The sequence below is a fragment of the Rhyacophila brunnea genome, unplaced genomic scaffold (genome assembly GCF_057557595.1).
Source record: "Rhyacophila brunnea isolate RB1 unplaced genomic scaffold, BYU_Rbru_1.0 scaffold_5, whole genome shotgun sequence".
Lineage (NCBI taxonomy): Eukaryota > Metazoa > Arthropoda > Insecta > Trichoptera > Rhyacophilidae > Rhyacophila > Rhyacophila brunnea.
In genome coordinates, this window is record NW_028233170.1 from 8,736,645 (window position 1) to 8,808,733 (window position 72,089).

General features: G+C 34.7%; 3 protein-coding genes across 3 annotated transcripts; 2 read left to right on the forward strand and 1 right to left on the reverse strand.

The window, feature by feature from the left end:
• The first annotated feature begins 15,615 nt into the window (after positions 1-15,615).
• On the forward strand, positions 15,616-15,915 carry pirk (poor Imd response upon knock-in). The gene has a single exon (XM_085955687.1). The coding sequence runs from the start codon at positions 15,616-15,618 to the stop codon at positions 15,913-15,915; it is 300 nt and encodes a 99-aa protein (XP_085811813.1).
• Positions 15,916-19,510: 3,595 nt separating this feature from the next.
• On the reverse strand, positions 19,511-27,006 carry Hel25E (ATP-dependent RNA helicase 25E). The gene is made up of 9 exons (XM_085955188.1): positions 26,930-27,006; positions 26,563-26,793; positions 26,048-26,452; positions 23,566-23,684; positions 22,585-22,716; positions 22,234-22,380; positions 21,869-22,006; positions 20,062-20,227; positions 19,511-19,629 (listed from the first exon to the last, which is right to left on the reverse strand). The coding sequence occupies exons 2-8, from the start codon at positions 26,765-26,767 to the stop codon at positions 20,096-20,098; spliced, it is 1,278 nt and encodes a 425-aa protein (XP_085811314.1). The 5' UTR covers positions 26,768-26,793; positions 26,930-27,006; the 3' UTR covers positions 19,511-19,629; positions 20,062-20,095.
• A 7,801-nt stretch (positions 27,007-34,807) lies between these two features.
• On the forward strand, positions 34,808-42,160 carry LOC147065993 (DNA replication complex GINS protein PSF3-like). Its single transcript, XM_085956156.1, has 3 exons — positions 34,808-35,150; positions 37,252-37,520; positions 38,951-42,160. Exons 1-3 carry the CDS (start codon positions 35,042-35,044, stop codon positions 39,176-39,178), a joined length of 606 nt encoding a protein of 201 aa, XP_085812282.1. The 5' UTR covers positions 34,808-35,041; the 3' UTR covers positions 39,179-42,160.
• Positions 42,161-72,089: the final 29,929 nt, after the last annotated feature.

The window sequence follows — 72,089 nt, forward strand, 5'->3', positions numbered from 1 at the left end:
GAAAACCGCGACTGTTTTCAAAAGTTGTAATATTTGTCTCCGTTCTTTCATTCGCCACCCTTATTATATACCGCCCTTATTCAACGCGTGTCCTGCATACTTCCACGGGACGTCACTAATATAAATTGTGACGAAAGTATGTATCTAACATTCTAACCACAGAATAAGCCTTGCCTATTACTTTCTTGAAAGTTTGAAATCGAATAAATATTCATCAAATTATTATTACATCTACTGTAATAATTGAAGGCGTCCCCCGAAAAGGGGTCTATATGCAAAAACAAATTGTTCAGGACAGGAAAAAAACGTTTTATTCGATCATGCGGAGTTTTGGAGTAAGTACCTATATCTGTGATAATAATATTATGTTTATGAAAGCACTCTTTATCATTGACAAATTTATTTTTATTTTGGATAATTAAATAAATCATATAGACCCCTCTTCTACGGTAAGCATTTTGGTATTGCTAATATCTCAAAAACTGTGGCAGATAAAATAATAACACTTTCCAATAACGTGAGCAATGGATAAGACCCGTTTTAGTCAATAAAATCACTTTTTGACATGATGTATTATTATTATATAACATACTTACCCCTTTTCAGAGGACGCCTTCAATTCCTGCAAATTAATACAGCAAAGATAGGACAATTTCTGTGGGAGATACCTATTATTAATATTATGTCTAAAACATATTTCTCATAGAATAGGTATGTCCACAATCCACATTATATGTTTGGTAATCAATCACTTTAGTTACTTTTATTATGACGAAATGCACATAGATGATATTGATGAGTAAATTTGTTTTAATGGATTTCGCATTGCTATTTTAAGATTATTATTTTGTATTTTCTGCAACCCCTAGTAAGTTGTGACTGAAATGTCGATGGCGGGTCATGATTGCATGTATCACAATGACGTCATGTGCACGTAAATCAATACAATTACTTACGTATGAATAGCTACTATATTTATTTATTTATTCAGAAAAAAGCAGTATTATGACATCACAATAGACATTGGCCAGTGCACCACAATGTACTACAAAGTATGCAAAATAGTGAAGTAGATAGAGAACTCAATAATGAGTAGGTACCTATGAGTATAAATAATATGAAACATACTATATTTTCAAATTTTATTTATTTTTTACATATACATATGGCATATAGTGAACATTTGCAAATTATCAATTTAAGACGTTCACAACATGACATTTAGAAACAAAGAAATAAGTAAGTATATTAAAACAGTATTGCAAGACTTATAAAAAATAAATAGATCAAGTTATTAAACAGTAGAAAAGTGTAAATAAGTACAAAAAAATATTAATTAGATACAAGGAAGTACACTGAATGAGCTAAGCAGACCCTATTTTAAAAATTTATAAAACAACGTCCACCTAAACTCCTGCTCACGTAGGTGGAATATATACCTACATATAATATTATACCAAAAAAGTGAACGTAAAAGCAGGTCCGCACCAAGCAGGGGTTCGCAGCACTCGGGCGGCAGGATTCGTGAGCGACAAATCTTATGTTGGAAATATTAAGTAGGTAGAGATCGCGCAACCAGAGTTGGTGCGACACAGATACGAAAGATTGTATGTATTGGTGAATTTCTGAAGAATACAATATTCTTTTATAGGTTTTTCCTTTTTTGAATGCGTCTGTGAGAGTATCCGGTAGCCTCAACTCTGGTTGCGCGATCTATACCCACCCCTAATAATATTTTTCGTACTACAGAGGTAGTAAATAAAAGAATGACCACTAAATATTTAATAAACAATACAGGGTCAATTTAACAGTGAGACACGAATTGTTTTTTGCACGGCAAACTAAAGGTCGGACTTAGTTTTAAAATTAAGATATTAGAATAGAATTTTTTTTCATGTAGGTAAGTACCTACATAGTACATATAGTGAAAAACGCATACAGCCTTAGACATACAGCGCATTTTTTCTTGTTTGAGGTAGTTTTTGCTATGTTTACGTGTAAATTGCATCTATATATTACACTTCGCCGAATCACAGTTCACCGTGAGCTATCGTAATAGAAGGAGATCACCGTATGGCGTATAGCAGTAAGATTTTTTTTAAATGGCGCGTTTTCCGTGAAGTATTAAAATTTAAAAGGTACGACTTGATACTTACGAACACCTACATAACGTCGTTTCCGGCACAATATATCCTATGTGACGTTTTTAGGCAAAATGAGTTATTTACACCATTCGATTCGGATTTTTTTTCTCCGTATGACACAATATAATTATTAACCTACTTTTGAATCAGTCACAATTTTATATAAGTAAATGTAATATACGATACCTACGATTGTATTTCTAATTTACTTACCTACCTATTTTCTTCTGTCTTTCCCTTAAATTCCGGAGGTTTTCATTACCTACCTATATATTTTTAATAAGTGTTTTATTTAGACACAAATTTCATCTCAGCACAGGGCCATTTCCGCACAAATACAATTGTCTTACACAATATTTACTTGGTTTTGTATTTGAACTTAGAGGTATCCATCCACATCTAATAAGATCACAATATAAATCAGTGGCGTCCCAAGGAAAAGTTCCCCTATTAAAGTAGATTTACTTTTGAAATTTAAAATTCATATTATCTTGGTTGTGCATTTAACTGCCAATAGACTATTATCTCTGGCTAACCTTTCGATGCAAAAGCAGCCTTCGATCGGATGGTTGGGACTTGGGACAGATTTTCAATGAATTAAAATTCCTGCAACATGTCAAGGGACATAAAATTCCAAATGTACCTATACTCTTTATTAATATTATAAAATAGCTTTCAAGCTAACGTCGATATTATATAATTTACGCCCCTCGCATTATTTTCATTTTCTTTTATCGGGAATGTTGAGCAAAATTGATTACTCATCCTCATTGTCTCGTGGTGGTGTTATTATCTATGGTCTCATGCTTTGAAACTGTAAATGTGAATAATAATATTATATTTTTACCGTTGCGCGTTATCTTATCCTCAAATATCAATATTTTCTGTTATCCTTATTATTTTATCACGCCCTTATCAGTCGTACTGTACCTATTCTTATCCTAATCAAAAAGTTACATTATTAAATGGATCATTATTCGTAATGCAATGTTTTAAAAATAAAAACCAAGTCATACTTAAGTCTACCTATTGAGTTTCTAATAAGAGTAATAAGGGTAATAAGACAAGTGTACCTAATAATAACTACCTAGATTATATTATATTTGTCTTGATTTATCTGTCTGACTGTCTGTAACGCAGTGCACACAGGACAACACACATATTATATATAATATACACACACTTTCTCTATAATATCTCTCTGACGCACGTAAATTAGCATACGGCAAAGTTTGCGTCTTTGTTGCGCAATTACATAAATAGAACATCCGTGTTGCATCCCCTCATGCGCGCTCGCTTAGTCACGTATATGCATTACGCTCACTCTTTTTTTACAAATTCACTCTATTGTTTTAAATTTTCGCTATTTTTATACTTAAGTAAGTAAATAAAAAAAAAACTATTTTAGAAAAACGCAACAATTAGATTTTTTTACCTTTATTGCCGCACCGATGCTATGTGCGGGAGTAGGTAGATACATTAATTTACATTATTATCCATATGTTCATGGCTTGGATTAGGCTTTGAAATGAGTTATCCCATGAATTGCCCCTTAGTGCAGTGCTCCGCAACCGGTGTGCCGTAAGACGATGCTAGGTGTGCCGCGGTGCATTATAGTATATTATACAATACTTACCTACTTAATGGCCAAATTTGCGTACATGGCTGATAATATATTTGAGCAACTGCATGAACTTAATAAAACAATGCAAGGTCAGAATGAAAATATATTGACGTGATCTGATAAATTAGAAGGAGTTAAAACAAGGATCTCTAAAAATGTACCAAAGGACCTACCAGACCACCACTGAAAACAAAAAAATAAGTTGGATCCGTTTTAAAAACATTTAAGTTTCCTGCAAAAGAAATTTCATTGGGTATTACTTTCATACAATCAATACGACTGGATTCGAAACCCTTGCAAGCAATGCCGAAAATTCGATAGAAGCGCTTTCCCTATAAATTCGAGAGGAATTGGTTGAATTGAGAAACGACGAAACGCTAAAACTGAACTTCGCCGATGCTCCATTGGCTATTTTCTGGATTTCGGTTAATAAAGAATATCCTCGGAATTCCGACAAGGCTATCGCAATTCAGTTCCCATTTTCTACGACATATCTAGGTGAGCGAAGTTTTTCAACTCAAGTTATAATTTAAAATAATAAGCAGTCTTGCTTGAAGGGTCTTGACCGAGAACTTCGAGTTGCTCTTTCAAATATCAACCCAAAATATATAAAATGTTTATGTTCATTGAAACAAGCTCAGTTATCACATTAATTAGTTATCATATTGATAATACAAATACATGGAAATATGTATATTTAGTTCGTCATGACGTGTTATGTTGTTTGTATATTTAATTACTTATCAAATAAAAACACATAAACTAATGTAATTTTGGCGCATGGCCCCTACAAGGGGGGAGCTGACAGGGCTCTAACCTGGGATTCAGGCTCAGCATAGGCCGGCGTGGCAGGTCAACCACATAAGTGAGATAAACACAAATTACAATTTTGCTCTAATAGTAAAAAAAGTCGCCTGCGGCGCTATTTTACTACGCTGGTATTAATAATATTTTAAAACATAACATTGTAGGATACAATTTATAATTATGTCAATACTCGACAAATAATAAAATTTTTCTTACGCAGACAATTAACCATAATTCTGGTGAATGTATTAACAAATACAAAAATCGCTAAACATACAATCAATATCATTATTTTTCCTCGAACATCATTTGAAAAACGCTATTTTAGAGTATCACACTGTATTTAACCTTAGCGATAGGTAGGAGGGCCGCCAACGATCCTGGCCTGGGGTCCCACTTTAGGATGTGGGGTCCATGTTTTGGTGTATAAATTGTTTTATCTGTGGTGTGCCGTGGAATTCTGGGAAGACCTTTGGTGTGCCGTGGGTGAGAAAAGGTTGCGGAGCACTGCCTTATTGGACTCACCTTTCTCCTGCATCGTGGGTGCTCTCAAGATGATTACCGGAAACTTGCGCAAGGCCGTAAGGGGATGTCATGAGACCTAGGTTGGCATGATTCATAGCATGAGTAATTAACCTACATAATGTTTAGAGGCAAACTTTGATGAATGATGAATGAGAGAAATCCCCCTCACTCATTGAAAGACACCTTTTTTTAACTCAGCATTGTCAATTACGTCATCCAAATGCAAAAAAAAAAAACAATAATAAATTAATAATTACGTACGGCGTACGTAGTAATTAATTATTAAAGACGATTGATAAATGCTAAATTATTATAATTGAGATGTTACCTATTAATCCTATTGTATTATTAATAATTCTAATACGTGGATATTACGTATGTATGTCCTAAACACAGTGACGGCTTTATCTCCTATATATTATTATCCTAAGAGATTTTGGAAAATGCACCAACAGCTCATTTAAGCGACATTTTATTGTTATTTTTACATCTTCACTTCGAAATGTGCGCTACCGATTCATCTACCGATTGAATTGAACACATTTCAGAAATTTTTCACTATTTTACATGTACGTGACGTTTCTATCCGATATTTTCTTACACACCGTATACGATCGCCATATTTACTGTTCAAGCCTAACAGATTGACGTCTTCGTCGCTTATGACCTTCTAATCCTTTATTTGACAAACGAATTCGATTATTTTTATTCAAATATCGTAATGTAGACATTGGCGCACTTTTTTCCGGTGAAAAAAATCATAAACTTGGTACAATTCACTACGTAAATAAAATTTTGACAGGCGCGTGCGCCACTGTCGGCCATTTCATAGATAACGTGATACTCCAAATTTGATTTTTGAAAATACTTCTTTGTGGCTGTTCTTTGCTTGTGGCTCTGAATTTATATATTTATTAAAAATGCTAATGTTATTTATCCACATATTCATATCGTCATCATCATCATCAATCCACTGCTGGATGAAGGGTTCCGCAACGTGATCCTACTACTATCGGTTGAACGAATTTGTGATATTATACCTATTTCTATCATCTCATTTCAATCCGCTGCTGGACAAAGACTTCCCTAGCCTGATTCTATTCCTTTCTGCCATTTGAATTGCTGTATTCATCAAAATCTGTGATATTATATTTATCTACATATGTATATTATAGTCATCATCATCAACCAGGACCAATCCGCTGCTGGATGAAGGGTTTCACAACCTGATTCTACTACTAGCGGTTAAACAAATTTGTGATATTATACCTATTTCTATTATCCCCATCATCATCGACCTGAACAATTCCACTGCTCGATAAAGGCCTCCCTAGCTTGATTCTATTCCTTTATGTCATTTGATTTGCTGTATTTATCAAAGTCCGTGATATTATATTTATCTACATATTTATATTATAGTCATCATCATCAACCAGGATCAATCCACTGCTGGATGAAGGGTTCCACAACCTGATTCTACTACTAGCGGTTAAAAAAAATTGTGATATTATACCTATTTCTATTATCCTCATCATCATCGACCTGAACAATTCCACTGCTGGATAAAGGCCTCCCTAGCTTGATTATATTTCTTTCTGTCATTTGAATTGCTGTATTTATCAAAATCTGTGATATTATATTTATTTACATATTCATATAGTCATCATCATCAACCAGGATCAATGTACTGCTGGATGAAGGGTTCCACAACCTGATTCTACTACTAGCTGTTAAACAAATTTGTGATATTATACCTACTTCTATCATCCTCATCATCGACCTGAACAATTCCACTGCTGGATAAAGGCCTCCCTAGCTTGATTCTATTCCTTTCTGTCATTTGAATTGCTGTATTTATCAAAATCTGTGATATTATATTTATCTACATATTTATATAGTCATCATCATCAACCAGGATCAATCCACTGCTGGATGAAGGGTTCCACAACCTGATTCTACTACTAGCGGTTAAACAAATTTGTGATATTATACATATTTCTATCATTCTCATCATCATCGACCTGAACCAATCCACTGCTGGATAAAGGCCTCCCTAGCCTGATTCTACTCCTTTCTGTCATTTGAATTGCTGTATTTATCAAAATCGGTGATATTATATTTATCTACATATTCATATCGTCATCATCATCATCGTCATCAACCAGGATCAATCCATTGCTGGATGAAGGGTTCCGCAATCTGATTCTTGACAGTATTGAATTTCTATATTTATTAAAAATGCTAATGTTATTTATCTACATATTCATATCGTCATCATAATCATCATCATCATCAACCAGGATCAATCCACTGCTGGATGAAGGTTATCCCAACCTAATTCTACTCTACTTGGTCATATAAATTGCTATATTTTTTTTTATTTGTGATTTTATATACCTACCTATTTATAATACCCAAAATAAATTTTGTTTCGATATGAATGTATCGCACCGGAAGACTATGTTATTTAAGGTTAAATTTTAATTCAAAATTTGATTTTTTAAATATTATTCAACGGCTGCAAGCATTTATTATTTATATACTGCTAACCTTTTATTATCTAAATGGGTCCCGTGGCAGATTAATATTCATGTTATATTGGATCACCATTTATAATAATCACATACATTTCTTTATATTCGAATTTATGAGATGTATAATTATTTATCATTATTAAATGCACGTGTTTTAACGAAACATTTATATAACTACACATATTTTATTGTATTAAAATGTCAGTGGTCGCAATCGGCGATTGCAAGCTGTTCTACTTGGCCTATCAGCCTGAGGTGGTGTCGGAAGATATTGTGAAGGCCAGACTTCAGAATAGACTACGCATATGACCCCAAATTTATATTGACAGTGACGACTTGAAAATCGTAAAACTGACAAATCAGCAAAATGTCAAACTGTCTTGAGGTGAATGAAAATCAATTCCGAAGGGAAAACTCTATGCATACTTCACAATTATATTAACCTCTTGCGTCCTGAGGTACACATATGTGGACGTTATTTAAATATTTTTTAGTAATGATTTGAATGGATACTTGAACCGCATTTGACTACAGTGGTATAGATAGTATATTTTTCTACCACTAGAGCAAAACACTAGCCTATGTAGTTTTAAAATAAATTGTTATTTTGACTTTGAAGTTATGGATATTTGCACAAGACAAAAATGGCGGCTAAAAAGTCAACTCTGACAAGTAAGTGCTTTTAATTAAATATTAATATTTATTTATATTAAAAACCAATGATGTATTTAGTTTCACAATGAATCATAGTAATATTCCGTATACTTTAAATTATCTTTACACTTTTGTAAAATATTATAATCATAGTTTCAAAATTCGGTACACACATGAGTAACTCAGGTCTAGAGTGATATATTTTGACATTAGTATATCTGATTTATTGAGGTTATGTTTTTTGTTTACATTTAGACGAATCCTTGAATAGCCAGCATATTGGTGATATTTTGAATGATAATGATGTCGAAGTTGGTGGAGGATATAACCCTGACGACAGTAATGATGTTCACATTCATCTCCTGGGCCCAGATGATGACTTTATTCTGGAGAACCAGTGAACTTTACTCACTGCTAGATGCTGAGATACATCCTTCAAAATCACAATCCAGGATCCTATCCTGGCTTATGAAACCATAAGGTATCAATGCTCATATTATATTACTTTATCATTTAGTCATAAATATCAAACTTATCATTTTATTAGGCAAGTGCATGCACTGCTAAAAAATCAATTAAGTACCAATTAAATTGATACAGTTTGTGATGAAAGGGCTTTGTGATCTCCATATTGAGGATTCGATGGACAGAATAATTAATATACTTAATATACCTAGTGATTAATACTATTGGCCATTAGTATTTATATTCCTGGTGTTGAATACTTAATAAATAGGAATAAATGTATCGATTAATTCATAGTATTGTATTTTCTATTGTTTCAGTACGCTGAGCCTAATAAGACGAATGATGCTGAGCTGAAGAGTTCAGTTCATGGCCATATATGGTTTATTGGGTGCTGGACTCCAATTGCTCTATAAATTATTCTCCATGTGGGGAAGTGAATCCTACCTATCTGATGAAGATACGATACAATCTCAATGCAACGCTGTGATGTTACTTTGGCTTCACAACAACTGCCCTTGTACGTCTACACATATGACTTTTTTACCAGCTTCAACCTCACCGATTCGTTATTTCAGGCCAATACGTGTTATGATTCAAAGAAGACGAAGAACGATATGCATCACTCAGTCAGCTGTTGTAAAATACTGATTACAAGTCGATGAGCCGCATTAATCTTCACAGTGGTGTGTTTGCTTTCACAGGACATCAAGCATGTAAACTGTGAGGATCTTTGACCACTGTGGACATGGACTTGTTGGACATGGACATGAAATAGTTTGCTCATTGTACATGCAAACTTATAGGCAAGAAAATATTCACTGTGATTGGAATACTTCATAGTCATGGAAAATCAGACTTGCAAACCCTACGATTTGGTATGAAAGTCATTTAGCCATCATTATCATCATCGATACAAGGTCATCCAAGAAACTCTTCACCATTAGCTTCCATAACACACCGAGTAAACACAGATCTACTTCTAAAGCAAAGAATGGTTGTCCCTAAACCTATTCCCTGAAGTGCGCGTTAATTAATGTGTAGTATTTTAGGGTTTTGACCGTTATTGTACTATATTTTTAATCTAAATAAATATAATTATCCAATCACCATTATATTATTATGATTATTGTATTATTTTTCTAATAAAATTGTATCATTATATGGATATCACATTGTTTTTCTTTCATTTCATTGTTTGTACTGTATCCAATATTGTACTCTATTGTGACCTAAGATGCACTCACGTGCACGTAGTGGATTTTAGTTAATATATAGTAAAAAAAATATTTTAATTTTTTTTTGTGATCTTAATAATATTTATTGAACAGAAAAATGCACAAATATTTTTTCTCATGACTGGTTCTATCTCGGGTCTCAAGAGGTTAAAATCCAACACCGCCAAGCCGTCTGCAAGACCTAGCGAGACAGACTGGCGAGAGCCAGCTAGTTATTAATAAATTCTGTATTAAACATAGTATCAAAATATGCAATTAGTACCTACATGAGTATGAGTAGGTAGTTCAGACCAGATCAAAATATTTTTATGGAAATGCTTGTAAACAGTTTTTATACAATATTCATTTTTTCACATACAATTATGTAAGTATCTTGGTCTGACCTGAGAATTTTGTGTACCATGTCTACTAGCTCGCGCAATTTCAGTCGACGTTTATCCAATACCTACCATTTTGTGGATTTTCGTCACCATTTCTGGCGTGGTCACCTCATTTGGTCAACCACTGCGATGTTCGTCTTGGCAGCTCGTCCAAGCTCGTTTAAACTCAGCCAGCCAATGTGTTAATTTTGTAAACAAAAGAGCAGACACTCCCAGAGTAGAATCTAGCGCCGCTTTGATATTGGTTGGACTGAAGCCTTTCAAATGAAAGTATTGTCTCGTCATACATAGGTTGCCGTTTATAGTTCGGGAATTTGCAACACTGGTGTTGCTAGGTGCAATTTGACTTCTGTATTTTAAAGTTTGACATTTTTAACGGCAAAAGTACTCAGAACGTTTTAATAACAAACGGATGCTTTTTGTTTTTTTTAAATTCATTTAAAAAAATTATCTCGGCCAAAAAATGGAATTAACTCTTGAAAATTTTCTTGCGATTATTTTTAACAACTTTCGACGTGGATTATCACGGGAACAGTACATCGCTGAACTTAATGCTTTATATGGAGATGAAGCACCATCAAAAATTACTGTGTATCGCTGATTTAGCGAATTTTATCGTGGCCATCGTGGCTGTCGTTCGCTCACAGGCGAGCCGCGTGAAGGTCGTCCAAAATCAGTTGTTTCTCTAGAAAACATCGATGCTGTGCGTGAACTGATAATGCAAGATCGTCATGTGACATACCGTGAGAATGAGACATCTCTGGGCATTAGTAACACTAGCGTGTATAATATGATCTTGCATGAATAATGCTCAAAAAATACGATCGAGGTGCTTCAAAAATCCCAAACACCAAATAATGATTTCTTTTTATTCCCGACAGTCAAAGATAAATTGCGTGGTCAACGATTTTCTAAACCAGAAGGTTGATGCATTTACAAACCATGTTTTGGAGTTACCTTCTACAAAGTGGCAAAAATGCTTTTCAGATTGGTTCAAACGCATGGAATAGTGTGTATAAATTGTCGTGGAGAATATTTTGAAAAACAATAAAACTGTTTTCATTGATAAAAAATTCGTTTTTGTTTGTTATCCCGAAATATAAACGGCTACCCGCGTAACTATGACCAATTTTTCCATGTTTATAAATTCACTGAGAGCGTTCACTGTTGATGGCTGACAAATAATTACTGAACAACTTAGCGTCGTCAAACTTCAAACTTAGGCTTTATAAGGTTGGTACTTTCTATCATAGTCATTATTTTTAAACAACAACTGCTATATATACATCAGGGGCCTTATGCTCTAACTTGTAACATTAAGTCACCCGACGACATGACGTAATTGTGACGTAAGCCAATACACGGTCGAGGCAAGCCGCCCAACGCACATGGCTCAAGCATGCTGAAACACCTATTTGTGTATGGAGACAATGGATAACGCCAGTGTTTGAGCAGCGTTATTTTCTCGAATGCTATTATCACTCCGGTAGTACGTCACAATGATGTCATATGACGTCATGTCGACCGGGCGACTGGGACTCGCAAGTTCTAACATAAGGCCCCAGGTCGGGTACTTCTGGGACTACCGGTATATGGGCTAATATTAATATAATATCTTCTTCTTAGTCGTTCCTTCATTACTGAGGTTCGTGATCATCAGCCGTTCCGTCATCTTTTGAGCGACCAAGACTTTCCACCCCTCTCGATCTTTTGCTTCTCCCAGGGCAGAGTGAATGCTGCCTCCAGTAACCTCTTTCGCTCCATTGTACCGGCGTTCTTCCTCTGCTTCGTCTTCCCTCGAAGTTACCTAAAACCACCAGCGGTCTGCGCCGAACAATATGTCCAAAAAAAATGCAGAACTTAATATTGTCGAGACCGGTCAAATCAATCCGAAGCATTCGTTGCAACACCACATTTCGAAGGCACCAATAGTATTGCCTTCCGCTCCCTTGCCCTCAGGGTCTATGACTCGTACCTACAAACATATGGAAAACACCAATGTTTGCAGATGCATCATTTTCGTGGCAATTAAAATTCCCCGATCTTTCCATATAGTGGTAAGACGTGTCATCGCATTTTTCGCAGGAATATATAAGTAGATACACACTTATAATAATGATAAAAGAGTAAAACAAAATAGCAATGAGAAAAGATGGTCAACCTGCTGGAAAACCGGTATTATGTAGGTTTTATATAATAATGCGTCTTATGTTTGTAAACAAGAATCTGAATAATTATTCTAATAAATCTACTGTAGTGATTCAGTAGGTACTATTTAATTCTACATTATATCAGATATTGTTATAAATATTATTATTAAGTTTCCTTGTATCATGTTCATACATCGAGTGTCAATGCCACAAAGAATTTCATCACCTAGTTTTTTTAGCGAAATTTATCTCTACTAGGAAGTGATGACCGATTTGAATGCCGCAGGTCATTGTCCAAATTAGGTACCGAATAGAGTTGGGTTTCGGAAATTTCCCGACGGGAATTCTCGAGAAATTTTCGAGATTTTCCATCCCGAATCTCGAGAATTGAAATTTTCAACATTTTGGGAAACCCCGGATCTCGAGAATCTTTTCTCGAGATTCGGGATTTCATTATTATCAAATTTAATATTAATTAAAAAAAACATTTTTTTTTAATTTAAATAAATTACTTAACAAAATTTGAGTTCGAGTGGGTGATTTTAGTTCTATACATAGATATACGATTACGAACTAAATATGAAAAAAGTGGACAGAAAACACAAAACGTTCAAAGACTGATCGGGGCATTTAACACAATTAAGCCAACGTCGACTCAAAATGAGCGCAATTTTCCAACATCAGGGAATTTTGTGTCTCAAAGGCGTACGCGATTGTCAGACGCAGCCATATACAGTCTGTGTTTTGAAACTCTATTTTAATAAGTAACGTTTTGAACTATTTTTGTTTTTCCTACTTCTATTTATTTGTCTTCTAAATAAATTTTTTTAAAAAATGGAATTTGTCTGTTTTTACACTGATTTTAGGATTTTTACTGTTTTTTTTTTATAAATTTTCTCGATATCTCGAGAATTCTTTTCTAGAAATCCAGAATCTCGAGATTGAGATTTTCTCGGGAAATACCCATCTCTACCTATGAATGTACATCCAATCCTAAATAAAATTATGATCGAACCCACTGTTCGTCAATCTTGTACGCCCAAGTTAGTCTGTAGTAGGGAATACAATCCCGGAATCCCGAATTGCCTATGAATCCCGGGTTTGGTAAACATAATCCCAAAACCTTCGGGATTGATTTTTTATCAATCAATCAATTCATGGGTACAAAATTATGTTAGTGAAGTGTATGTAACTGCACATGTCACAGGGGGAATCGCCGGATGCCCACGGATAATAAATAACCATTTTTCTTGTCATACGCAATCGTAAGAACATCGAAAAAATAATAAATCCGTTCTTTTAACCAGCTAAACGCCACTGAAGTTTTGGCATGCGAACGGCGTCTAACCGCCAGTGCCACGGACGTGCAGGCAGGCTCGTCTTGTTTCTACTCTGAATTTTATGAATGTTATCTTTTCTTAAATAAATAAAAAACTGTTTTACTTTCACATTAATATCTATATGTATTACAATATTATTTACTCCATTAAACCCATGTATTTCCAAGATTGAACGTACACAATATTAACATTAAAATGTCTTAAATAGTATAAATTATACTTTACATTTTTGACCAATTTTATCAATGCTATTTGTATAAATAATAAAATAAATACTATTAACCAGGTATCGAAAAAAACGCCAATCCCGTGATCGTCAATTTGTAATCCCGAAATCCCGGGATCAAAATTTTGGCTCCGGATTGGATTCCCTAGTCTGTAGCCATGACGTTTGCCAGTAATTTCCATCTTATAAAGTTGACATTTTTGATTTCTCACATAAAATATTATGTAGGTAGGTATGGAAGAAGGTTTTTTTATCATTGTTACAAATAGGTAAATATTTTCCAGGAAATAGATAGGTACCTACATAAGTACACGGGTATCGGGTGTTAGATCGTATCAATTCAACGCATACCTATATAATAGTATCCATAAATTATCTTATTAATATTATAATTTATAATACCTATTATAATATGTACTACGTCACAGTGAGAGATCGCTAACCTTTTTAAAGCTGACGTCATATTTTGTCACATCTGCCAGGCTGATTGGACTGGACTGGAAAATCAGCCTAAATTTGAATTTTGGTATACTTAGGTAGGTATGTACCTCAAAAGCTAAAATGATTCTTATTTAATAGTATGTATAATATTATGTTTGTCGATTATTGAAATTGACTTAAATTCTCTGGCAAACTAATTCTTATCTACCACGATACCATTTTGGTAGGTAGGTTTTTGAGATATTTGAAAGGTAGGTAGGTATTCTTCAATATTTCTCGGTGTAGTTTTTTTTCACATCCAATTATTAGCTATCTGTTATAGCTACCCACGATGGCCGCGCGGCTAAGGTGTCGGCTTATAGCGACGTGGGCCCCAGGTTCGAATCCTGCGTCTGACAAGTACACCATATTGTTTTTCAAATTGTGTATGAGTCAGAGTATGGACCTAATAGGTTGAGCAAACGGCTGACATCCATTTCTCGTAAAAACAAAACATACAAACCTCCACTCTGTGGAGGCCCATATATGATCTTATTAGGATTGTGCACGGTCGAAGGAAACCAAATCGTCACCCCCACTTTATGACCTTTCTTTTTAATTACCATCAGTGATCAGATAATTCGTATTTCTCTTTACCAAGTCATATTAATTCAATGAATAATACACGAGATTTTAAGAATGTAGCATTATTTTTTTAATGAATCGTATTGTATTTATTAGTTGTTACGAAACGTGTGTGCAACTCATTTATCATGGTAACTAATTAGGTAGGAACGGTGTCTATTAGTAGGTAACATGTAGTCCGTTAGTGCAGGCGACAGTTACTATCAAAACTAATTTATTGCATCGAACCCACTGGTTATGAGCAACTGGACGCTGGTCGAGTATGTAGTTATTAACTAGTAAAGTCAAGGCTAAATAAGTACAATATCAACAGCTATGGAATCCCCGAAATGTTGTACACTTATAGGAAGGGAAATAACCTTTGATAGTTGTCCATTTATAAGAGACCGCAGTTTTTTATAAATTATCATTATAGTTCTGCTCTACCTCGCGATAACTCGAATTATTTATCAGCCCCGCTAAAATGAGTACTGTTTACGAAAAATCTATTATCGGCAATGGAAAGAAATTAGTAATAAAATCAAATAGTCACCACATCAGTGTGGTGGGCAATGATTGCCGAATTCGTGTGAAGAATAACGTCGGACACCTACAGCTGGTGGGCAACAGTGGGTCAATAAAAGTTGACAAAAATTTCGGAGTCGTGAAGTACGTGGGGAATAATGGAAAAGTGGAATTGAACGAGCGCTTCAAAGGAGACGAGGTGTCCTACGTTGGAACGGGTGGATCGATCACCCATTCTAGTTCACGAAAAACGAATTGAAAAACATCTTGGGACGAGAAAATACACCATTTTACAAAACCAAATAGGTACTATGAATACCTGCGTAAGTAGGTATCTGAAAAAGCGACCAAGAAGTGGTGTTGGCTTTAGATACCTACGCTGAGGACAGAATGTCTGGCGAAGAACCTTCATTGGGTGTTAGCCGGCTCTCATATCAAAACGTCCGCCTGCAACGTGTTGAATATGCCGATGTGACATCATCGTTATTCACAAAACACACGTTGTCAAATGGAGCTCGCAGATTGGTCGAATGTGACTGTTTGAGGGCTCGCACATCAGAACTCGCCGCATGCGTCTTACGACGAATTCGTCGATGTGACGTCATCGTAAACCAAGAAACAAACGTTATCAAATGGACCTTCGCAGATTGGCCGATGCAACTGCAACTCTGCGACCCTGCGACATTCGTCTAGTTGCAATGGCCATTTAGTTTGAAAACAACATCTACTGCTGCAATCGACAAGTTGCATGCTTTTCAGGCTGCGAGTCGAAGACACTAGGATGCATACTAACACCTGCAAATTGGTCATTCCTATACTGGCTCGCCGATCGCCGCATCCAAATATCTATACGTTTTGAAGGTTACATGCGACGTCGCTAGGTAGATGTGAGCGGTCTTCATATGTAACACCGGATCGATCTTCTTGGAGGGTTTGATTTATGGCTTATACTTACAGCGATAGTCGAGTTAACCTTTTGTATACTGATTGTGAAAAATATGTAGGATACCTAGGTACGTAGGTACATAACACTTTTTAATGAAGCAATTGTCTCATGTCCTCCATTAAAAACCACCACTGCCAAGAATTGGTAGACAAACACCGTTTTGTTTGAATTTCTTGAAAAGATGATTTGTGGAAATTGAAGAGAAGAGAAATGTTGAAAAAATTGTATTGAATCAATGATAGTTCAGTGATGGTGTTAGTCAGCCTTGTGAAAATTGTATTTTTTTTAAAGAACATTGATAGTGGCCTGAATTGAATACTTCAATCAATTACACTTAAGTGAGTCTCTTGTCAATCTGCAATCACATCTTTTGTTTCATGCATAAATTGTGAATTTGAAGACATCAATGAACTAAATCATCAACAGGGTTTGGAACTCATTTAGTGCCAACACCGCGACTGGCGCGTTTGGAGTAGTAGAAGTGAAGTATTTACATGGTTGCTGGTATTGATGCATTATTCAGGAATGGATAACAAGAAGTCTGCTAACTTTTTTCATCAACTGCAAACTGGAATTGTTCAATGTTGTAAATGACGGCACGTGCAAAAAAATAATGACGCCTCAGGTAGCCGTACGGAGTAGAAAAAGACCCCCAAAACTTTCGGCATATTGTCTAACTGGACTTCCAGGGCAAGAGGTGGTGGATAGCAGTATTGGAAGCACCCAGGGTTCACATCAGTTATTAATTTGTTGAGTCTGTCCGCGTGTGCAGAGTTTATGACTAGATACATTGGTTCAGCAAACATTGTACCTATAAAAACTACTCAAGATTGTTTTTGAACATTTAAATGTTCCAATACAATACTTATTACCTTGGATTTTTGTTTCACGATGTGGATAGAAAACACTTGCCAACGAAAACGGTGTGATTGACATCGACAAAATTGAAAATGTGTGTACATGTCGGAATTAAACCATATAAAAATTGATACTTACCTAAATAAATCTGTATTGTAATTAAATTTGCTTGTCTTTGATTTACTTGTGTCAAAATTGTTTTCTTTTTTACAGTGGCAACGAAAGACCAAGGTTCCAAGAGGCCTTCATTCCGTACTGGCCGAGATAATGAATTCAGTGTTGCAATCTTTTTGTCACCAAATGATAGGCGGTCCAAGAAAAGTACTTGTCTTGGATTGAACACGTGCAGTTTATCGTATAATTAATTTATAAAATAGTAAATTTATGTGTGGTTAGACCAGTGGTTATCACGTGAAATTTAACTGTGGCCGCACAGTTGACATTGACAATTCTATGGAAACGTCTGGTGGGCGCACCAAATTTCACTTTTGTGATTGAAAGAATTAAAGCTAAATTTTATTTACTAAAAAAATGGATTAATTTATCCATTTTTTAAGTCCATTTAAAAAAACATTTGAACATTTTAGTACCTACATATCTATTTATTTGAAAATAATGCAAATGGAAATTCCTCAATACTTCTTTTTTCCAATGCGAGCCGCATGGCTGCTTCTAAGTTTACATCAAATCTGCCAACTGGCTTCGATATTTGTTTTTTTATGAAGTGCATTACTTTCACAGTATACAGTAGTAGGACAAATCGACAATATTAATAAAGCAATTGTTGCCAATTCTTTGAATTGACTTCTTCTTCGATTCTTGGTAAACGTATAACTTCAACCAAAATTTTGCAGCCCTTGTATTATTAAAATGGTTTTTAAGTACTTGGTCATAACTCATTTCCAATAACGCATATTTAACGTTAGCCCAGTTAAATTAAATACTGAAAATGATGTTGGTGGCCGCAGCAATATCCTCTGGAGGCCGCATGCGGCCACCAGGGCTGCACATGAAAACCAGAGTTAGACAGAAGAGTTTTAACAATAATCATTAATTGAATTACACCATTAGAAGTCTATTACACATAATATTGTTTGAACAATATCCATGTCGCAAACTGTTTCCACAAGACCGAAAATCGAAATGTATGGGGGAAAATTAGTTTTTTTTTTTCATTAATTTCGTTTACGATCATAGATGTACCTACGAAATTTCCGATTCTGTGTTAATGGGTCTTAAATTGTCAGGATTATTATTTATATTACCTTCTTAAAATAAAGAATTTATGTTTAAGAAAAATCTGTCACAATTTTCAATGACTAGCTAATGAAATAGTGTACTTTATTATGATTTATTGAATATTTTTTTATGCCAAGACTCTGAAATAATTTCGAATTAAAGGTATGGCTGTATATGAAAATAATGTTCAAGGGACTTTTTTTTCTCGAAAATTTCGAATTATCTATGTTCTCATTAACGAGGTTTTACTGTAATATTAAGGTGATTCATCAGTGAAACGCCAAATAATTTTCTACCATAGGCGCGACAAAATTTTGCACTCGCTCCCATTCTGAGAGAGCATGTAGAGCTGGAAGGACGTCATTTTGCTTTGTGATGGCGACGGCCGTAATAATTCCTAAATCGTTTAAAGATGACTTAAAACGTTACCCATTTACTTTAAAAATAAAACATGTCAATGAATATATTATTATTGTCACTGATAAAACAATAAACAGAACATTAAATGGACACATGTTGGATTTATAAGACAAATAATATTTGGTTTGACATGCCTCATTTGCACCCGCGACCCGCGCATCGCCTAGCGACGATCTTTTTAGACCGTGTCTCAACTAATGCATGGCCTTAAAACTATCAAACTTCACACTTATAAAGTATATTGTATTCTATATGAAATCAAATCAAAACACAGGATACTGAATGTGTATATATATAAACAAAAGTTCCAACACTTCAGTCGGATTGAAATTTTATGACATCTACATATATAGGAAGGAGAAAGGCATTGGATTAAAAATAATAAAAAGTATTAGAATTGGTATCCAGTCATTTTTTTTATTCATTTTATACTTAAATTGGTAAATCACAAACATTATTTCTTCAATCTTTCAAGGGATGATCCCGACAGAGACAAACTTATAATTAATCCTGGAAAAAAAAATTCTACTTTAATTATGCTGTAAAAATATATTCAACAGTGTGGAAGGTTACAAAAACAATGTTATAGACAATGATGCTTATTGAATTAGGCAGATTAAAAAAAAAATACTATATAATAAGGAAGATGGAAAATTACTCGCCATGTAATTTTAAAAACTGGTTAGTCTATTTATATTTAAATATCTTTCCTATTTTAATTTTAAAAAATTGCAGATAGCATACTTCAAAACATAATACCAATCTGAAAAACTGCCATTTTATTTCCTATTACGAAAATAGTGAGTAAATGACAATTTTCAACTGCGTTGTGGCTCGTGTTGGCATTTCTCCTAATTCATACAAAAATATATAGTATTTCTTAAACATTCCCAAAACCCAAACATATCCAAGTTTAAAAAAAAAAATACGACATTAACTCACCTTAAAATTATTTGGTAAATGTAAAAGCGTTTTTTTATCTTCCTTCGATGTATGATGAGAGGTCAATTTCTTCAGGGAGTTCAGTTATGTTGACATCAAAGCGGTCCTGGACTTCATTGAGGATCTTAGCGTCTTCTTCATCAGACACCATCGTGATGGCTAAGCCCTAAAAACAAATATGTACCATTGATTACTTACTCGTTGTATTTATATAAAGAGAACATTAATTATATACACATATTAACTAACAATGAAACATGCGTGAATACTTTAGTTTAAACAATTATTACACATATTGTCGCCAGAGAACTGTTGTAGGATATCTAAAAGAAACGTCTTTTTTTTATCTGCTTATAAAATTATTATTTTTTAGTGACAAGTGCCGTACTGAGATATTTGGTCTTACTAGTAAAATTTCTTTGTATGAGAAATATACCACTATACATTCAATAAAAAATCCCACTATGTTAAACTGGGATAACATATATGTCTTACTATAGCACTCATTAATAAAAATATGTTACTGATGAAATATATCGCACCGTGAGTGTAAAACCAAGGCATGTGCAAATTGTTTACAATTTCGAGATTAAATGCGAAATAACTCCAAAAGTCGTGAACTTGATAATGTAAAAGTGAAGTAACTGAAAGAACATGCAATATAATGTAGATATATAACAAATATTATGGTTTTTTTTAGAAACTATTTTTTCTAACAAAACGAAGACTTCAAACCCTAATATCTCCAAAATATGTCTTGGTTTTACACTCACGGTGCGATATGGTCGTATGCGTTTGGATTTTCTTAAAATATTTCCTTTATAAATATATGAGATGATTAACAAGTTTTAATTTTCCTAAGAATATAAAATAATAAATTTCTTTAAACCTCAATATCGCGATATGTACTATGTTTTTTAGATGTCCCACTACAGTTCTCAGGCGACGATATACTGATTTACGTTTGGCTTGGCAGTGTGCATCTTCACCAGTAAAAAAATGGGACCAACCCAAACCTAGTTTTGAATTTAGAAATTAAAATATAATTTTTGTTTTGTAGATTAGTGACAGTGATCTGTGAACAGGTCAGTGAGTGAAACTTCTACTATAGGCCAGCCACAATAGTGCAAGTTGACATTCAACTAAAATGGACACTGCTGTCTTTAGGCTAGTTGACACGTGTCACCAAAAGTGAAATACTCTTCGAAATAAATTTCAAAATGGTGTCAACTGAAATAACAGTGCAGGCTGAATTTCAAACAATTAGTGAATATTTGTTGTATGAATGCAGATATTTCATAGAGGAATAGAAAAAGATGCGTTGGTGGATAAAACCATGGGCGATGCGACATAATATCATGAGAGTATTTATGTAACCGGTTTGTTTGCAATTCAGAAGACAGTTACGTACTTATGTAAATAATATGATAACAGTAGTCAGTGGCGCATTGCGCATGCGTGGCATGGTGCGTGCCACTTTTTCAATCAGCCGCGATGATCGAAAAGTAGAACATGTTTATCTTTTTTTCGATTTCGGATGATCACTTTCGATGACTCAAGGATGAATGTGCGTTTACACGGGTCACTGCGGATGATTCCTCCGCGATGATCGTCAAAAGTGAACCGTGTAAACACACACACACACACATAAAAGATTACTTCTGAGATTAAAACTCTATATAAAAAAAAGTAGGTAATCATTGATAGTAACTATGTAATTTAAAAACCATCAACCCATATTACGTATTAATACCGGAAAGATAAAATGAAAAATGAAGTTCTCGAAAAATTTTAAATGTGATATTACCTTGGTACCAAATCTTCCAGCACGAGCAACTCGATGTAGGTAAGTGTCGGAGCCTTCTGGCATGTCGTAGTTGAATACTATGTTGACTCGTTCAATATCCATACCACGTCCGAAGAGATTCGTCGCAACAAGGATACGCTGGGGATAAAATCATATTCTTTGAGCATATTCACTTTAATTATCATCCAATATCTCTTTAATTATATTGGATCAGTTTGGATAGTAAAATCAGCATCATAAATCTGATGTCCCTATCAGGTGTCATCATAGAAATAGGAAAAAAAATAATAAAAAAAAAACACTGCAAGATCGAAATGCCGGATAAAATCAACTGACAAATTGGGTATCATTTTTAATCATTATACCTTTTGGAAGTCTTTGAACTGCTGATAACGTGAGAGCCGTTCCTCTTGAGTCATACTGCGATGGATGCCGATGGCTGGGAAGTTCTGATCCGTCAACAGTTGAGCCAGAGCCATACACCTCTGAACTGACTTCACGAAGATCACCACCTAAAATATAAATATGTCAATATGCATGGAAACTGACATAACTTAAAAATCACAAATAGATGTTTAAAAAGATCAGTTAGGATAGTAAAAATCATCATCATAATTCTGATGTCCCTATCAGATGTCATCATTAAATTATATAATTGTATAGTGAGTGCCAGAGGATTTGACTTCCACACTTCCTTAGTATAAAATTCACTGTACCTGGTTGAACTCCAATACGTCTAGTAATTCAAAAAGTTTTTTATTCTTCTCATTTTCCTTCAATTTGACGTAATGCTGCTGTAGTCCGTGAAGGGTGAGTTTGGCTTCATTGTCCACGTAAACTTCCATCGGCTGTAGTCAACAAAAATAACAAAAACAAGCAATAAAACATCAATCCTGCATCCGGTGGTAGTTATAAGTATTAAAAAAAATATCATCCTGAAGATCAATCAAACATTAAAAAGCAAATAGAGTTATCGTGCATCTATCGAATAGTAATTTTATGCTGATATTAATGTGTACAATTGACAAATGCAAATAATGCACGATGTGAAATAAATGGCTTTGAAAGTGAAAACGTTCATCAAAGATCTTACTTAGAGTCAGACTTAAAATGTCATAATGAAATGCTATTAGAAATCGTTTCAAATCTGGTGATAATTGACAAAGATTTCATAATAGAAACATGACAAAAAAAGGATTTATAAAAAATAAGGCTGAATGGAACAAAAAAAAAAGTTTTGCAGGAAACAATATTGCGATAGAGAAGCTATGAAACATATAAAACTGAAGCAATAAAACCTATTTGATGATATCTTACTGACACAATACATTGTGAGAAAAGCACTGGCAAAAGATGTTCTTTGATAGCAGTCTGGGTTGGCGATTGGCGGTTGGCAGTCGCATCGTGACACGGCCGATGTCGGCGCTCCTATCAATTTCGAGTGGTGTCACTGCAGCCAACTAATCGAGCTAAACTTTATTCTTGTCTTCTTTCTTGAATCTTGATGTCTTGACGCCCCCCTAGCCTACTCGGCGGGCTGCAGTGCCATAGCTAATCCCACCCCCTTCAGTCCCATCCCCGTCCCTTAGCCCCGGGCCAGATAAACCATCAGAACAAATGCGCCGCGATAAATTACGAGTTGTTTGAATTTGGAAACGCAGGATTTTGGAATAATTAGGACATTGAGGAAAATTTACATCTTGCATGAACTTTTTGCAAACGGGACGAATTTCCTTGCTGAGGGTGGCGGAGAACATCATGACTTGCTTTCCGTGCGGCGTGTTGCGGAATATCTCTTGGACGTCCTGGCGCATGTCTGCGGAATAAAATAAAAAATTCACAATCAGTACACGAATGCCAATTCCAACAAAAACATTACAACAAATAAAAAATCAGGATGATAGAATTCATTCAAAATATATTCAGATGTCCCTATCAAATTTCATCATAAAAGTCCTGACAAAGATTACACTGCATCATAAGCGAACGTAAGACTTTACGCTTTCGATGCTCATCACAGATGATTCATACATAGTGAAAGAGCGTAGAGCAAATTTCTGCCTTTGATGACCTCATGTTCATACACATTGAGTAACCCTGTATTTAATCAAGTGTACGCATAGTGTTTTAGCATATTTGTTCGCAATGGAAAGTGAAAAATACCTTCTGTGGATATATTTACAGCTAAGCTCCATTGAATGCACTTTCAAAAAACCAAAGCACCATTAACAGTGCCATTTCGTCGTTAATTTTCTACAAACACGTATCCCAATTTATGTCAGTTTTGAGTTGTTTGATATAATGAATTCAGAATTTGAATACGGACATAATCCACTAACACGTATCTCAAAACATACTTTATAACATCATAGATGTAAGCAATTACAAACAACTCGTATCACAATAAAAGACTTTTATAAATATTATAAACTCGTATCTTGAGTTACGCGTTTGTAAGTACACAGAATACAGATAATTATTATACCGAAGTTCTTTCTCGTAAGTCAAGATACGTGTTTACTGCAGTAATATTGTTGAATGACTCACAGTAAATTTGCAACGCATTCTCGTATCTTCGACAATATGACCGAACGGTCGAAAGTATAGTGCGGTAGATTGAATAAACATAACATTTTTTCATGAAAATATGTGTAAACTATATATACTAAATGAAAATTTATTTCTGAACTAAAAACTGAGCATAAAGTTGTTATTTGTCTCTCCTGAAAAGTTGTGTTCTTTGAGATAGGTACGTTGGTAGAAAATTACTGATGATTTGCACACATTCTAATATATAGAAAATTATAATTTGAATTGACAATTATAATGGCAAACAGTATCAATTCTAAAATACTTATTAGTATTCAGATCCACTTTTAGACAGGCTATAAATGAGTATTCGTTTAGTCTGATGAGTCTTTTATGACATTCTTTTCATACAATTGAACTCAATTCTGACAACTCATTACTTTCGTCAGTTGATGCCATTTTGAAAAAGGCTGCGATGAATTTATCCGTTGTACTTACTGGTGTAACTAACGATCACTGTAGAATGTGTAAATGAATTATCCAAAATGTAAAATCTAAATTCACGTGAATCTACTACTCAGTGAGCTACCACAATTGTCATTTTAAAAGGTTGACGTCTTATCAAGTAGCATGTGAGATGTATGTATAAAAGTAGAGATCTAAGAAATGCTTCAAAGTTGTGAAAAATATCACACACAAACTTATTAACACTGTACAAAAAGATTTTGTCACAGCTGTATAGCACCCGTCAACATGCATGGATTTACCTGCACAATAGTGTATTTTAAACTATCACAATAATAACTGTTTACACGTAAAAGTGCTGACTGTCTCGCCAATCTCTTTCTTCAGGAGTAAGTGAGACGCAATGTTGTCATTTTATAATACTACTTGACAGGTTCAGTTAACAAGTTCAGAAAATCAGTTAACCTCAAATAGAGTCTGCGTGGTGTGGTTTTTATACTGGCACGTTCGCCACTATCGTTCTACTGCACAGGTGCAGATATCAAACAATTTCAACTGTCACGTGAAAATTCAGAAGCTTACAAACTTTCCTGATTCATGCATGCAATCTTGCAACTTGCATGATAATACATGTTTACATGTGCATTTCCTAGTTATGGCCGCGATAATACGTATCGTCAGTGGTAAATCCATGTACATGTAAATGTGGTAGTACTGCGAGTCGCCAGTCATAATGGTCAACCCAGATGTCTTGACGGTAACATAGACAACTCTACAAAGTAAAGACGTCAACAGAGCTTAGCAGATAACCTGGACATTGACTATTTTGACTAGGAAACAATGCCACAGGAGTGCCAGTGTGTGTTTAACACAAAATTTTCGAATATCCTACCAGTGAAATGTATAAAATTATTGGTAACGCTATAATAGTACTCATTATTGTCATGGTGGTTAAGGTGTTCCGAGACCAAAAACCAACTTACTTATTTTTGGGTTACAGTAGGTTGTTGGTATCAAAAGAACAGGTCCACTGCCAATCACAAACCAAGTGCCCAACACGTGACATTTTTACGACACCTGTCAGACTGAAAATTTGGTGGGGATTGCACGGTAACGTGAAATGTTAGCAAAAAAAAACAACCATATTTATAATATAAATGTAGATTATTCGAATGTAATGATTACCTAGTAATGTTAACATCTTGTCACATTCATCCAAAACAAAGTGCTTGAGAGATTTCAGGTTCAGCTTCTTAGTCCTGAGCAGTGCCAGAATGCGCCCCGGCGTCCCAACTACGATGTGAGGGCTACCCGCCTTCAACACTTCTTCGTCCTTCTGGATCGGCAAGCCACCAAAGAACACAGACACTTTAATTCCAGGCATGTATTTGGAGAATCGCTCATATTCCTTGCTTATTTGGAAAGCAAGTTCGCGTGTGTGACACATTACAAGCACATAGGTATGACTGCCGGAGGGTTCCAACTGCTGCAAGGTTGCCAACACAAACACCGCGGTCTTTCCCATACCAGATTTCGCTTGGCATAAAATATCCATACCCAAGACAGCTTGAGGTATACACTCATGCTGAACTGCAAAAACAAAACAAAAACTTGAATAAAACATAGATATTGCAAATGGCAAACACTTTTTTACACTCAATGGCCTAAATATAATAATATCGAATAACACGTCAACATACCTTCGGAAGGGTGTTCGAATCCACAGTCAACAATAGCACGAAGAATTTCAGGTTTCAAAAGAAAATCTCTGAATCCAGAACTGTGGATGGATACATATGACCCCTTAACCTCTTTTTTGGCAACGGTGTCATTAGATCCATCGACCACCGCCTGTTCTGTTTGTTCTTCATCCTCGTAATCCAAAAGATCGTCATTATCCGCCATGTTTGTGATCGAAATATGCCGACAAGCTGTAGAGAATACAAAAACAATTGAATAAGTTTATAACAAATATATGGTGCGACGGGTAACTAGGACAATTATGAAAGGTAAGGGATGAAATAAACTGAAAAATATTACTTGACGGCGGTGGATTGACGAGCTTACCTAAATTTTACACAATACAAGGCCAACAAGCGCCAACAGATGACACCGGAAAACGGAGCGCGAAGTTGGCGAACGGCAACGGAAATGGATAAAGATTAAGGAAGGGAGATAAGTAGCGGTGAAAAAGATATCAATATTCGATACGAAGTATCGGTATTTGGTACTATAAGTCCGCTGCTTCTATATCAATACTTTACCATTACCTCGTATAATATTTCACATTTTAACTGGAAAAATGGTAGGTATACTGGCGTCATTATAAGGTGGTTCAATGGAATTCTACTTTTGCGACAGAATTTGTAGTAAACAATATCAAAACATTTGAGAATTGCTTTTACCGTACCACCGTAGAATCATTCTAGTAGGTAGGTATAAGTAGATACTTACCTGCTCAATAAACTAAGCATGTTGGTGTTTTATTGAATAGTGATATAATTCCTCCTTGTTGAATCCTGTGTACCAATTCTTAAGGAGTCTTAATTTTTGGATTTGAGTAGATGGAGGCTTTGAGTATATTTAGTTCATATACTGAATTATTTAGTAAGAAAGAAATACAAAGCTTGAGGGCATGTTTTATTTTTTATTATGAACATAACAACATTGGGTAGGTACCTATATTCATAAAGAGCTTCCGATTAAATAGACTAGATACACACGTGGTACCTATACTTATACATAATATTGGATTGGGTGACTAAGCCAACCAGGCATTGAAATTTTGATTTGTTTACACTTTGGTCACTATAATAATTGTTACTTTACAACATTACACGCATTGTTAATATACGAATATAAAATTATCATTAATTATACGTCATAATAAGATAAATTTTAGAGGGTTACGGTTTAGAGGGTTACAGTTACGGTTTTGCCACCTCACAGGCTTATGGGGTATTTTTCGCACTTTACAGGCTTTTAAATCGGGTAGTTGTAATCTTTAGAATGAAAAGTGAACTTGACAATGATTCAAACCGTGCGCTAGTATTTTAAGTTACTATTCCTAGACACGATGTTTTTTTAATTTTCAGCTGCACGACATAATAAATCATTACGTCATTATTAATAATTGTACACTCATTATATTTTAGAGTTCATGATGAAAATTGTCTGTTTTGTTTTATTCTTAAATCACTTCATACACATTAGACCATTTCGAATGTTTAAAGCAATGTCCTTCTAAATTATTATTTGTGCACTGCGAACCTTTCATTCAAATCTCTTTTTATTAATTCCCTCTAAAAAAAGATTATCCCAAATTTTGAGTTCAACGAAAGTCATGTACATAATAAACGTGTTTTTAGGAAAAACAGATTTGTAAAAAAAACGGTAGGTACAGTCCGACAAACTTATATAAAGAACGGTCAAGAATGGAACTACAACCATATGGACGGCATATTAGAAACGTCATTCGTATGTCAGATTCTGTCCAGTTGCGAGTCTTGATTGGGTAGTTTTCGACTGTGGCTCCCCAATCCATTCTTTAGATAAGTTTGTAGGTCTGTACTTCGATACGATAACAATTTCAAATAGGTACTTTTCATTGTATTTTATGCACACCCCTAAAATGAATAGGTACGCAAAATGGTCTTGCCAGACTGTAAATAAGTTTGCGTACATTAAAATTCGGTAATAGACATGCGTCGTTCTCGAACGAACGTATCTTTTAAAACTAATCTTTAGCCAGCGAACAAATCGGTCCCGTGTCACCTGGCGCTTATGTCGTTCGAGGCGAACGAGATTCGCGAGAGTGCTCGCCAGCTCGCGCAGTATAGGAATAAACGTGGATACGAAGGACACGCTGCCAGGCGAACTGAATATGTCGTTCCGTTGAACTAGAGCGCGCGCGCAGTATAGGAAGAAACGTGGGTGCGAAGGACACGCTGCCAGACGAACTGAATTTGTCGTTCCGTTGAACTAGAGTGCGAGCGCAGTATAGGAAGAAACGTGGGTGCGAAGGACACGCTGCCAGACGAACTGAATTTGTCGTTCCGTTGAACTAGAGTGCGAGCGCAGTATAGGAAGAAACGTGGGTGCGAAGGACACGCTGCCAGACGAACTGAATTTGTCGTTCCGTTGAACTAGAGTGCGAGCGCAGTATAGAAAGAAACGTGGGTGCGAAGGACACGCTGCCAGACGAACTGAATATTTCGTTCCGTTGAACTAAAGTGCGCGCGCAGTATAGGAAGAAACGTGGGTGCAAAGGATACGCTGCCCGGCGAACGGAATATCTCGTTCGAGGCGAACGAGGTACGCGAGAGTGCGCGCGCAGTATAGGAAGAAATAGTAACTATACATTTTATTACGGCAACAAAAGACACAATTGACCTAATTAGTCCGAACAAATCACTATCCGTAATTGAGCTATTCGGTCGGATCCTCATTAAGTAGAATGAAATGAACGACCGTTTGCATTGCTCAGGCGCATATTCGGCTATTTTCGTACGCTTTCGGCAATCTTCGCTTGATAATGAAAGGATCGCACGACGGATAATAGAAAATTTTCCACTTTCGACCCGATCGCTCACGATCCTTGAAAACCATAGAGAATAGAGTTTGACAGTCGTGGCAGACGATCGGGCCAGACGCAATCTGCCAATGGAATATGGGCTTAAGCGATGGTGCCCACAGAACGCGTCGGGCGCGCGAAGTCCGCGTATGCAGTGTTTATTCATAACCATAATCACACGTCTCTTCCCGCGCATTACCCTTCACCTATGTTATAAGCGGCCCAAACAGCACAAAATAAATATTATTACAGCGCCTCTCATAACAAAGCAATAAAAATATTATATTATTTCGGGGCTTGTAATTAAAATTTACGATGACATTATTCAACCAGCGATAAACTGAACACGCAATAAAATAAAACAATGACTTCTCTGTAATTAAATAATTGCTTTCCGCCCGTCGATCGACGATGCCTCGCGCAGCGTGTTTTTACTCGCTGTGTTCATGAATGGACTCCATTGTATTTTCTTTCATTCGTATCGCCGAGAAGCGGTGATTCGCGAAAAAACGATGATTCATGCGGCGCGCGCGTAAAATGCGTCGTCAAATCCAGTGGGCGCTGGCGTATTTGATTACGTTGTATTTTCGTTGATTTACGCGCCACTTGTAGAAATTTTGCGCGAGCGCCGCACTCGCTGCGTCAATGGGCTTTATGCCTAACACTTGCCGTTAAAATGTCAGATTTTGTCATTTACAATTATTACAAATTAATATGCCATGATATGAATAATTATATAGAGTGATTAAAACTAATATTACTATGTTGGTGTGTAGGTAACTAAGTACTTATATATTTTAACTACCTATCCATTGGTTTAATATTACATAAATATCTAAATCCGAATAAGAAAAGTTAATTCATAATTCATTGACACTGACATTTCAATTCGATAATCGGTTTTACTAAAATTAAGACATATTGTACAGAATCAACGAAAGTAAAGGAAATATGTCGTATTAAATGTCACGGATATTTAATAATTATTGTTCAATACCCATATTGAGATCAATTGTTAAATGAATTTGAGTGTATTGGCCGTTTTAAAGACACGTCAATTTATTTTGACAGCAGCTGTCAGTGGTAAATGGCAATATGGTAGGGGGGCAAGGGGGCGAGTTCATAACAAAAGTAGTCTATGGTTAAGGATTCCTTATCTCTATAATCTATAGTTAACAGATGGATTTCGGCTACTTACAATTTTTACTGTTATTTTATGGTAAGTACGAATTGAGCATCGCGCTCTAATTCATATTATTGTCTGTATATTTATTATGGAGGTTTTAATTATCTTGTTAAATTAAATACTTGAGAAAACGGGCCAATTATTGGAGTGCCGCTAGTTTAAAATTATCTTGCTGCTTCATTCCGTATTCGTTAATATCGTTTATTATTTTTGTTTTTATTATTTTGTTAAATTACAAACTCAGAAAAGGGCCGCTTTTTGGAGCGTCGCTGGTTTAAAATTATATTATTGCGTTATTCTGTAATTATTAGTATTATTCAATATTACTATTTTAATTATCTTGTTAAATTAAACACTCGAGAAAACGGGCCACTTATTGGAGTGCAGCTGGTTTAAAATTATCTTGCTGCTTCATTCCGTATTCATTAAATATCATTTACCATTACTGTTTTTATTATCTTGTTAAATTACACACTCAGAAAAAGGGCCGCTTATTGGAGCGTCGCTGGTTTAAAATTATTTTATTGCGTTATTCTGTAATTATTAATATTATTCAATATTACTATGTATTTTATTTATCTTGTTAAATTAAACACTCGAGAAAACGGGCCACTTATTGGAGTGCCGCTGGTTTAAAATTATCTTGCTGCTTCATTCCGTATTCATTAATATCATTTACTATTCCTGTTTTTATTATCTTGTTAAATTACACATTCAGAAAAAGGGCCGCTTATTAGAGCGTCGCTGGTTTAAAATTATATTATTGCGTTATTCTGTAATTATTAGTATTATTCAATATTACTATTTTAATTATCTTGTTAAATTAAACACTCGAGAAAACGGGCCACTTATTGGAGTGCAGCTGGTTTAAAATTATCTTGCTGCTTCATTCCGTATTCATTAATATCATTTACTATTACTGTTTTTATTATCTTGTTAAATTACACACTCAGAAAAAGGGCCGCTTATTGGAGCGTCGCTGGTTTAAAATTATTTTATTGCGTTATTCTGTAATTATTAATATTATTCAATATTACTATGTATTTTATTTATCTTGTTAAATTACACACTCAAGAAAAGGGGCCGCTTATTGGAGTGCCGCTGGTTTAAAATTATCTTGTCGCTTCATTCCGTATAGTGATTGTACCCCGATCACGTGATCATGTCGCACTTTCGTAACGGTGTGCGTGCGCAGCTGTCAATTATTGTACCCTCTACTAAACGCGCCAAAAGAAGTATAACTTCAAAAACATAATTTTGTATCAAAACCATTTTAATAGGATGTACCTATGCCTAAATTTCACAACAGTGAAATAATTTGAATGACCAATTTTATTAACTTAATTTCAAGCATTTTAAAATTAGTGACCCAGAATAATTATTTTGGATGGGTACGAATATTCACGACTTTTCCTGCAACATTTAACATGCCAGTTTTTCAGTGGTTTTTACAAACGCAATTTTATTTATTCCAAATGTGTTGGTTTCAAATATAACTTATTCCAAGTGTCAGAAACAAAAGTAACTTATTCCAATTATAATATTAGAAAAAACCAAAGAGATTGGACTCCTCCCCCAGAGGTAGCACACAAATGTCAGTGTGTACTCGTTTTGTGAGAGAAAGTTCTACTTCTCTGAAATTAGGTACACTTTGCTGCAAATGGGCCATACTTGGACATAAAAACGCCCCACTGAGTATTTTTTTTTATCAACACAAGCTTACAACCAATTTATGATAAACGTATTTTCATTATAAAAAGTTCCCGCAATAAAAACTTTATTAGGATTCAGGGTAAGAAAAAATAATGCAAATGGATGTAAGTATTTTATTTTTAATAACACAAAAAACACAATAATATCACGAAAAATTATACACAAATCAGTTAATAGCAAATGGTTAAATATTGGAAAAAGAAATATGGTCTTGTTTTTACATATTGTTCTATATACAATAACATAGCATTATTGTTTAGATAAAACGGTTAAATAAAAAACACAAATAATTAGAGTTAATTACAAACAAAAAAAAAATTATTACACTACCTACCTATTTACACATGTGTATTTTGAAAATATTTTATGAAATAAAAATATAACATGGGTTTGTTTTTGACATATTGTGTATAAAATTACTTGGTTATACAAACCTATTAGAGACAAAATACATGTAGGTATGTTGAAAATTTGATTATATAGTTAATTACAATATTTTATCTATTTAACTCACTTTTTTAACTCTCATTTAACTTTAACACTCATTTAACGTCACTTTCCGAGAAATGCTTACCACACAGTAATGAATATTTAGATGGCACCCAGCTCTCCCGCCCGACTGCATCAATCCACAATTTCCAAAGAACTTCATTTTTCGGAAATCTGAAATAATTTAATTCATACCTATAACATTATAAAATTGCTACATATACTCCATTACATACTTCATATAAATACAATTTTTTGTTTGGTATTCTTAAAAATATATTTAACTCTGAAATTAAATATAAAATCTATGTAAATAATGAATGTCATTAACTAGCACTAACAGTTTTTACTTTGAAAAAGACATCATATATTTTGGGTTCAAAATAATATTATGCATACGGCCCTGGATTTTTTGCAATAAACCATTTGACGTTTGATGTAAAAGTTTTGAATTGTTATTGTAAAAGATCTTTTAGGAAAAACTATCAATGTATAAATAATTAATATTATGCATATTGTTCCGAAATGCTGTTACTCATTTGTATTCTTCCATTAATAAACATTTTTTTACCGAATAATAACGTATAAATCGAGAGAATAACAATATCATATCCGCCATGTTGTTTTACCACACGAACTTGAAGAAGCTCCAGAATACCAACATTACCAACTGTCTTTCTCCGATTCGTATTTTTTAGTACATAAATGATAGCGTGTTCCCTCTCCAGTCTTTCAATCTCTTTGGAAAAAACATTCTTTTAAGAACATTGGCATAGTTTTTAGCATTGAGATATCCATTTCAAAGTGTAAACAACAATTTTCAACAGAAATAACAAAAAAATATGTAAAATCAACACAGTAAACAGTTTTTTGTTATTTGCCAACAATTTGTAAAAGTGGAATAGGTTGTTTTTGAAACTACACACCTCATTTGTACTATAATTTTCGTCTGCATACTATGTACGAAATAAAACTGGTATAGTACGCCCAAAATACCATAATTTTGAGAAATCGGAAAAAAAGTTGCCAATAGAAAAATCCTGACCCGGGGTCCCGGTCTGCTTCGGGATGTGGGGCCCATGATATAATCCATTTGACAATAAACGAAGGTGAATTTGGATTGACTACTATTGAAATTGATTTTGCTTATAAACAAACACATTCGTCAAAAATTAATGTAATGTAAGTAGTAAAGCCTTGTTTATTTTTTTTTTCATTTTTGTATTCGTAAGTAGGTACTTTGTTGACTATTTAAAAAGGTGTATATATTATTTAATGAAATAAGGGGGGGGGGGCGCCTAGATTAGATTTTTTTAACAGGGAGGCGTAGTAACATAAAGTTTGGAAACCACTGACTTAACATTTGAATTTTGTCTAAAAAAACAAGACGTTAATTACCCCATGTTTAATTTTTTGAAAATGCAGAAAATTATTGGTCACTCAACGCGTACTTTATTTTTTGCCGAAATACTATAATTTTGAAGGGACTGTACTATAATTCCACTTTCAAATTATGGCAACACTGAACTGGACAGTGATACTCACGCATTACCCACGTGCGTAGACCCCACGTCAGTGTTGCCAACCGTACTATAATTATAGTATTTGTACTATGTACGATATAAAATAGGTATAGTACGCCCAAAATACTATATTTTGAATATCGTACTATAATTTAATATAAAAGTACTATAATTTCTCATTTGCCATTTCGCAATCGAGTGGTCTTCGAAAATTTGGAAATCTGCGGCCCGCGGCGAAATATTTTTCCTAAAAAAAGAACCTGCGGCCCGCGGCGAAATATATCTCGCAAAAAAAACAAGCCGACTATGAAAAATTGGGAAAATTTTCATTTTCAACAGATGACAGCGCGTACTATATTTTATCCCCAAATACTATAATTTTGGAGGCTCTGTACTATAATTCCACTTTCAAAATATTGCAACACTGCCCCACGTGGTACCGGCTAGAGTTTGCCAGGTTTGCCTTTGCCTGTTCATGTTGCCAACGGTTTCCCGGTGGAGGCGACATTCATGTTTGTGTTTAATTTTGGTTCTCTGTTAGTTTGGAAACTGTTTTCAATGCCCAAAACATAGACTAGCCCAAAACATTCACTATAATGAATAGGTACTGTCAACGCTCTTAATTCAGTATTATGTACTACGAATCTGTTTATGTCGCCTCTGACTCCTCTACTTGTTAATGGTGGCCGACCGTTATGATGGCGTTACAAACAAGTTACCTACCAAACTATCTTTCAATCGAAGATATCCTCGCTACAAATGAACGCGTGCCGTGTAAATTTCTAAATGAACTTCCTAGAATGGGTAAGTGCTCGAAACAGGAACTTATGCATTACATATTTCTAGGTTAGATTGAAGTTTTTGCGGATTCTTAGCGTCCGCATTTAATATGGCTAGTGAGTTTAGTAACATTTTAGTCAGTCATGAACACTTTATTCGTCTTGTGGCGTTTCAATCATCGTAAACGGGTTATCCAAGTTATGGTACATCAGAATATACTTTTTCAATCGATAATTTAGTTTTTCCAATTACACATGGAACACAATATCATTCAAATGACCTCCTCGGGCCATTTGGATTTTACGGTCTGCTGCTTAAAGCCGCGTTGACACGGTCCAAGTACGATCCAAGTAGACTTGGATGGAATAATTAGTATGAAGATGTCTCATCCAAGTGACAGCTTCATACTATTTATTCCTATCCAAATGACAGCTCCATACTATTTATTCCTATCCAAGTTAACTTGGATGAGTAGGACGCGGTCCAAGTAGCTTGGATAGGAATAATTAGTATGAAGATGTCACATACGAGTGCACTTGGATAGGAATAAATAGTATGAAGCTGTCACTTGGATGAGACATCTTCATACTAATTATTCCTATCCAAGTCTACTTGGATCGTACTTGGACCGTGTCAACTTTGACCGAGCGGATGAGTAGGACGCGGTCCGAGTAGCTTGGATATGAGTAATTAGTATGAAGCTGTCTCATATGAGTGCTCTCGGTCCAAGTACGATCCGAGTACACTCGGACGGCGCTCGGTCCAAGTGTACTTGGATCGTATCAACACGCCTTTATGCCGATTTTTGATGACCTTCTCTTCTCACATTTTGGGCTCTATTTCAGCCAGAATGATACGGATGTTGGCCTGAAGCACGTCAAGAGTTTGCGAATTGTTGACACTAACGCTTCCGTTCGCTCTTAAGTAAAATTAAACGGCCATCAAAATTTTCACCCAATAAACCGAGTGTTTCACGAGTTTTATGGGATGTTGCCCAATCATGTTGGTACGGCGTGTTTTCCAAATCGAATTCTTTCAATTAATGCCGCAAAGCCAGTTATCATTTGTCTATAGTTTCGAAGTAATCGCCTCTCTTTGGAAATGCGCGGTTGCCCATTCTTCCAAGACCAAATTGGCGAATCTGCGATTCTGTCGGTCGTCTGTTGGCTTTGGTTTTTACGTGAGCTGGATTTTATCGTGGTGTAGGTCTCTATGCGAAATTCGCCTTGAAGAGCCATATGAGAGGCCAAGTTGCTATGATCTTCTTGGAATTTACATTTCGGGCTCTCCAGTTACATTGTCTCGCATACACCAGCAATATTTTTGCGTGAACGGGCTGGACGAACATGTACAGGTGTCAGGCGATCCAAAACACCACCTACCAGTTTTCAATTTTTTTTAATCAGCTTGCCAATAGTCTTCAGTTGTGCGATGATTTCTACCTAAGTCTGACCTTAAGCCTGTTAATTTGAAACTGACTGAAAGTCCCGCCAAACACCCATAAGAACAATGTTAAATAATCCCGCATTAACCGCTCCCCGATTTATCGTTTTCCTTGATCTATCGTATAAATATTATGGTCCTATCACAAATATTATCCCGATTGACCGTTTTTGTTGAATATTTTTCATTTCGCTTTGTAGAATTATTTATGACACATAATTACAGACCTTTCAGTCGCGTTGCTTTGTTTGCACAGGTCGGTCGACGCTCAGGCTTGCCTCGCATCTCGTATCACGAATTTTTATAAGTTGCAACTGAAATGCTCCCCATGTAGAAAACTAAAACTCTAGCTGAGAAACTGAAAATAGTTCAAGACATCGAAAAAATCCAGGGAAATAACGAGTTTTTAAAAAAAAAAAATTGTATATCCCGCATTTATCATTTTTTTCTAGGGTCCCTTGAAAATCATAGAATCGCGGTTTCACTGTACTAACCGGATATATCTGCATCCACAGGCTTTCCTGCCAATCATATACTCACATAAGAGTAGGGTGGTCAGATTTAGGATTGTAAATTCGGGACATTTTCAGTGGAAATTCGTTTTATGAAAAAAATGATAAATAGATTTTGAAATCCATGTAGTTACACAAAGCAAATGTTTATGCAATCTTTTTTTCCGTAGGCTTTTTAGATCCATCATCAGACTGCGAGAATCTGAAGGCGGGAACTTCCATTGAACTGCCACTGTGGCTGGCAGAGGCTCTACTGCTGAAGAGGCCGCCTATGGTGGCCGTGGACTTGCCAAAAGTTTACAAGGAAGCGTATCGGGAGATTCTCAAAGCTGATGCGTCGGCTGTCGATCTACACAAACTAGGAATGTTCTACTATGAGTTTGGCAGTCACTGTTCATCGTTCGATCCCCGTGGAGGTGTGGCCAGCTCGCTAGAATCGGTTTGTTCATTTATTATTGTTACCAGAGACGGGCTCTTTAGGGATCATCAGTACTTCAACAAAGTGAAAACAATGAAATAATTAAATTACAAATCTAATGCATGTTGGTTTTGAAAGTTTTATTTAATTCTATGATTTTTTAGTAGTTAATGCTGACAGCTGTTTCGGGCTATAAACCCATCGCTAGAACGATTCAATGGTAATTAAAGCTAAATAATTTAAGCAACTAGCGTTTTTGAGATGCATATTTCGGGGATATTTCTTTTAAAACATATCTGCAACTGCATCTTTTTAAAGTGACCGAAAAGTTGTTGATTTGTGAATATCATCCATTTCCGACGTGACAAACATGTTTTTAAATGTTGTCAGCGCTTTGTGAAAACAATCTATTGAATTGTACGAATATATATTCCCCAATTTTAAATATGGTACTATTTTCAACACAAAAAGCTAACGAAACTAGTTAACATAACATACCTATTCACAGACCCTTTTTTTATGAAGAAATTTTATTACCCAATCGCCCATTGCGTCCTTAGATTGAATCAAATACAGTCGAACTTGTTTATTACGAGGAAGATGGGATCGGCTGACGCATTATATCAGAGAATAGGTATTTTTAAATGAGCGGTCACATAATACGAAAAATCGCAATTCAAACAAAAATATACAATTAGAATTTTTCCCTGAAACAAGTATGGCATTCATAATCTACAAAAGAAGTTGTTTATTGTAATGAACGCTGGTAGGTACCTACTGACTTCACAAACCTTGGATTTTTTACATGCAATTTCAACCATATGCGTGGATACTTTTTCAATATATTCGGTGAAAACACCCATTAGGTAGGTACTTAGACACTTAACTAGTGTCATAAACGTCATCCGATCCCGGCGGCATCCTGTCCGGTCTGATTTTATTGCTTAGGGTCGAAATGTTTTTAAACGATCGACACTCTAAACGAAATTCTAAACTTGACGTTCTAAAGAAAATTTTTCTAAAGACGATATTTTAGCTCGGTATACCCGATAAGTAGCTCATTATAAAAGTGAATAAATGTATAGAGAAAATCATTAACTAAAATGTGAACGAATGTTTCCTCGTTACATCCGAAATCTCGCTATATCCGTGATCGTAATAACCGAGTTCGACTGTACGTATTGAAAAAAATGCATTTTTTTGACCAGCCGAGGATTGTGATTCACGTCATATATTTAAACAATGATGGTTGCTTTGTAGTCCATGTAGTCAGACAGTGTGAGTGCAAATTAATACTTAATAGTGAGTGGCTGACTTCTTTCATTAGGATTCATCATTCTCCTTCAATTATGGCAACACTGATAACATTTTATAGTTGACTATAGCGACTTCCGGAAAAAGATATCAAATAATACAGTGAAATAACAACCTTGTGCTTGTTTGATTTCCAGACATTCCGCAGCCGCTTCCGTTACATAATGGACCTGTGTCAGAACTCAGAACCGGATCCTATGGCCAGTGCCAAGCTGGACCGTCTGGAGTTGGGTCTCCTGGCGGCGGGGCAGCGCGCTGGGACTGCTCTCACCGCATGGTGCAGCGAGGCCACGGCACCTCTCAAGACTGCGCCCATGGTCCGCACACATCTCAAGAGGAAACGCGCCCAGCTAGAAGAGACCTGACCGCGGCTCACATCAAGTTTTCAATTTTTTGTATTAATTATTATACTTTTAAGTCTTTCTAAACAGCCAATTATTGGGCCTCAGGTAAAATAGTGTCTGTTCTTTCACAAATTTATGGTGGCAGGTGAAATGCCAATCATTGACAACACGTGCAAACAAATTTTGATATCTAATGGCAATTCAGGATTCCAATGATACATCTTACATTAATCTACCTTGAATTTTGATTTATTTAGAGCTTTACACTAGTTTACCAGGCCCCTTCAATTCTATTATGTAAAGTTGGGTATCCAACCTTCAGTAATCTGGTGGCCACATTAAAATAGAAAGATACAATCGAATTGCAAAATGTAAATGTAAACTGAAAAGAAAAAAAATTTGTTACAATTTGGTGACTCCGGTTCCCTTCAGATTAATATCAGTGGTGACTTTTATGGTTCATTCATTGAATTAGTGGAAATCTCACTCTAAATAGATTTTATGAATTTCAGCGAATATTTCGATTTACGGTGAATTTAAAATTAACCATGTGCATATTAAGGTGACGCATCAGTGAAACGCCAAATAATGTTCAACTGTACGCGCAACGAAAATTTGTACTTGCTTCGCATTCATTGAGAGAACGTGGAGTCGGACGCACGTCACTTTGCTGCGTGATGGCGACGGGCCAATTAATTCTAAAATCGTGTAAAGATGACTAAAAACTTTACCCATTTACTTTAAAAAGCAAACATGTCAATGAATATATTATTATTGATACTAATAGAATAATAAACAGAACATAAAATGGACGTATGTTGGATTTATATGAGAAATAATATTTCGTTTGACAGGCGTCATTTTCACCCGCGACCCGCAATCCGCACATCGCCTAGCAACGATCTTTTTAGACCGTGCCTCAACTAATGCATGGCCTTAACGGGGTTTTAATATACATATATTAAAATATTAGATACCTCTTCCAGCTTGGCTTCGCAGATTCTTATAAAATTTCGTAAAAAAGAAAAGTCATACTGATTAGTAAAGTTTTTATTGAAACGCTAGATACAATCGTGGAGGTCGATGAATATCTTGTATTTGAAAATTCAAATCATTGGTGTTTTGGACAGACCTCATGTTAAGTAATGTAATACAAATTTTTCAGACTCTGCTCACTAACCGATGATGAAAATATTGCGTGTTTGATATCACACTACAATGTACTCATGATCGGATGAAGCAGAAGTAGAAGCACTTGGATTCTTGGAAGCTATTTTGCTATCAATGGGCATGTATGACACAATTTATATGTATTTTTGAAATATCGGAACACAAATTGTTGTATGTATGTAATCATTTTCATGCAGTTGAAGAAACTGTCCATATGTTGTTTAAAATGCAACGATGATAACCTCTTGAGACCCGAGGAAGAACCAGCTATCAGTGTTTCAGTTTATGCTATCAGTTTATGTGAAAGGAATATCATCACAAGAACAAAATTTTTTATTTTGGTTTTTTTATTTTATACTAAGTAAAATACACTACGTGCACATATGTGTAACCCAGGTCACAATACAGATAAATCTTAGATATACTACATACATGAAAATAATACAGAAAAGTAACACATTGATAAGAATTAAGGCATTTTTATTAGAAAATAATCCAATTAAATTAATTACAAATTAACAATAAACATAATCGAAAACTGCTTTGAGCTGTACCCTACACAGTGTGATACAACTCAAAGCAGAATTTAGTACACAGGTAGATATTGCATTTAATGCATATGTACCTGGTTCGCGACTCGCATCCAGGATATCTGCACTTTGATGCCGATTTGGCATCCTAAAAGCGAGGAAGGTGCCCAACGGTGTCCAAGCGGACTTCAGGGATCGGTGGCGGGATAACCTTCCTCTGTTCGCGAGTTGGTCCTACAGAATCATCCACCACTGGTGAGGCTGGCTGGTTTAGCACGCTTCTTGGGCGACCACGTGTTAGCGGTAGTTGTTGGTTACGTGACCTTCATACCGAATCATAGCTTTCGCTAACCGAATTCGGTATGATAACAGACTGAGATATCCCGGGTCCTGTGGCTAGCTCGGGATGTTGGTAGGACCCGGGATTCACAAAAATTAAATAATAAATGAAAAGTCTTTCTTTGTCGAACATGTGGCTTTATATTTCCAACGGTTATTTGTTGTTTTGTTCAAAAACGGGCTTACCTTCCACAATTTGTCTGTGGAGCCTGTGCAGTCGGCAGTATTGTTGGCAAAATGCAGATGGTTCCGCAGTTCAAGGTACCGGTCTCTGGGAATCGCCCGATTTATGATCGGAAGGCTCATATCATACGACCAGTACATTCGAGTCTGCGGATACTTCAGCGTGCCCATCATTATTTGGCGCCGGTGAATACTATTAACTCTATCGTTGTAGTATTCACCGACCGTAAATCCCTTTTTTGCTATCGCTGAAGTAGTCGAAAAAGGTCTCCAGCACATTATCGACGGCATGCCCCACAGTGACCAGGTCTTCGTCCAGCTGTGGTCCAACACTCGGCATACTGAAACAATAGAAAAATATAATTATGAAACAATTTAGGTATTCAGTTTGATATTCCATCCGTCAACTCTTCAGACCACAAACAAAACTATGTTTTTACAAGTAATTAATTCATGTATTGATTCTTTTGAAAAAGCATGTAATGAAAGAGAAACTATTATATGACTTGTCACCAGATGGTAGATGAAACAAATTTATATATTATGAAGATTGTGAACTTACGATTTCGTGAGCCAGGGAAGAACCCGGGACCGTGATGTCGAAGGTTGCGAATAAATCTCGGGCTCAGATGCATCATCTTGCTCCAGTTCTAGTTCTTGGTCTGCCTCCACGTGTAAAATATAGAAGTCGTTCCCATCGTCAGAATCATAACCATCACCAACTTCAAAATCGCTGTCTTCTAAAACCTCATCGATTTGGGCAGCATTCAGGAATTCATCTAAATGTAAACAAAAAACATAACCTCAATACAATCGGATACTCGTGTGAAACGTATTAACTCAGACCTGACTGACGCGTGCGTGTACCGAATTTTCAATTCACAATTACGCGTTACTAAAAACACATACACATAAGTTAAAGCATATGGAAAATAACTATGATTCATTTGAACCTTGACAATTTATTAATTTATTTGATAAATAAGTATTAATATTTAATAAAGAACACTTACATGTGCGAGGTGTGCGTTCGGCGGCCATTCTCACGAAGTGTCGATTTGCGTATGTTCAAAGTCAAACTGAATCTTTATTTTAAAATGTCATGCGCTAGTGTCTTGCTCTAGCGGCAGAAAAATGTATTAACTAGACCAGTGCTCCGCAACCGGTGTGCCGTGAGACGATGCTAGGTGTGCCGCGGTGCAATAGCCAAATTTGCGTACATGGCTGGTAATATATTTTAGCACCTGTGTGAACTTAATAAAACAATGCAAGGTCAAAATGAAAATATATTGACGTGCTCTGATAAATTAGAAGAATTCAAAAATAAACTCGAACTTTCGAGTCAAAAAAAGTCGCCTGCGGCACTATTTTACTACGTTAATATTAATATTTTAAAACATCTCATTGTAGGATACAATTTATTACTATTGTGTCAATACTCGACTAATAATTATTCCTAACCCGACAACTAACCATAATTATATTAATATAATATAACCGTACGAAAAATCGCTAGACATAAAATCAATACCATTAATTTTACCTCGAACAATATTTGAAAAACACTATTTTAGAGTATCACGCTGTCTTTAACCTTAGCGACAGGTAGGGGGGCCCCCCTTCAGGATGTGGGGTCCATGTTTTAGTGTATAAATTGTTTAACGTGTGGTGTGCCGCGGAATTCTGGAAAGACCTTTGGTGTGCCGTGGGTGTAAAAAGGTTGCGGAGCACTGAACTAGACCACTGAAGTGAAATGTGGTTCAAGTATCACTTCAAATCAGTAGTAAAAACATTCCTATGTGGGTGTCCAGTTTTTAAATGAATTATAATCTAAGACATTTACATGGAATGGCCCCGGGCTATTTCTGGCATTATTTGTCCGAATGGTAGGCCATTCTGATGGTGACCAAATAATCTTTTTTACGATAATTAGATTCAATGCATGCGTGCATAGAATCTACGGGCATATATGTATGACCTGGCAACAAAAAATTTAGGCTCAATTCTTTTATATTTCTACTTATATTTACAAAAAAGTATAGCATAGAATATAACTTGTCAATTTTTGTTTTGACCTGGGCAACTGTCACAATTGATTTATCGCCATTATTGTCTACTTCCTGTAAATAATCATAAATTATACAACATACTTCATTCGATCCTCGGTTCCCATCAATTTCTCCCCATAAATTACAATGTCCCTTACGTGTAACACTTTCGTAGAGGGTTAGGTTGTACATGGCATATTTTCTCGAATAATAGAGAAGCATGCTCTCACCATGTGGGGTGTTGAGGACCTTCTGAAGGTCAAAAGACGTACATACAAATGTTGTATCATCTTTTCCTCGAGCTTGATCTCTATCAAAAATACTTTTTGTCAGCTCTTTTTCTTTTGGGTGTTTTGGAAATTGTTCGTCATATCCTTCTGGTGCCAGCCCCTTATATTTTTCACAAGTCATACATTTGTCTTTTTGGCGCATGAATCCCGATATTAAATTTGCTCAAAAAAATATTTTTAAACATCCTTTCTTTTACGATACTATGATTCTCAGACTGTTAGTGGGCTTGGTATATATGGTATACGTTAGATAAATTTTTGCAATCAGACGTTAAATACTTTTTTATGTATTCGCACAGTTGTAATGGGACGGAACTGCCAGCAACATTTCGATAAATCGCATCACTCGTGATGTCTGACTAGCAGAAGTTTTGTTGACAGGAACCCTCTTGCCTCGTTTGTCTTTACGAGGTGTATTAATGTCAGTTTTATTTAAAAATGTATAGAGCAACAATTTTTGCGATATGTCAAACGTCTTAATAATAAATTGTTGACATACTTGATGTATTGTACCATAATTTTTTGGCAAAGTATAAGCAAATGTTGAATTTCTGTGCTGAACGTTAGGGCCAGTTTTTACATACCTGCGTTTGACTTCTTTTTCTGTAATGCAATTAATTAAATAAAAACGCTTCTGCGACTCGTCAAGCTTCCAGTATAGGTCAAACATTTCATGAAGCTCTGCTTCGCTGAAATTGCTGCAACATTCGTTGAGGCATCTCATGTTTTGACATGCCACAGGTTTGACTCCTTTATTTGGCATGATATTATTTTCATTGTTGTAATGTGTGTAACCCAACCCAGGGCTTCTTTTCTCTCCTGAGATTTTTAATATTTTCTTCGAAGGTTTCCTCAAACCTTCCCTCCCAACGATATTCCGCGATATTGCTGAATTTGAATCTATAACAAATGAGAGAATTCATTATTATAAATACTAAAATGTCATGAGTTTACTGAATTATGTCAGCTATCTTTAGATCATTCTGACCATGAGTTCATGGCCCAAACAGCTGTAATAACTCAAAAAAGAACTTCATTTCAAAGTTAATCTAAATCATAAACATTGTAAAGTATACCGTCATTTGGTGGTGTTCCTGGTGCTGGTAATATAATAATGGACTGGCTTGTTGAAGGACCATCCAGATAAAAAGGCATAATAGCGTTGGTTTTGATTGGACAGCCATCCGCATCAGTAAATTCCATGGTATTTATGTCTCCATCATGGATACTGTTTAGGGGAATGGTGTCACACTGTATGTACGAGTAGTCATTTCGATCTGTGAAAAATACACACATTAAGACTAGTGTCAATAATTATAATAATAACTAGCATATTATATAGATTCAAGCTCATCTTAGTTCTTTACAATACATATAACAAATTACCAATATTTGTGGATGTATTTGGTTCTTGACAATGACTTGTCATTTCCATCAGTGGCTTCCTGACACACGTAGCTTCGGCATCTATAAAAATTAAAACAAAATGCATTTTACTCAAGATTTATGTTATTACTATAAATAATATGGTGCATAATTTGTAACATTTGTCCATTACAATTTTAATCATAAATATAAGTGTACTTAGGACCAAGTTCAGTTTAGAAATGTGTTTGACACGTCACATAATCTATAAACCGTAACTGTGGTGATACACTAAAGGTTAGGCACCACTGCTCTAGATGTTCCTGTGCACGTATCTGAAATATTACAATGTTTTGATATCACTGTTTTCAACAATATGTTATTATTATACTATTCTATGTGTTTTATGAATTTTTAAGTGAACGAGAGAACGAATAACTGATGCTCAATATGTCTGATACAGATCAGGGACACAGAATATTGAAATGTTTCATACCATCAAAGCATGTAGCTGGACACGGCGTATCTCTTCACGCTGCTAGCGTGCTTCTTCGTGTTGCTGGCATTCATATGCAAATTGCATTCCACGTACCTGAAATATAATGTTTTGTGATCGCTGTTTTATATTTTAATATTGATATTTAATATTGAAATGTTTTATACCGACAAGGCGTGTAGCTCCTCACGACGCTCCTCATCGCGTTTTTGTGTACGTGCCTGAAATATTATAATATTTTGTGATCACTGTTTTCAACAAATTATAAATTCAATTGAATTTATACAGACTACAATATTTTGTTGCTTGATGTGAATGATTGAAGGTCCAAAACATATAAAGAGCCAGTCCTATGGCTCTTTCGGCTGTATCCGCCTTCCTTGTGTTGTACCGCATCTGGTTCCAGAATTTTTTCAGCGCATCTGAGTTCGCTGAAATTAATGTGTTCGTTGCTTGGTTAATCTTGAAATGCTCAGTAAAGAAAATGGTAAAGATATCCAATAGTTTTTGTGGTTAGACAATGACAATCGGACTGCAATAAGGAGAGTTACTTGGCTCTATAACATTGTCTGCCAACATCTGCTCAATCTCCTCTTGAATGAGCCTCCTATTTTCTTCCGACTGTCAGTATGGTCTCACCCTGAACGGCGTGTCATCCTTCAAATGGATACGAAATTCAGTGGTACGGCAAGGTTTCGGCAAACATAATAAAAAAAAGCCATAATCGTTTAGCACTTTCGCCAGCGCCTCCGCCGGTATATCGTCTCCGAGTTCGGCCAAAGTAATTGGTGCGCGCGTCGAGGCACAATAAATCGTTCTTTGCTGGTGCTCTTCATATCGATAACACCCTAGGCGTCTAGCCAGTCTAGACCTAGTAATAAATCTACGTGGATGTTTAATTTCTCTTCAAAAGCAAATACTTTATTCGCTATCTGCGAAATGATTTTATTTTCGCCCTGTAAGCCACGATTGAGTTCATTTCATCACGAACAGTTCATTACGAACGTCACTTCTAATTCGGGCTTCGGCCCGCATCGTCGGGGTGACAGTGCTCTGGGTGGAGCAGTTATCGCGGGTACAGGTTCTGGTGCTCCAACTCCGTCTGAACTAGGTGGGGTGAATACCTGCCCACACTGGAATTCATTTACAAACATGTCGCTTGCTTCCGCTATCAGCGAGTCGACGGGCATGTTGATACAGTTCAAATCAATCAAACGCCACTGCGGTGTTTCGAAACCCCCCGATTTTGAACGGGTTATCATCAGTCTATCAGTTTTACACGCGCTGTGTTGGATAACAGGCATATAATTTGAATTCCAATCTTTCATTGGAAAATTAAAATTAAAAAAAATCGAAATTTTAAATTAAAATTTTAAAATATTATTATTAACGTCTTTAGACATTAGTATGCACTGACAATAGTCCGCACTGCTCAATTTTTAAAATAATAAATAAAATTTATTAGAAAACTTTGGAAAATATCAACTGTCGAAGTGACAGATGACAGCCGTCAAAATTACTGATGTAAACATTCACAGCTGTTTCCAAGATGGCGGACTGTCACAACACAAGAAATGTCGAAGTGACAAGACGTCAAACACAACTGTTCTTCCACTGATACTGTCAGAAATGTCGGTGTCCATGTCAACTGTCAAAATTTTACACTGAACTTAATCACTGACTCTTCAGCTCAGGTTGTAGGTTCGGTGAAGCTCCTTCAATTTTTCACTGCCCTATTTCTGACGGATGCTTGTTAAAATGACGGGTACTGTCAAAGGCCCACGTTGGGCACGCCAAATGACACCCCGGGAATGGCGGGTAAAGTGGTAGACACGTCAGTCAGGACGTAGCAGTCACCCCACCCCGCTCACTCTTTACCACGGCATTTATATGGGTATGTATATCATATGCATGTTGTCTGAGCGCCTGATTTACGTACTGAGCACTTGTTCAGGATCTCGGTGCTTGGATGATTGATGCAGTTCCCTCGAGTAGCAATTTTTATTTTTTTGCTTTGCCCTTGGGTTTTTGTGATTTGGTATTTATTATTTTTTAATACCTAGGGTGGGTAGGTTCTGAGACTTGTACTTAGGTCAAGTGACAGACTGATCACCATCTTTTGTTGTTTATATTATACTCGAGGGAAGTTCGATCTCTGTGTGACGCAATGGGTCCCGATTGCGGTCGCTGAAAAGAGATGATTGGTCTGCCCCAGGGTAACTGCCCTGTCTACCTTGCTCCCCAGTAACTGTAAACGGCTGGATTAGAGCCATAATTCGCTCCTGGAGAGCAGACAGCCGGATTCTAGAGGGCGGGCCGCCTCCTGTCCTCTGGGAGATCAGGATTTTGGCCATTTTGGCCCGCGTGTTATGCCTCGTGTCTTGCCATACCTGTAAACAATAATAATTTAAAATTTTCAATTTCAACAATATTACTAACGATTTAGTAAGTCTGTGGAAATACATGTACTTTCTTCTTTTTGAGGCTGCCTGCCCAGATTTGGTATGTTTTTGAGCACAAAGTTCTCATGAAAAACATGCTCTTAGATTTTATGATATTCTTCATCAGGGTTCCCATCTTCTTTAGTTGCTTCTCAATTCTACCAAATACTCTTTTATCTGAAAGAAGAAATGAAATGAGGTGCAGCACTTAAAATCGAATGACAATAATAATAATAAAATAATTAGTTGTGTTGCCATCAGGACAAACAATGTATATTGGCGATTTACCAGCGGAGGTGTTGACTGAAATATTCACCTACCTACCGTTTGGCGATATTATGATCATACGGAAGGTATGTAAAGCCTGGAAAGAGGTCTGCTGGTAGTCGAATATGGAACCGGATACGTATAATTGTGGAATGTAATGATGATAAGTCCTTCTCATCTTCTGTTAGGAAGTTTGAAGAAATATTTTTCTGTGTAAGATTTATTGAATTCGAATTTTTAACAGAAGCTGAATGAATGAGATACATCTTGGACAAATGCCCTAATATAAAGAAAATAAGCTTTGAGTTTTGTGACTTAAATTTAAAAACGATTAAATACATTAACCGTGTTACTGCTTTAGAAGAATTAATAATACGCGGTTCACACCCTTATTCAAATTGTGATATAGATTTCCGCTGTCATCCTCTGTTGAAGATATTAAAGATGACAGCATATGACGTCCTGAGTGATGGATATTTTGAAGGACTTCTCGCGTGTCATAAGCTCGAGCATTTACAATTGTGCGTAAAAAATATCTCCCAAGAAAACATGCAAAAATTGTTAATGCAACAGAAAAAGAAACTGAAGACGCTGCACATCCTTACTAAAGAGAAATATGATGACAGGATATTGATATACATTTCAGAATGTCAGAATATTTCGAATCTGACCCATCAGTAACAATTCTGTCATAATTTATGGAGCTTAGTTCATTGTGGACAGCAGAAACCATTTAATTTGATGATTTTGGCCTTTCATTTTCACACCATGTGTAAATTGAGACATTTTCTGGTGTCATTTTCGATTTTGATGATCCTTTGACAATAGTAAAATTATTGCAGTAAAACTGCCTACTATAATGGACTATCTGATCAGATAATTTAGGAAGAACTAAATTCTTCTGTCAATCAAATGATATAATTAAAAGACACGGTTTCTCTTCTTGGAGATGTTTATGAAATGCTGTGGCTCGTAATTTATGAACCATTTTTTCGGTTTCCAAGTATCGTTTTTTAGGGTATCTTGTTCATTTTTAATCCTTTCTGTCAGTTCCAGGCATTTGGATCATACATCAGTGTTTAGCGATTTAAAACTTATTATAATCGTAACGGAATATATTCCGAAAGAACGATTCTTTAACGTAAGTTTTTCATCCACTGATAAATTGTATGCTTGTGAGTCACCAAACCAATGAGAAATATTATGTGTATATGTACATAAAGTGTTTAAGAATTACGTAATTCTTAATTGTTCCGACCATGTCCGATCCTGGCTTGCCCTTACTGCGCATGTCGATATTAAAAACTGGCACTCATCCCATAAGTGCCACGTAGGTATGTATATTTCGTCGGGGCAAGTTCCGCTCCTTTGAGAGGCCTTCACCTTCTTCAAGTTTGCGGCGAAAGTTGTCCGAATATTCGCCCAGCGGTTTCGAACAATCAGTACTGAAAAAATAAACAAAATAGTTGTTACTTGGTAAAAATATCAAGTAACACCTCTGGCAAAATGTTAAACATAGGTTCCAGAATAACTTAAATTACAGACCACGACTAGCTGGCTGAAAGTTTTCGGTTTTTGTATGCCGACTGCTTGACGGATGAGTTGCAACAGTCGTTACGTAATGATCTCCATGAGATCACATTCACTGTACGCGGGTCTCAACCTCCCTGCTAGTAGTCTCATGTCTAAGATAAAGTTACATGCCATTTCACCCTCCTTCTGCCGCCTGACTAACAAGTTTTCAACTAGAGAAGCAGTTAAACTTGGCGTCTCAAATTTAACGTATAATGCCTCTTTGAATTGTGCCCAAGTACTAACTTCCCTTTTAATAAAACGAAACCACCCGAGTGCTCTACCTTCCAGGATTTCAGAGAAGTAAACTAACATGGTGGAAAACGGAAGATCCCGATTCTTCATGATCTCCTCAATTCGTCTGATAAAGTTGTGAACAGACGTGTTACCGGAAAATCTTAAATTGAATGAGCTTAACATCTTATAATCAATAGCTGGTTTTTTTACGATCGCCACATCTTTCAGGGCTGGGGCAGGCGAGTCCAACACTCGTGCTCCTTCAATAGAGGGTGCCGTATGCAGTTTTCTATTCCAGAGGGCTGCCTGTTCCTGCATTTGTGGGAGTTTATTATCGGGGCGGATACCCCGCGCTTCAAGGGCAGGTTTCAACGTGGTAACACGCCACGTATCTACCATGTCAACTGGAAGGATAACAATTTTTGACCGGTGTTCATCCTCTTTAGTTGAACAAATTTGCCTTATAAACGAAGTTCTATATAATAACTTAACTGCCTAAATACTTGCTAGGTCACCACAACAAGATGGACGAGATAGATGAACAATCCACAGATTTAGCTGTAAAAAATTTAACTCTCATCTAGCTAGTAGTAAAACGAGCTATATTTAAACAAAAATTGAATCTGAACTATTGACAGATACGAAATTAACTATGTATAATATACTATGACTTAACTTCAATAGAAAAAGTCACGGCACAAACGAACTATAAATTAACAGAAATTAATTCCGAAATATTTCATACCACTATCTTAGTGAGGGAATGGGACGACTGGCCTCCGGACATTTGGACGCCGCACTGTCGTAGACACGTGTAGACGAGGTATTTTAATCAGTTTCTATCTACTACTTAGTAGTTTGAATTCATTTTACTCTTAACATAATGTATTCTTTATCGCAGATTGAGAATTACCATGCCTAAGGCTTTATATAAAATAAAAAACTCTTTTTCGTTGGAACTTAAACATGCACGATTAAATCATTGTTTACGTCTGAATATTTACATTCTCACCAACTATTAAATCATAATATAATCATTGAAATATAAATAATAATATTGGAATATTTTTTTTAAAGTACCCATAAGTACTTAACGTCTATTTATTTTCTAATTCCGTGGCGTCCAGTTGTCCGGGGCCAAATCGTCCTAGACCCTTTAGTGACGCTACTGCAGTGAATTCTGTCAAGCGAGAAATTCTAACGTCGATCGGTTGATCACGTACTTTGAGCGAAAAAACTAGAGCTCAGTGCCATAGACCAAAAATATTATTTATGTGAAATTAAATTTGAAAACTATCTAACACGAAAATGTATTAAACCACCCACTGGAAACGTAAACTTTTGGAAATGGAAGAAAGCTTGACCCTCACCAAATGGCGATGGTGATATTGAAAAAAAAATTTGCAAAAACTAGCCATGAACCAAGATGACAAACAAAATAAAAGTAGGAAAACAAAAATAAATCAAAACATTACTTATTAAAACACACAGACTGTCAATCGCTGCGTCTGACAATCTCGTACGCTTTTGAGACATAAAATTCCCATATGTTGCAAAAATTGCGCTTATTTTGAGTCGACGTTGGCTTAATTGTGTTGAATGCCCCGATCAGTCTTTAAAGGTTTTGTGTTTTCTGTCCACTTTTTTCACATAGAAAATTGTTTTTTTAATTAATATTTGATAATAAAGAAATCCCGAGAAAAGATTCTCTAGATCCGGGGTTTCCCAAAATGTTAAAAATTTCAATTCTCGAGATTCGGGATGGGAAATCTCGAAAATTTCTCGAGAATTCCTGAAACCCAACTCTATCTGCGTGTGCTTTTAGGTGATTTTTATTCCTTTCTTGAAGTTAGGCCTCGGTGGCTTCGCGACCAGCCCGAGACCCAATTGGTGGTCTGGGTGAAATTGTCTCGTCGTAAATTTTTAAAGTTTTCTTCACGCATATACGTTAGGAGGTTCGCGTCCGATTCTTGTTTCCAGTCAGCTCTCAGCATTATCGATTGTTTTTTAGTAGTTTAGCCCGTGTTGAAGCCTTTGTAGGTGAGTGGGTCTTTGGTATTGTTGAGTTTATACAATATTATTTTAGGTCAATGATAGTGATTCTATAATATTAGGACAGATATATGGGTATGTATATCATATGCATGTTGTCTGAGCGCCTGATTTACGTACTGAGCACTTGTTCAGGATCTCGGTGCTTGGATGATTGATGCAGTTCCCTCGAGTAGCAATTTTTATTTTTTTGCTTTGCCCTTGGGTTTTTGTGATTTGGTATTTATTATTTTTTAATACCTAGGGTGGGTAGGTTCTGAGACTTGTACTTAGGTCAAGTGACAGACTGATCACCATCTTTTGTTGTTTATATTATACTCGAGGGAAGTTCGATCTCTGCGTGACGCAATGGGTCCCGATTGCGGTCGCTGAAAAGAGATGATTGGTCTGTAAGGAAGCGGGGGATGTGATAATCAACACGGTAATTATAATTCAGTGAAACCCCCGAAATAGCGACAACCACCCCAAAGAAGTGTTACTGTGTATTGCCCAGATTATCTATTTTAGCACCAAGCAATAACTTGTGCTTTTAGAGCCAGCATCTCAGACCTGGTTGGAGCGTTGAGTGCCACAACCTCTGACCTGAGCACAGCCATGTTGAGTGCCAGCATCTCTAGGATGGTATTCTGGGACACCAGACCCATCGTCTGCGTTGCTACAGAAGTTTGTGACAACAAGAGCCTGCGGGCTGCATCTGATGATGATTATGAATATGTTGCGACCGATGTTAGTCCAGTAGGAGGAGTTGCGGTGAGTGCCACCTCCATGCTGGTGCCGGGGTAGTTGATCTACCGTTGGGGCACTGACGCGACCCAAAATATCCTGTGGTATCTGTGAATTAAATTTTATCATCATAAGTAAACATGCGACGGGTGAATCCTTTTATACTGTTAATCAATATAGAATTTTATGAATGACCTACCCCAGGGTAACTGCCCTGTCTACCTTGCTCCCCAGTAACTGTAAACGGCTGGATTAGAGCCATAATTCGCTCCTGGAAAGTAGACAGCCAGATTCTAGAGGGCGGCCGCCTCCTGTCCTCTGGGAGATGAGGATTTTGGCCATTTTGGCCCGCGTGTTACGCCTCGTGTCTTGCCGTACCTGTAAACAATAATAATTTAAAATTTTCAATTTCAACAATATTACTAATGTCTGTTGAAATACATGTACTTTCTTCTTTTTGAGGCTGCCTGCCCAGATTTGGTATGTTTTTGAGCACGAAGTTCTCATGAAAAACATGCTCTTAGATTTTATGATATTCTTCATCAGGGTTCCCATCTTCTTTAGTTGCTTCTCAATTTTACCAAATACTCTTTTAACTGAAGGAAGAAATGAAATGAGGTGCAGCACTTAAAATCCAATGACAATAATAATAAAATAATTAGTTGTGTTGCCATCAGGACAAACGATGTATATTGGCGATTTACCAGCGGAGGTGTTGACTGAAATATTCACCTACCTACCGCTTGGCGATATTATGACCATACGGAAGGTTTGTAAAGCCTGGAAAGAGGTCTCTGCTGGTAGTCGAATATGGAACTGGATACGTATAATTGTGGAATGTAATGATGATAAGTCCTTCTCATCTTCTGTTAGGAAGTTTGAAGAAATATTTTTCTGTGTAAGATTTATTGAATTCGAATTTTTAACAGAAGCTGAACGAATGAGATACATCTTGGACAAATGCCATAATATAAAGAAAATAAGCTTTGAGTTTTGTGACTTAAATTTAAAAACGATTAAATACATTAACCGTGTTACTGCTTTAGAAGAATTAATAATACGCGGTTCACACCCTTATTCAAATTGTGATATAGATTTCCGCTGTCATCCTCTGTTGAAGATATTAAAGATGACAGCATATGACGTCCTGAGTGATGGACATTTTGAAGGACTTCTCGCGTGTCATAAGCTCGAGCATTTACAATTGTGCGTAAAAAATATCACCCAAGAAAACATGCAAAAATTGTTAATGCAACAGAAAAAGAAACTGAAGACGCTGCACATCCTTACTAAAGAGAAATATCGCTGTGCTAGTTCAATACAGTAACAAGTAGAAAAACAGTACTTCTGAGATATCGCATTTTTAAAGTTTGGTGTAGTGATATAAATCACTTGAAAGAAATTTAATGAGACAAGAGCCTAAAATGAGTTTATTGAGGTATCTTGTTTTAGTTTGTAACATGGACATTAATAATTTATTAATCAAACTTAGGAAATCAATGATTTTTGTGTTACTGTTTTGACTTGTTATTGCATTGAATTGAAACTTCAATAATATTTTACCTTTTTAAATAATAACTCAAATAGATAGTTTTATTTTTATTATTAATCAACGTAAGGATACAATAAAAATGATGTGAAACATATAAAAAATAGGTAAATTGATGAATAGAAAATGAAATATCGTAATAAATAAAAAAAATAGTTCACTCCACTCTTCTTTTTTTACTCTGAATCATGTTCTTCACCCCGAGATTGACTTGATAAAGCTTCCAGATTATTGTAAAATCCGTGATATGGGGTTGGAATTAAATTGTCCCTGCATAACGATAGAAGGTCACATTTTTTTGCCAATGTAATTTTAGGACAGCTATCATAGGCTTTGGGCAAAATTTCCAGTGAGCAACTATCAGGGCGTGTCTGACGTCCTCTGCGCGATCTTTTTCCCAAATTTACGTCAATTACTTCAAAATTTTCTATAGAATACGAAGTTTTGTAGAGCACCTGATCAGGGGTTGACTTGTCAAACTTGATAATTTTAACTTCATTCCATGATACTTTCTCGTTTCTTTGGTTTTTTTGGAGATTATTGCCCATTGACACAGTTGCTGCTTTCCAATCAATAACGTCAGATGTGCCCATTTCACGGACATTGTATGGTTGCCCAGTTTTTTTGGCCATTTTTGCCAAAGTTACAAATTGGCTCGGATGATAGAGAGGACCACTCTTCAAGGCGAGTTTTTTTGCCGCCTCAATCCTCGAGTGCATACAATCACCCTCGTTTTGCGTATGCCCTACAATTAGGTATTTGTGAACAATGGTCTCAATATCTAGAGATTTTATGGCTTTCAAATACATGGTTATTAAAAATTGGTTTTTATTCTGTCCGACGCAGTTGTCGGAGTAAAACACAACAGACTTTACTCCAGTGCATTCCTCCTTTAAATAATTCCACACACACGTTGCAATTTCATTAGCCCCTTGTCAAATTAGAAAATGGGTAAAGAGTAAAATAGTTATAGTAACGTTATAATGATAATAGTAAAAGAAGTTTAATAATTGTAATGCACAATTATTAAACATAAGAGTGCCAACTAATTCAATCAATAAAACATGAAATATTTAATCTCACAGCTTATAAGATTCGGCTTTCTGCCAACTTAACCCTGTGCAAAGAATGCCTTATAAATCACTTATCTACCTCAAATAAAATGTCATTTGTAAACTCGTTGAAATATTAAATTATAATTTTTGGGCGCCTTGAAAGATGTGTAATTACAAATTAAATATAACAGTATAAAAATAAGAACACAGCTAATCGTGAAAAGTGTTATTTAATTACACAAACCATTGAAATTTAAAAACATACTAAAACAAATACAGATTTTTAATACAACTTTGAGAAGCGTTTACTTGGTATGGACATAGAGCATTTGTTGGAAGATGGTAATTATTACTTAACTTTATGTTTAAATTGTGATGGCTGGAACTTCATCTTGGCTGGAATTATGAACTGCGAATCCTTCTCCCTGTCCGAAAGGAAGTAACTACAAATGGCGATGAAACTGTATCTAATTGTTAAACAAGCACGTCCGATCGGTACTGAATCTAATCTCGGAGTGAAGATCTTGTGGGCGGAAATAAGTTATTTGTAAACAAGACGCTTTCAAAAAGGCGGGAAGAAACCCGATTGGCCTATTTTTAACCGTCATTGTCTTGGAAACAAGGGTTGACACACACTTTTTAACAAGGTTGTGCCAAATTTTGTTATTTAAATTAACATTATTTATTTTAATATCTGCGTGTGAAAAGTAGACATGTCACGTGAAATGTAACATGACAATACCCTCGTTCCGCAATAGATGAAAAAATCTGGAACTCCGCCCCAGGGTGTCCAATGTCAGTCGACAGTAGTCGCAGGCACCTCATGTGGAAGCAGTATCCAACAGATTGTTAGAATATGTAGTGACTCAGCATAGTTTTGTCCATCAAAGGAAGGTAGTGTTGTCCTTCAAAAGAAGATCATTTTGTACATCGGAGAAGATTGTGTCGTACATCGGAGAAGATCGTGTCATCCTTCAGGTCTTCGCTTTTCATTCTTGTTTAGAACTAGCTAAGGTTTCACTTTCTTTCCTTCAATAGGAACTATCTACACTTGCACTGAACTTGAAATTATATTTATTCTTCTCGTCGTCGAATAAGTTGTTTAAAAAATATATATTATACCATACTCTATGTACCATACCAATCGAAGAAAACAGATATACAATTATAATTAATAATCACATATAAATCAGGTAATAAAAATGTACATGCAAGTACACACAAATTTTTTTAAAATAGGGTAAAATTTAGAGGAAAATTGTAAATATAGTTAATTATGCAAAAATTCGAAAAAGAAACAATCTTAAACATTTTTCTTTTATAACAAAAGCGAAATACTTATTGTTAATCAGTCATTTTAGGTGATAACATATCATAGTAAACATAGTATTATATTATAATAAAGAATTGTGGAAAGTTACGGTAGTACTTTTGGAAAGTACGCCAACAAATTTGAACAAGAAATCCACAATCTTTTACTTAAATTACAGAAATTTATTTATATATAAATAGTGATAACATTTTTTGGATAGTTAGAATTCCATTATCATTAATAATATGTGGTTGTTATAACAAAATTGTGGCGATTTATGGTAGTTCTATGAAAAGAACGCCTAAAAATTGAAAAAAGTGCCACAATCTTATCAAACAATACCTTTTTGAGTTATAATTATAATTACCACGATATTCCATTTAAATATCGGTAATAAAATCAAGAAATAATAGTTATTTAATGCTATTTGAACATTGGTAATAAAATATAGAAATTCAATAGACAATAGTTGCTTCCATTTAAATATCATTCAAATAATGGTAACAAAATTAAGAGATATTTCCATACTATATCATCATAATAATGGAAATAAAGATAAAAGATTTAGAGATTAAGTTGCTTCCATGCTATACCATTATAATATACATTATTATTGACAATAAGAACAAAAAATTACAATAACTTTATACAATCCAAGTTATATTGGATGAAAAGAAAATTTTAATTTATAGAATTATACTATAAATTATTTTTAAAGAGACATTTAAGTTTTACAATCATTCTTGTTGCATTGAAATTTAATTTAATAATTAATAATTTTTACTTTTAACCATATTAATTTACTGGTTAAATGTCATCAAATTACAATTTGTAAGAAGAAAAATTATACAAAAATTAATTATTATGCACAATTAAGAGAAATCAATATGTTTATATTCATATTGATTAAGTATTTATTTGAAAACAACTGTGAATCAACGTGTAAAATATGACTATTCATTGTGAATATACAATTATTAGAGAAAAAAGCACGATAAAATTCAACAGGGTTAATTCAATAGAAATTCTGAGAAAGGTACCAAACATATGGGTCTGAGAAGATTAAGCAAGTACTAAACTGATATTCCCCTCGCTCCAGGTCCCAGAAGGCAATTACAGGCTACAAAAAGAACACAATCCAGTACTAACTTGTAATTTATAAACATTTACACTTGTAAAATATTTAAAGAGAAAAAATATATTCGAAAATATGAAAAAAAAGAAACGCCCATATATTTAGTGATAGGAATAACTTGACTTAGGGTTTTCAACTCGACGGTATATACTAACTTACCATTTAGCAAGCTGTCCGTACATTTATAATTAATAGTTAACATAGCAACAAAATATTTAGTTGAGTTTGTGGTCTTTTGTGTCATTTACCGGGATTAACGCAATGAATGGTTCAGTTACTCTCAATAGCATCGAACAACATTTCCTAAACGATTAGACATACTACGACTAATAAAACTATCATGATATTCGCATGATAAACAAAACAAAACCTTCACCGAGGTTATTATACATACAAAAATTAATCAACAATAATGTTTCCAGTTTTAATTGGCTCGGACATCCCTAACTATGGCCCAGTCTTCATGACTACACTATTCTAACATACCATACAATTTTCCGTTACTCTCATACATCATCTACGGCTTCTATTCATCATCTTTTATAGCTCCACCGGTAAGTTAAGCCAAGATCAATCAAAACACAAAAACAATCTCTAAGTCTTTTATATTCCTCCTCTAGATTCAACTGCTTTAACTAAAGAATTAAGCAAAGTTGCTGGATCGATCGGAAGGTATAATTAACAAAGAAATTAAAAAAAGAAAGCTATGAAAATATCATCTGAACCCACAAAAATAATCAAAAACATTACATTAAACGTCCGAAGTTAATTTGTAGTTAAGTTTTTGAATTCCACCAGCGAAATTCGAAGCAACAAACACTTTGTCATGTTGTTACCTCTTTGCAAAGAACGAATTTAGTGACACAAAATAAGAAGCATTCAAGCCTCCACCATTGCCTTTTTACAATAAAAACATTTCGAGCAAGAACCTAATTTAGTGACCAATTCCCAGGCTTGTTTCCTATTCTGAGCTCGAAAAAATAGCATACCGTGAGATCACGTAATATATGCCCCATTGAGTAAAGAATCCCCTCTCTATGTTCGCAACTCAATGGTAAGAAATAGAATCGTTGCAACCTAATAAAATTTTCGCGATTTCATAAGCCAACAAACAATCCATAGAAAATACACGAAGGCGCTGGCTAACATAAGTTACACCAGTCTATCCGACATGCCGAGCTACAGAAGAGAAATTGTATAACCTCGTTCAATAAGGTTAAATAACTAGAAATTATCACCATGAACGAGAAAAAAGAGAAAAAAAAAATACCCATGAATCTAGATAACTTCATCAAGCTCTCTACTCTCAAAAAAAAACTTTTAGCAGTATTAAAAAATATAAAGAAAATTAACCCATAAGCAAAATTAAACCTTTCTCTCAGAATATAATGTAAGTTATAGAAATAATCCAAACAATATTAGGATTATAACAGTATTGTTAATACAAAACAAAAAATTGACAATCGTACCTGTCAGAATCCACGCAGAAAACCTCTCAACAACCACAACCAAGCAATTAAAACCGATACCTGTCAATATACTGAAATACATTATTTTATAAGTGTTTTTTATACATTCATTAAGCAAAGTATACCATTTTTTAGGACAACAATTTGTATCAGGTTGCAATTCCATAGTCGAAGCGCCGGAAAGCTGCTGCCTTGAATTCCACAAGTAGACTGTACTTCATTCATAGTACTTCAGGATCGACATTATCAACCTTGAATAAAAAAACAAAAATATGTAGTTTAAAACAGTTTAAACAATTTACATAGAAGATTTATTTAATTAGAGTTAAACAATATTAAAAAGTTTCTATAATATATTGAATAACGGAGAAATGATAAGGTAATTGTTGCAAAGCGCAACGATTATTACAACAAGAATGATAGTTTTGTTTAATAGACAGACTTTTAGTCTTTGACATCAATACATACACAAAGAATTGTTAGTAATACAAAATTACTTGTATTTAGTAATACAAAATTACTTGTATTAACAATGAATCTAAAAAATAAGTGTCTATACAATGTATAGAGTTACCCCTTTTATTGAATAGAAAGGAATAAATAACTTTCTTATTAAAAAATAAAGTAAGTTCGTTTAATTTAAATCATTAATTAATGTATTCAATCATTAATTCTTTAGAGTTAAATTAACAATTAAATACTTTTTTTAATATCTTTTATGTGGAATTTTCCAAGTGGTTTTAAATTCATATCTCCCAGAATATACATTACAGGTGAAATCTTTTTAAGTACTATATTTTTAACAAAGCGAGGTGCTAATTTCGACGAAAAGAAATCTATAGCGCTCGATTGAATGAAGTTTTTACGGTAAACAATGTCACCAGTATTATATTGAACAGATTTTTTTCTTAAATTGTAACGTTTTGCATCGTTATTGAAATTATTAAATAATTGCTCCTGAACAATATCAAAAATAATAGGAAGTTCTATTAATTTATTACTGAAGTTATTATAATCAATAGAAATAGGTTGAGCAGAATTTAAATTATCAGGGATTTGATGTGGAAAATGAAATCTTCCATCAAGAATGATTTCTCTACCGTGCATAAGAAAAAATGGCGTATATTTAGTTGCTAAATTGACAGTAGCGTTAAGTGCTGTTTGAACATGAAGTAAATTATCTGCCCATAAACGTTGATTCTTACCTACGAGAATGGCTAATAATGTATTTATAGATTGATTATACCTTTCCACTGTGTTACTTTGTGGTGAATAGTACGCGTTTAGAAAAAGTTTGGGAACATGAAATTTTAATAGAAAACTCTTAAATTCTTTGGAAATGAATTGTCGTCCATTATCGGTGATTATTGTATGAGGTACGCCATATTTTAAAAATACTTCAGATTCTAAAAAAATAATTATAGGTTTTGAAGTAGCCTTTTTCAAAGCTTTTAGCCATACAAATTTTGAAAAAACGTCAACGATTGAAAGAATAAACGTAGAACCATTAATTGCCCTTGGAAAAGGTCCAATCAAATCTATGGAAATTGTTTGTAACGGGCGATCTACTACTTTTGGGTTTGACATTAATCCTGAAGGAGCAGAAGTACAATGCTTGTATTCTTTACAAATTTTACATTTATTAATAAAATTGCATATGTCGCGGAACATACTTGGCCAATAATAATACAACGAAATTCTTTTGAATGTTTTATACATTCCTAAATGCGCGAAATTTACGTCAGTATGGATATCATTTATAATTTTAATTCTCTCAGTTAATTTTACACACTCCTTCCAATTATTGTCATTAAAAGGTAGATCACTCGCTTGAAATCTAAATAACTTATCATTCACAATTTTGTAACGATGAAATTTAATAGTACCGTCACGACAACCTTGATAAGTGGAGTCAAACCAGGGGTCGGTAACACTATCAGGATTATTAGTTAACGCTGAAATTTCCTGAATATTTATTCGGGACAAAACATCAGGTACAATATTTAACTTACCGGGTCTATGTTTAATGTCAAAATCTAATTGTAAGAGCGTCGTAGACCATCTAGCCAATCTACCAGAAGCATTTTTTAATGAAATTAACCATTTTAAACTTGAATGGTCAGTATGAATAGTAAAGTGACAGCCATCTATGTATTGTCTGAAATGATGGACTGATTCTATAATAGCCAAAAGCTCTCTCTCCGTAACTGTGTAATTACGCTGTGCTTTGGATAGAGTTCTTGAGAAGAACGCAATCGGGTGTTCGCCATCCTCAAACTCTTGAGTTAAGACCGCCCCTATGCCGTAATTACTTGCATCAGTATGTAAAGAAAACTCCAATTCAAAATTTGGACAAGCAAGAACAGGTGCTGTTATAAGTGCCTGTTTTAGTGACTCAAATGCTAATTGTGCATCTGGTGACCATTTAAAATTAGAAATACCACCTTTTATACCAGTTAGTTTAGTTAAAGGTGCAGAAATAGTAGAAAAATTATTTATAAATCTTCGATAATAACTACATAAACCAACAAATGATTTAATATCTTTCGAAGACTTGGGTATTGGAAAATTCTTAACACAATCTAATTTAATAGGATCGCACTGCAAACCTTTTTCATTTACAATATAACCCAAAAATTTTAATTCTGATTTACAAAATTCGGATTTCTTAAAATTAATTGTTAAACCAGAATTTTTTAATTTAGTATACACTCGCTCAAGCAAAACCAAATGCTCCTTAAAATTATTAGAAATTATTAAAATATCATCCAAATAACAAAATACTCTGTTTTCGAATTCCGGACCAAATAATTGATCGGCTAAACGTTGCATTATGTTAGCTGAATTACGAAGGCCAAAAGGGGTTGTTATAAATTCGAATAAACCACGTCTCGGTACTACAAATGCTGTCTTCTCACATGAATCAGAAGAGAGCGGCAGTTGCCAAAACTCTTTTGATAAATCTATAGAAGAAATAAATTTAGCATCACGAAGGTGATCTAATATTTGAGATATATAAGGAAGTGGATAGTTATCAGATTTAGTTACACAGTTCAATTTTCTAGAATCTAAACAAAGACGACCAGAACCATCTTTCTTTGAAACAATTAAAATAGGATTAGACCAACTAGACGAAGAATGTCTCACGACTCCCATCGCCAACATCTCATCTAATTGTTTTTCAACGAGTTGCTGTTTTACAGGTGATAAAGGATAATAACGTTGTTGAATTGGAGGACCAGTTGTAATAATTTCATGTGAAACAAGGTGAGTTCTACCCAATCCAATCTTTTCAAATGAAATTGAATGAAATTTGTTTTTAATAGCTTCTAATTCAAGTAGTTGCTCATTTGAAATTGTTATGTTATTTAAAGTACATACAGAATTTAATATATTTATTTTGGTTATTTGAAGAATATCGGGTCCAATGTTAAACGTGTGCCAGAAATCAATACCTAGAATTAATTCTGGATAAATATTTGGCATTACTATGAATTTAAAGTTATGAGTATTATTTTTATATGTAATAGGTAACGTGATTTCTCCTTTAGCACGCTGAGAACGGCCATTAACTGCTTTAATGTGCATTCGAGAAGGTAAAATCTTTTGCCGAAAAGCATTTAATTTTGACAAAATACTTTCACTAATACAACTTATGGTGGCACCGGAATCCAATAATCCAACCAAAGTTGTATTATTCAAGGTAATTTCTATAAAAGGTCGAGGATCAACCTCTTTTTCAGGAAAGAATGTTGCAATAAAATTTGTATCATAAAAATTAGTGACTTGTTTTAACCAAGACGTCCACTCCAATTTTTGTTGTGCTAAGGTTGGTTTGAACCTGTTGCACGCTGATCGTTTTTTGAATAAGTTTGAATTTTTGTTATACCCTTTGCTAAGCAATCTGGGCAATTTTTAGATGTTGTATGCGTTTTCCTGCATACAAAACAAATTGGATACTTAATTTTATTACAGCTAGTAAAATGGTGTCCTTCTTCAAGGCATTTTATACATTTAATAATATAGTTAGCTCTGCCAGAACCATTCGCAACCTCTTGATTATTTACTACGGCAATATTGCTTTTGAATTCATTGCTGTTTTTAGATGTGTTTGGTGTCACTTTTGGACCAATTATCAAATCAACTTTTCTACAACTATCAATTAGCTGCGAATAATTTTGTACATTGCTTGTCATCACAAAGTTTTGATATCTAGGTAATAATCCCTGCTGAATTATTATCAGTGCCTCTTCAATAGTCATGCGATTACTTAAGCGACTTGCCATCGCTCTAATTTTTAGAATGTAATCAGAGACTAGCTCATCGCTACCCTGTTTGGTTAACTGGATAGTATTCATTAGTTCACTAATGACGTGAACACTCTCAAATTGAACATAAAGCGCTTTCTTTAACTGAGCCCAATCTTTGAACTCGTCATTCGCTAACCTGAACCAGACGGAAGCGTTACCTTTCAAAAGGTCAGGAAAACATGACACTAATATATGCTCCGGAGTTTTTCTACTTTTAAGTAGCTCTTCGACACGTTGAATGAAATTATGTACGCTCGTTTTTCCATCATACGAAACGTTATAATTTTTAAGTAAATATTTTTCGTGATTAATGGAAGTTTCATTTTTCACTACTTTATGAGATAATAAAGAATTGTTCCAAGACTCAGCTTGTTCCTGCATTAAAGCTAATTTTTCATTTGGTACTAGACCTCTATTTATTAAAGCTAATTTTAAAATTGGAGCCTTCCAGGTTTGATTCATTGGAATGGCCAACTGTTGGTTCTCCATATTGATTTAAGATCAGTTTTACTAAAAAAAGATTTAAAATTAATTATTTCAAATATTCTTAAGGCAAGAAAAAAGATTAAATTGGCAGCACTGAACAATAATCAACGTAAGATAATATTAAATAATAATTGTCGATAACGAAAAATATAGACAATTATAATTTATGCTTAAAATTAAGACTTAGCATTGGTTAAGCGAGCGTATACAGAATTATTTATTGTACTGAATATATGTACAATATTATAAAATATAGCTGTGAAACACTTCGTTTCACAACAGCTTGGACAAACCTATTCAAAAATATTGAATAAAATTGGTTCATACACAAAAAAAATTAAAATATTTCGCTGGTTGTCAATTATTAAGTAGGTATATAAGCTGAAAATTACAATTTTATTTATACTACATTAATAAAATTTGTTGAAATTGTTTAAATGACCAATGGACGTTAAATGAATTTCAATTAGAATTAAAATCACAACACTTAAAAATTTCAAATGTGAATCATAAAAAGAGATAGATTGTAAAACTATCAATAATTAAACAAACAAATATTATTTTGCTTGGTAATTTTATTAATTTATTTTAAAAATGAGTAAGTAAGTACTTTTAATGTTGAGAAGAAGAAAAAAAAAATTTATTATAGCATTACTAAAAGTTCAATAAAAACAATTCCAAGCAATTCTATTTCAATTTACTTAGCTTTTTCAGTTATTTTTCATCCAGTTCTGCTGAGAAATGTAGATTTTCTCTTCAAGATCGAAGATCCAATCAGTGCAGAGAAATGTAGAAGTGAAGTGAAGTAAAGAAGTAGTTGTAGTATCGATGTCGATGATCTCGTTGTCTCATCAATCACAATACGAACAGTTGAAAAAATCTGAAAACAGTATTTGGCATAGCGTTTTTCAGTGATTTGTAAAAAATAACGAGTTTTAAATCATTAATTTCAAAAACACTAAAACAATATAAATTTACAAAAAAAAATTATTAAGAAGTTAACTTTAAATAATTTGAATTTGTTTAGATAGGCATTCTTGCTTTAAAAAACATATAAATACTCCATTATCTTGAAACAAGATTATAAATCATTCCCATATCTTAAAAAAAATAACCAAACATTTATGATATGAAAAGAAATCAATCCACAAAAATAAAAAATATTATTTCTCAAACACTCACTTATTTGTGTGTTTGGGATAGCAACAAGACATTCTATGTACTTGTTGGATTCTGCCGGGTTTACTATTTACTATTTATTATATACTAGCTTACTAACCATATAAGCATACAGCTAAAAAAGTACGTACAAATGCAAGATTCTAATTTCGACTTTAATTATCATAGGATAATTTAGAAGGAGACAACAAAAATACTGTTTTTCTCTTTCTAAAGTATTTTATAATTTATGTAGGTATATAGGTATATACTATGGAACAAATTTGGCAACATTGTAAATTGGTAATTTTCCATAAATAACGGCTTTTTTAACAAATTTTAGGTTTTGCAAATGGCGGAGTTAATTTCTCTTTTCTGAAAGTAATTTAACAAAATTAATAATGAATTTTTATATATCAACTGATTTGAAAAAAAATATGACTTTATTTAACCGGATTACTATGAAATTATATCTGTTTGATCACTTCCCCAAAACACAAAGATAAGATTTAATGGTTTTTCTTAATTTATATCTTTTTCCAAACAAAAAATACTTGGAAGACAAATCGAGTAGGTACAACTAACAACAAAAACTAAAAACAAGCGGGAATTCATGTAAGTAGGTATATAAATGCTTCTACAATGAGCTCAACAATATCGTTTGCATAATATAATTTTGTTTACAAGAAATATACACATGCGTGATTTAGAATCAATGCATTATTTCGACACGGGTATTGAAAACAACAAAACAAAATAAGTTTTGAAACATTAGGTAACACAACGATTCTATTGTTTTGCGCGCAAAGTGTTTCATACGACAAAATGCGTAAATCACGGCGTTTTTTTATCACGTGAGAAGAATGGCTAGGTATTAATAAGAATGAACAGAAAGAACTATAGTCTATAATATTATTGAATATTATGAAATATAATATAGATTTATTTAATTATAGTACTCACCGTGAAATTTCTTGAATAAAACAACAAAATTGACTATGCAAATTGTAGTGTTTTGTAAGAAGGCACAAACTGAACTGGATTCATAACCAAAATGGCGTATGCTTTTATAATTATAATATTACTAATTATAGTAATTTTAGTTCAGAAAATGGCTACCTCCTTATTAACGGAAATAGCTTTAAAATTGTAATGGCAGCTATGAAAGATTACCATAAATTTAGTAATTATATCATATTTAATAATAATACTAAAATAGTTGAAAATTAACTAATTCTTATCGAATTTGACAAATTTGAATCAATTTAACAACCAGCTAACATTTAAATCGATCTACTTCATACCTTTCATGTTTTAATGAAAAGTATGTAGCAAAACAAACTTTATAATAAGCTTTTATAAAGTAGGTACCTAGGTATGCATTGAATGTCAAAAAACGTAAAAGAAATACGAATCACATAAAATTCATGCAATAGGTAATATACAATAATAAGCAGATTGTCAACATAAATGAAATATAGCATGGAATATAATATAAAATATAATACAATATAATAGGTAATAATTAAGTTAAAAGTATTGTACCAAGTAACACATCTCAAAGTTTAAAAGTCGAAACAAATTCACAGTGACATTTTATGAAATGAAAAAAACTTTCCTTACACAAAATTATTATAACAGAAACACGTTTGTAGTAAATTTTATACTAAAAAGTGCCCCACGTTGGGCGCCAATTGTCAAATTAGAAAATGGGTAAAGAGTAAAATAGTTATAGTAACGTTATAATGATAATAGTAAAAGAAGTTTAATAATTGTAATGCACAATTATTAAACATAAGAGTGCCAACTAATTCAATCAATAAAACATGAAATATTTAATCTCACAGCTTATAAGATTCGGCTTTCTGCCAACTTAACCCTGTGCAAAGAATGCCTTATAAATCACTTATCTACCTCAAATAAAATGTCATTTGTAAACTCGTTGAAATATTAAATTATAATTTTTGGGCGCCTTGAAAGATGTGTAATTACAAATTAAATATAACAGTATAAAAATAAGAACACAGCTAATCGTGAAAAGTGTTATTTAATTACACAAACCATTGAAATTTAAAAACATACTAAAACAAATACAGATTTTTAATACAACTTTGAGAAGCGTTTACTTGGTATGGACATAGAGCATTTGTTGGAAGATGGTAATTATTACTTAACTTTATGTTTAAATTGTGATGGCTGGAACTTCATCTTGGCTGGAATTATGAACTGCGAATCCTTCTCCCTGTCCGAAAGGAAGTAACTACAAATGGCGTTGAAACTGTATCTAATTGTTAAACAAGCACGTCCGATCGGTACTGAATCTAATCTCGGAGTGAAGATCTTGTGGGCGGAAATAAGTTATTTGTAAACAAGACGCTTTCAAAAAGGCGGGAAGAAACCCGATTGGCCTATTTTTAACCGTCATTGTCTTGGAAACAAGGGTTGACACACACTTTTTAACAAGGTTGTGCCAAATTTTGTTATTTAAATTAACATTATTTATTTTAATATCTGCGTTTGAAAAGTAGACATGTCACGTGAAATGTAACATGACACCCTCTCTTGGCTAGACACTCATGCCAGATTGTACAATAACCATTGGCAGACCCTATATCAAACATTGTAAAGTTAAACACATTCAGTTTCCTTTTATAATAAAATGAAGATACTTCGCCACAAGGAAGTGGAATGACCGCCTGTAGATCATAACACACAACTTTTAAAGTCTTAGTGTTATTTTTAGCCGCAACAGAGTCTTCTTGTTTCTCTTTTCTGGCAAGTTCTTTCTGCTGCAAGTGAATGTCGTATTTTCTCTTCAAAACTTGCTGTTCGGTTTCACAACTATTCTCCCATTGTACACATAATACACAGCGGTCCTTTTTAGGTTGGAAGAAACCGATATTAAACTGGGTGTTGAATATGTGGGAATATTGTTCTTTTTTTTACAAATCGCTGACCTGAAGAATTACATTTTTCAATGTATAATCGGTACATTGTGGCAATGTTAAGGTCACCTTGGATGAAGTCTCTATTATTATCAAATCTGCAGTAATGTGAGGGCACTCGGGGAAAAGAGTTTATGTGTTCAATTACACTATCTTTCAGTGATGAAGGCAATGAATTTCTATTTAAAAGGTGCTTTCCTCGTTTGTCAATAGAAACACTACCGTGATCATCTGTTTTATTTTTTACTGTAGTTAAGTAAGTGGAACTAATATTAAGTGTGTCCATGAAAAATTTTTTGCAGACTCTGTATTGCTGACCCTCGTTTTGAAACTGAAACTGTTAGTGAACGGTTACTGTTTTCTTTCTGATATCTATACTTTGGCTCAATCACGTTAATAGACTTTGAAACAAAATCGCGTTGACGAGTGATATCACACATTTCATAAAACATTTTAAATATTGATTCCCTTATAGTTGAATTTATATTCTCGTGGCATTTAAAATTACAGCGTTCAGTGCATCCAGGCTTAATTGATTTCGCAGGAACAATTCTACCAGATTTGGTTATATACTCTTCACCAGAATTAACCTTCCTTTTTTTAATATTTTTTTTCCATGTATCTGGCTTTGGAATAACTTTTCTAGGACGCTTCGCAGCAGGAGCGTCTTCAAGTACCTCAATGTTAATTTCCGATTGACTCTCAGTTGGAGAAGTTTCAGTGGATCCTTCAATTGGTATATTATTAAGTTCAACAACCTCTTCCGATGATGACTGTTGAGAGATAATTATATCCGATAATACAGAATATCCTGTATCGTAACCAAACTCACTTGTACTTATGATTGCCTCATTGTTTAAAAAAGCATAATCAACCTCCATCTCTGCCACATTATATTGTGCCTCCGTGTTCATGTTAGCATCCATATCCAGTATAAGTAAATCTTCTATCACCTCAGCATCAGATTCCAGAATCACCATCGGGTCACTCGAAGTATTTTCTCGATCACATACAACATTGTTTTGCTCTTCACCTACTGTCACTGTAATATTCTCCCGTTGAATTGATTTGTCGATATTTACATTATCGCCAGTTGATGTTGTTTCACCCTAAAAGTGAAAATAGACAAAATAATATTATGAGAATGGATGCACTGATAATATTTGTTTGTTTTATCATCATATTTATTGCCAAAACCATAATTTTAATAAAGCCTAAACGTAGAATGACAAAATATAATTTTCAAATTGAAATATTGAGGTTATGATACTAAATATTGAGCATGTTTTACTTACAATTGATTCAGCTGTACAGGCCAACAACATCATTTTCCCTCTGCTTTTAGGTAAGCTTCTTATTAATTTATCCATAATTATCGCTATCGCAAGAAACTTTTGTCTTAAAACTATTTAAAACACTTCAAACTCACTAACAACACTACCACGCTAACTGTCAATCTTGAATGAATTGTTACTTGTTACTATATTCAGGGCGGGCAACGCATTTTAGTTGTAGTTTCCTGAGTGTAATACAGTAACAAATCTAAAAGTTATTGTATTGAACTAGTGCCTACGTCTTCACTGATTGTATTGAGAATTGTATTGTATTGAGAATCCTAACAAATTATCACAGTGTTATACAAAAACGTTGAGGATATCTCAATAATAATATTTAATTTCGTAATGTTACAGGGTTACACTGCTAAAAGTCGATACTTGGAATCCAAATCAATAATAAGTCAAAAAACTCATTTTTTTTAGTTGTTACAGTATTGAACTTGCACAGCGATATGATGACAGGATATTGATATACATTTCAGAATGTCAGAATATTTCGAATCTGACCCATCAGTAACAATTCTGTCATAATTTATGGAGCTTAGTTCATTGTGGACAGCAGAAACCATTTAATTTGATGATTTTGGCCTTTCATTTTCACACCATGTGTAAATTGAGACATTTTCTGGTGTCATTTTCGATTTTGATGATCCTTTGACAATAGTAAAATTATTGCAGTAAAACTGCCTACTATAATGGACTATCTGATCAGATAATTTAGGAAGAACTAAATTCTTCTGTCAATCAAATGATATAATTAAAAGACAAGGTCTCTCTTCTTGGAGATGTTTATGAAATGCTGTGGCTCGTAATTTATCAACCATTTTTTCGGTTTCCAAGTATCTTTTTTTAGGGTATCTTGTTCATTTTTAATCCTTTCTGTCAGTTCCAGGCATTTGGATCATACATCAGTGTTTAGCGATTTAAAACTTATTATAATCGTAACGGAATATATTCCGAAAGAACGATTCTTTAACGTAAGTTTTTCATCCACTGATAAATTGTATGCCTGTGAGTCACCAAACCAATGAGAAATATTATGTGTATATATATGTACATAAAGTGTTTAAGAATTACGTAATTCTTAATTGTTCCGACCATGTCCGATCCTGTCATTGAATTTAACCGTCGCTTTCCATGTCACTTTCCACTGTAAAATCACCAGACGGAACCAAGTTTTTATAAAATGTGAAATATGGCTCATGAATAATTTTGAATTACATAGATCGATCAGATCTATAAGCTTATGTGTCTTAATCCCCACTTACACCATCTATAATATGTATTAAAGCATATGGACTCCGTTTGGTATCCATATGCTCCAGCTAATGGGTGGACATGGCTGAAGAAAGAGAAAAAATTACTCACCTCAACAAACTCTACAACCGAATCGTTCTCTGTCTCTGTCGTCACGGGCAAGTAGCTCTGGCTTGCCCTTACTGCGCATGTCGATATTAAAAACTGGCACTCATCCCATAAGTGCCACGTAGGTATGTATATTTCGTCGGGGCAAGTTCCGCCCCTTTGAGAGGCCTTCACCTTCCTCAAGTTTGCGGCGAAAGTTGTCCGAATATTCGCCCAGCGGTTTCGAACAATCAGTACTGAAAAATTAAACAAAATAGTTGTTACTTGGTAAAAATATCAAGTAACACCTCTGGCAAAATGTTAAATATAGGTTCCAGAATAACTTAAATTACAGACCACGACTAGCTGGCTGAAAGTTTTCGGTTTTTGTATGCCGACTGCTTGACGGATGAGTTGCAACAGTCGGTACGTAATGATCTCCATGAGATCACTTTCACTGTACGCGGGTCTCAACCTCCCTGCTAGTAGTCTCATGTCTAAGATAAAGTTACATGCCATTTCACCCTCCTTCTGCCGCCTGACTAACAAGTCTTCAACTAGAGAAGCAGTTAAACTTGACGTCTCAAATTGAACGTATAATGCCTCTTTGAATTGTGCCCAAGTACTAACTTCCCTTTTAATAAAACGAAACCACCCGAGTGCTCTACCTTCCAGGATTTCAGAGAAGTAAACTAACATGGTGGAAAACGGAAGATCCCGATTCTTCATGATCTCCTCAATTAAGTATAAGTTCTATATAATAACTTAACTGCCTAAATACTTGCTAGGTCACTATAACAATATGGACGAGATAGATGAACAATCCACAGATTTAGCTGTAAAAAATTTAACTCTCATCTAGCTAGTAGTAAAACGAGCTATATTTAAACAGAAATTGAATCTGAACTATTGACTGAAACGAAATTAACTATGTATAATATACTATGACTTAACTTCAATAGAAAAAGTCACGGCACAAACGAACTATAAATTAACAGAAATTAATTCCGAATTATTTCGTACCACTATCTTAGTGACGCTATTGCAGTGAATTCTGTCAAGCGAGAAATTCGAACGTCGATCGGTTGATCACGTGCGGTGGAGACGCTTGGGAAGAGT

Excerpts from the sequence above, each read along its gene's own strand:
- pirk (XM_085955687.1), top strand. The coding sequence starts at position 15,616 with ATGAGTACTGTTTACGAAAAATCTATTATCGGCAATGGAAAGAAATTA.
- Hel25E (XM_085955188.1), bottom strand. The coding sequence starts at position 26,767 with ATGGCGGATAATGACGATCTTTTGGATTACGAGGATGAAGAACAAACA. Across the intron at positions 22,007-22,233 it reads AGTTCAAAGACTTCCAAAAG|CGTATCCTTGTTGCGACGAA; the intron begins GTATAATGATTA and ends TTTTATCCCCAG. Across the intron at positions 20,228-21,868 it reads CTGGAAGATTTGGTACCAAG|GGCTTAGCCATCACGATGGT; the intron begins GTAATATCACAT and ends ATTTGTTTTTAG.
- LOC147065993 (XM_085956156.1), top strand. The coding sequence starts at position 35,042 with ATGATGGCGTTACAAACAAGTTACCTACCAAACTATCTTTCAATCGAA. Across the intron at positions 35,151-37,251 it reads AAATGAACTTCCTAGAATGG|GCTTTTTAGATCCATCATCA; the intron begins GTAAGTGCTCGA and ends TTTTTTCCGTAG. Across the intron at positions 37,521-38,950 it reads TGGCCAGCTCGCTAGAATCG|ACATTCCGCAGCCGCTTCCG; the intron begins GTTTGTTCATTT and ends TTTGATTTCCAG.